This window comes from Juglans microcarpa x Juglans regia, chromosome 8D (assembly GCF_004785595.1).
Source record: "Juglans microcarpa x Juglans regia isolate MS1-56 chromosome 8D, Jm3101_v1.0, whole genome shotgun sequence".
Taxonomy (NCBI): Eukaryota; Viridiplantae; Streptophyta; class Magnoliopsida; order Fagales; family Juglandaceae; genus Juglans; species Juglans microcarpa x Juglans regia.
Window position 1 is genome coordinate 6,320,344 of NC_054608.1, and position 72,089 is coordinate 6,392,432.

A 72,089-nucleotide genomic window follows, 5' to 3' on the forward strand; every position below is an offset into this window, starting at 1 on the left:
CTCATTCCATTTTTACAACAAATCGATCTACAGTCTTTTCTTCTCTTTATTTTATATTATTTTTAATTTATTTTTAATTTTTGATTTTACAAATACCGTGAAGGAGATCATACTCATATATAGACTATCTTAATAAGAATAATTTTACTTTAGTTGGTAAAACCGTTTTCAAGTGTCTTTTTCTTGACCAGTTTTTTTAAGTAGTTCAAAGCTAATTTTAAAGCAACAAAAATCGTACATTTTTTTAATCCAACACAAATGTTTCTACACCAGCAGCACGGGGAGCATGCCCCCAACAAATAATAATAATAATATATATATATATATATATACACATATACATATACACATCTAGCTGCTTTGACTTTGTTGAAATCACTTAATTAGTCACAATCCGTATTGAGATGATCATTTACGATGAAAAATTTGTGCCACAATATCCGGATGAAAAAAATTCAAGCTGAAAGATCTTATATAGGGCTATCATTTGTTGAAATCAGCTTGATTTTGCCTATATGGTTCTTACCAAACATTGGCATGCGTACCAAGTTGCAACCCACCTTACAACTTGGGGAGAATATATATATATACCAGGCCAGAGCATAAGACGATTCGCTTTCATAATTTTCGCAGCATATAAAATAATAAATGTATTAAAAAAATCTTTATTTTTTAGCTATATAAGACAAAAATGCCAACCATATATATACATTACTGTTCCCATAGCACTATTTTCTCTCAGTTGATTTTTCTTCATATATTATATGTGCATTATACAAAAATCACATTATTTTTACAAGAAAATTCAATAAAGGTAGCCCGTGAGCTTGGATCTTCATTTCCATGTCCAGTTTGCATCCAACAATAGAAATCCAGCAGGGAAAGTTCGTGCCTACAGTAAGATCAGCACCCTAGACCATCCGGCAAAGAGCCGCCTGAGCCGGATATTTGCCCAAGTTGACAATCATTCCCCTTTGCGTTTTCACGCTGTGCTGTTGACATATGATCTCGTTCACGGGCATCTGGGGCTCAGACAAAATCCCACTTGAATATATAGTATTTTTTTTTGAATTCCATGTCGCATATTTTAATCTTGAACCGAATTCCATTGGAAATCTATTATTATAAAACCTTTAGCAATGATGAAGACCCATGCACAAGAGTCCAAAAGTCGTCATTTAATTCCTTCCACTAAAAATTTTTAAGGGTCATTTAGTTCTCCATTAATGTTGCCTCTTCGCCTATAAATACACGTAAAACAGGGAGTTCCCTCCAATACATGACTCGAGTCCTTTGAGCCGAAAAACAAGCAGGGAAAGCAACGACGACTACATTTCTGAAGCAGCAAATTAAACAATGAAACACCCTCATCGGGTCATCTTCTTTGCCCTCAATGCCACCTTCGTTTTGATTTTCCTCATCCTTGTTTCATGTTCCACAGATGTGGAGGGCTTTAGGCCTTTAATGTTTCATCCTCCTCCTGCTAGTACTTCAGTCAACACGTCGTTAATGGCAGAGGCATATTCCGGACCTAGTGAAAGAGGAGTCGGCCACAAATAAGCCGGTCGAGAAATAATTCCTTGGTGAAAATGAAATTGTCTGTTGTTGATGAGTTTCTGAACTTTTTTTTCATTTCCGTTATAAACCCTGATGCTTACTGTATTCTTTTTCCTTTCTCTTAATTTTCAACGTGTTTTTCTTTCTTTCTTTCTTTTTTTGCCCATGCATGTATATGTTGAAGAGGATATCCATATGAATATTGCAATATATAGATATTTATTTATTATTATTATTTTTTTTTTCCAAAAAAGCATTAACACTTACCAGATCCGAAACGTATTAGAAGCTCCTGGTTTGCTTCCCATTGCCGTAGACAGTCAATAACTCATTCCTTAATGCCTTTTCAATTAATGTATTAACATAAAGAATTTCCAGATATAAATTGTTAGCACTCTCTTAAACTCTTTTTACAAAGCTCTATTATTGATCGGAAGAGTTATCATGATTTTAAATAAAAGTACATACTAGGATGAAATAGTACACAGATAATTAAAGCGTGCAAGGGCCTATGCTACATAAATTAGTAAGAACAAAATGATCAATAATGCAACATATATCAGACAGAAGATCATCGTGATAAACGTCATTTGAAACATGTTTTTTTTTTCAATTTTCTTTTGGGCAAGTGAAAGAAAGGGCTACAGAAAACTAATATAACAAAGAAATCAGTGTCCATTTAAAGAGACAATCACCTCTTATTTTTAATATCATTCAAGTATTAATGGAAGGACTAAAATTCTATACGAGTTTAGTATCAAATCTGTTATAAGAAAATGGGTTCAACATAATCTAAAACTTATGCCCACGATCTAGATCTCACAAACCCAGATCTGGATATTATTAGAACACTCTGTGGTTATGGATATTTTCACTCTTCTCCCTTCTAGGTCTCACAAATCCATATCTAACCCATAAAAATACTACACAAAGATTACTCCATTCAAACATTCACATCAAAATAAACCCAAAACAACAGAGAGAACAAAAACTCAGTCGAAGAAATCAAGCCAAGACCAGAAAAAATAGTAGATCTAGTAAAATAACAGGATATAACAGACCCAAATAAATAAATAAAACCCCACGTTTAAAAACAAACCCAAAACAAACCCTAATCCTTTCCCACATGCTTACAGATCTAAAACACTATTATAAAAATAAAAAAATAAAAAAAAAAAAGAAGAAGAAGAAGAGAGATTTGGAAGTGTAAATACGAGCCTTCTGTTTGTCAAGAAGAACTAACACATAATCTAATTTGGTTTTTGTCAAGTAGAAGATGACGACCACGAGAAATAGATCTTCGATCGGCAGAGGAAGAGTGATAGGAAGTAGGGTTTCAGCACGAGAGAGAAGAAGACGACGGAGCCACGGCCCATAAGTGAGAAACTCGAAACGAAGAGAGAAGAGAAGAAGACGACGAAGCCATTGAGAAACAGAAACTCGAAGAGAAGAGAGAGAGAGAGAGAGAGAGGGGATGATGATGACCTAAGGCAAATTGAGAGAGAGAGAGAGAGAGAGAGAGTGCAAACAGAGCGAATAAATTAGAAATGGAATTATGGAATCATATAAATGCAGGTTTCGGATTGGAAATCCAGAACCCGCATCCGGACCATATAGGTCCGGGTTTTATAATCTGGATTTCGGCCCGGATTTGATTCAGGCTGGAACCAGAATCTGGGTATCAGGGTTCCGGACCGGGCCGGGAAAAAACACGGCCCGAATGAACAGTCTTAACTACCGATATGGAAAATGGCATGGAAGGTGCTACTTATCACGCCCCATACCCCATGTCGAACCATTTAACGTGAAATCCACAAAAATAAGAACTTTAATACAAAACAAAATCCTCCCAAATCAAATATCTTAAAAATTCTTCCAAGTAAATTAAGTTCCCATTTGGATTTGAAAAGTATTCCATCTCATTTCATCTTATTTCATCTCATCATTACAATTTTTTCAAATTTTCAAATAAAATATAAAAATAATTCAACTTTTTAAAATATTAATTCAACTTTTTTTTAAATCTCAAAATAATAATTTTATTCTTTTATCTTTCATCTAAAATCATCCCATTTCATATGTAAATCCAAACCGCCCTAAATTAAATGAACAGTTGCAAAATTTCTCTTAACTTAGAGAAGTCCACTTATGCCACGCGGTATTTATATCACATTTCTCTTATAATTATGTGGCGTGCCATGTATTACAAATATCGAAGTCATTTATAAAACAAATGTTGTATAAAAAGGTGAGTCTACCGCAGCAAACCTACATATAGTAGTGTTTACATGGCGTGGGAGAGAAAGGCTAGGATGCTCTGTTTCGGTGAGGGGAAAACAGGGGGTAGAATGGTGGTTACCATGGCTCTCAGATGGTGGCTAGGTGGCTATGCTGGTGTGACAGGGTCAACAGAAAGAGTGGAACTGGTCAGTTTATGAGGGTGTAGGGCTCTGGGTACATTGGGTCCTTGGTTGGACGTGGGGCTTTAATTTTGTGGTGCCGTGGAGAGCTCAGTTGTCTCACGGTGGCTCGTGGAAGTACTACGACGGTGTGGCTTTCGGTTTCTCGTGGTGTTGCGGTGCAGGGGCGACGTGAAGGGTTCATATTTATGGGACTTGCGGTTTGTGGAAGTGGAGGGTCGTGGCACGTTGGTTTGTGAAGGCTGGGGCTGCCATGACCCTTGGAAGGCTCAATTGGGGTATTGGCTGGCAGTTGTAAGACTAGGTTGAAGATGGTGGTTTTACCGTGTGATCTCTGTGCTTGGTAGGAGGGAAGTTGTGCATAAATGTGTAAACTTATGTATAATATATATATGCACTGTTTCCATAAACCCTACTGTGCACGACGATAAAGATGTACACAGGCTTGACCCGTGGGTTCTAGGGTTTTTTTTTTTTTGTATCTTGGGTCTTTATTTGGGCTCTAACAATTGAGTTGGCCCATTTAGATCCAACTAACTAAATTATGGATTTTGCATATATTTTTTGGGTTAAGTTACTTAACAATCCTAACTGGCCAATTTTAAAATGAGCTCAATTTGTCTAATACATATTTTTGGGCTTTTCTTAGGCCTAATAATTTTGGGGCCTATTCAAGATTATCTAATAAACTTTAATTGGACTTTTAAAAATATTGATCCATTAATAGCACCCCAAAATTATCTACTATATCTTAACGGGCTTTAAAATATGCTTTTGGGCTATGAGGCTAATTAAAATCTCTCACCAATCTCTAAGTTGTAAAGAATGATCATATCATATAAGACAACAAATCTCTCTTATTAATTATATGTGACACCTCCTACCTGGAGGGTCAAGAAGTTAGTTATTGACTCTTAAAATCACAACATATCATCCTTAGTGTTCTCTAAAGACAAGGAAAATTACTTTATAATAATTAAAACTCATTCATTTCAAATAAGACGTTCCTTCATAACTAATCTTCAAGTATAAACTTAATCAAGAAAAAAAGTTCCACAAATTCACAAATAATGCACTACTAACTCACAATACTTCTATATATATATAAAAGCATAATACTAACATAGAGAAGAATTAAATAACTTAATAATTAATTCAATGGTCCATTGTACCCTTTAACACTTATTCAAAACTGGTACCCCACTTTTGCACCTCAAGAACTTATTCCTCTACGCTCAACTAGTCCAACCCATGATTCCTAATCCTGATCTTCAATTGCCGTTTGCAGGGCCATGGGTAGCACATGTGAATTTACGAGTTGCCCGGCATAGAAGAAGCTCTCATCTTCTTCTTTTTGGTCAGCATCAAGATTAGTAGGATTCCGTCAGAGACGTCACTCGTTTGTAGATCTATAAGCCTTTCGGTTGGAAAATAGCCCTTTCTCTTCTCTGCATAGCCTTTCGGGAAAGTACTCCAAGAATGCTTCAGTTCTCGTGAAATCACTCGAAGAATCCTCCTCAAATCTATAAGTTTGAGAGCCCATTTTCCTTTTTTGTGTTTTCCTCTTTGTGAATTTCTTCTTTTTGTTCAAAATAGCAATATCGGGCAAAATAGGGAATTTGGTGCGCAATATCGGGCAAGACGGCTTGGACAAGTTCGTTGAACTCGACAGTGCCGTTGCTGTTGGCGTCCATGTTGGCTAGAAGGACATGGAGCTGGTCGCCGGAGGGCTTGAGGCTAAGTGGGCGGCTACTGGCTAGGGTTTGAGAATCATACTCTCGGACGGGTTGACACAAATTCGCAAACCCGTTATTTAGTCGGGTCGGAGACCCACTCAAGTAATACCCGATAAAAAGTCGGGTTGGTTCGGGTCAGCCTAATCGGGTCCATCAGTGCTCGAGCCACATGCACACCCCTAGGTGCATATATGCTGAACAATATCAGAGATAGAACAGAGGCCATTTTTATCTCCATGATTAGAATTGGTTAAAAAAGAATTTTTTCCACAGAATTTAGGCCTTTTGCCACCAAAATCATTTCCGAGAAAACGAAATTGTTGTAGTCCCTGTCGACCCAAACTTCATCTTCAAACCTCCCAGATTCCTTTAAAATTGTTTTTGAATAATTTTGATTATATTCGTCTTGTCCTCGACGGTTTTATAGGGTGCAGATCAGGTGCGGAGGCAATCATGGATAAGCATATAAAAGTTTTTTTCATCCGCCTATCCATTTCTGCCACTCTCATTAATCTCCGACAATTGACTTCTCACCTCTTGTCCGTGTTAAAAATTCCATCTTCATGCATGTCTTATAGTGTTAAGTATGTATTAGACTTAATGAACAGTGGTGCTATTTCTAGTCATAGGACGTATAAGCCTAATGTAGTTATTTTAGAAAAAAAATAAAATCTTAATGTTGATCATAAAGCAGTCCCAATAGTTTGTCTATCTTATTATCTATTATACATGACCAAAACTCATTTTTTCTATTTTATTTGATGATATTTACAATATGCCTTATATCAACTTTATATGTATTTTTTCTATATCACTTAAATAATTTTTTAATATTTTTTTTGTTCATTTCAAATATTCATTCTAACAACCAATAAATTTGCAATGTCTATATATCTTTTGATATTTGTAATATCTCCTTACATACAATATGAAATAATTCGGTCCACACACAAAATAACAACAATATGTAAGGCAAACATAAAATAAAATAAAATCAAAATATGAAAAATAAAATCATATTATTAATGCTCGAGTCTTCATTTTGTAATACCACCACTAGCTCGAGTCTTCAAATCCTCTATATTACTCTCTCTCTCTCTCTCTCTCTCTCTAGATTTATAATGTTGGTGGTGGCAGCGACTTCAAAACATTAACAGTTGGTCGCTTCATTCATGTACGTATTGGAGGGGATATTTGGATCCCCTAGCTGTCCAGGCCCAAGACTAAGAAGCATGCCCAAAGCTTTAGCCTGGGGTTAAAGGGGGCACGCTTGAAGAGCTCGTAATTGTGACTACGTGGCAGATAACTCCCAAAGAGTTGGAGATCTGACCCACGGTTGCACATGATCTTCCTAGGGAAGATAACACCTACAAAGCAAGAGATATCCCGCTCGGTTCACAAGGGATCATGAAGGCTATGCCATGTCCATGTCCCTCTATAAATAACCCATGAGAGGTAACAAACACTTTATCTTCATCTTTGCATACATTTATTCTCATATTGTTACTGACTTAAGCATCAAGAGCCTAAGGGCGACCAACACCTTCTCTTCATGGTTACAGGGCATCCGTACAGTTGGTGGTATGAAATACGTCATTTACAGTGGCACTGTCTGTTGGATCTTCTTATAAACGTTCAACGTGATTTTTACATGCCAGCAGTCATGCGATCCCACGTACACCGAGATCCAGAAACAAGCATGAAGGAAGTGGAAATGTGATTAACAAAAGCAGAAGAAAGGCTGAAATAAGTAATGGCAGTTGTTGAGCAACTGCAAAAGGAGAACGAGGAGTTTAAGCAGCAAAAGGATAATCCCCAGCCTAGAACAGGCAAGCCAAAGGAGATGCACACAGTGCGGAGGGGCTCAATTGCGAAGAGATGGAAAAGAAAAATATGCACGACGAGCTGTATAGTTTGGTGGACAAGTATAGGGAGATGTCGAAGAGGATGGGTGGTTCCTCTTCCATAGAGCAGTTCCTTACACGTATAGACCTTCCTTACAGCGAGGAGGTCACGGCGGTTCTACTACTGTCCAAATTCAAGGTACCCCAGATCGACCTATATGATGGATCCAAGGATCTTGTTGACTACCTTGGAAATTCTACAGCGCACATGACCCTCCACGGCTTCCCCGAGGAGGTGACTTGTTGTGCTTTCCCATTAACATTGAAAGGAATAGTATGAGGATGGTTCGGGACCCTGCGCCTTGGATCCATTGGCAGTTTTGAGAAGCTAGCAAAGTAGTTCCTCATATAGTTTATGGTAAGGAGAAGGCGCAGTAAGCCAGCCGCTTATCTGCTAACCATAAAACGGAAGGAGTGGGAGAACTTGAAAGCTTACCTGATGCACTTCAATAAAGAGAGGCTAACTACAGACGACCAAGATGAAAATATCACATTGGCCATCCTCTTGGGAGGAATCTGGCCCCGAAGCCCGTTCATGGCTGAACTGGCCAGACGAACTCCGTCTACCTTAAGGGAGCTCATGGACAGAGCATACGACTTTGTTAATGCGGAAGTCACACTACAGGCTCTCCTGGAGCCACGAAAGCAGGAAGTAAAGCTGAAAAATAGGAACCAGAACAATTCTAAAGACAAAGACAAATGAACAAACGGCCGAGGCCACCAAGATGATAAACGTGACCGTTACACCAATCATCAAGACCAAGGTGGCTGACTAATCCGTAACAACTATAATGTACAGGAGAACAATAGGGCAGCAAGGAAGGAAGGCACTCGCCAGGCAAAGGCTAGTGCCACTGCACGTATCACCAAAACTACTCTCACTGGACTGAAGATTGCATTACTCTGAAGAAGTGAGTCGAAGAGATGTTTGGGAGTGGGTAACTAGAAAGGATGTTGGCTGATTACATCAGGCCACAGAGGGAGGAGAATTGCTAGCGAGAGCATAGACGAAGCAGAAGCCTTAAAAGCTAGAAACAAGAAAGGCAAGGGGGAATAACTCTCCTTGGCCGAGGAGTGACTAGGAGCATGCCACGACATCTAGCAAAAAAGCCCACGCCAGGGAAAGGTATCACGAAGTATAAATGGCAGATAGGCCATGCAAATACCCCAGGACCAGGGCAACCCCGACAAGCTACGACCATCACCTTCTACACTCAAGCAGTTCTTAGGAGAAGTTGTTCAACCCATCGGCACCGTCACGCTTCCGGTTACGGCAGGCCAAGGCGCCCACACAGTCACCAGCATGATAGACTTCCTAGTGGTCAAGGCTCTATCATCCTACAAAGCCATATTGGGGCGTCCGACCTTCAATAACTTGAAGGCAGCAACCTCCACTTACTACCTTAAAATGAAGTTCCCAGCAGAAATGAGAGTTGGTGAAGTCCAAGGCGAGCATATATTTGGCCCGGGAGTGTTACGTCCAAAAGTTAAAGACGAGAGCACTGGCCATATATTCGGTGGATAACTCAAAGAAGCGCCTGCCACCACCACCACCAGTAGAAGAAGAACAAGACACGAAAGCCAGGGATGAAAGCAATCTACTCCAGGCTGAGGCCAATGAGCCCTTAAAGATAGTACAACTGCACCCAGAACACCCAACCTCTACCACAAGGGTAGAGGTCAGAAGACCCCATGTCCCCATCACCAAGTTAGCCACCAAAGGTCGAGTTACATACTTGCAGTGCATTCAACAGTTAGCCACCACAGGTCGACTTACACACTCACAGTGCAATCAAGGCGAGCTTGGAGGTCAGAAGACACCACAACCCCATCACCAAGTTAACCACTGAAGGTCGAGTTACATACTCGCGATGCATTCAATAGTTAGCCACCAAAGGTCGAGTTACACCCTTGCAGTGCAATCAAGGGGGTTTGGAGGTCAAAAGACCCCACGACCCCATTACTAAGTTAGCCACTAAAGGTCGAGTTACATACTCATGGTACACTCAACAGTTAGCCATCAAATGTCAAGTTACACACTCATGGTGCAATCAAGATAGGCGCAGAGATTAGAAGACCCCATGACCTCATCACCCAGTTAATCATCAAAGGTCAAGTTACATACTTGCGGTGCACTCAACAGTTAGCCACCAAAGTTCAAGTTACACACTCGTGATGCAATCAAGGTAGGCATGGAGGTCAAAAGACCCCACGACCCCATCACCAAATTAGCCTCCAAAGGTCGAGTTACATACTCGTGGGGCAATCAAGCCACCAAAGGTCAAGTTACATACACGCGGTGCACTCAACAGTTAGCCACCAAAGGTCAAGTTACATACTTGCGGTGCACTCCATAGTTAGCTACCAAAGGTCGAGTTGAACACTCGCAACATAATCAAGGCGGGCGTAGAGGTCAAAAGGCCCCATGACCAAATCACCAAGTTAGCATCCAAAGGTCGAGTTAAATACTCATGGTGCACTCAATAGTTAGCCACCAAAGATCACGTTACATACTTGCAATGCACTCAATAGTTAGCTACCAAAGATAGAGTTGCACACTCGCTGTGCAACCAAAAAGGGTGTGGAGGTCAAAATACCCCACGACCCTTTCAATAGTTAGCCACCAAAAGTTGAGTGACACACTCGCTGTGCAACCAACAAAGGTGTGGAAGTCAGAAGACCCCACGGCCTCCAAACAGGTACCCACCAAGCTCGAGTACAACTCGTGAGTCAAGCCCAAGGGTGTGGGAGTCAGAAAATCCCACAGCCATTTGTTGACCAACCCTCTCAACAGGTAGTCATCTATAATAAATGACTAAACAAACTAACTAAATTACCAAGAGGCAAAAGCAAAACCACATAGAGTAAGAAAGTAGTGTTATTTTTCAGAACCAACCCAAAAATTACATATAAAGAAAAAGGCCAATTCGAGGGCCACAAAAGAAAATAAGTTGTTCAAATATTATGCAAAGCCCAAAATAGGGGCCCAACATTAAACACAAAAAAAGAAAATTCACTCAGGCGGCAAGGACGTGGGAATGCTTCAGGCATTTCTTTACGACCCAAAGTGTCGACGAACCGACAAGACACCTCAACAGGCTTGAACTGCTTTAAGTCCAGCTTCAACCCAAAGGGTTAGCCATCAGGTGGGCCTACAATTAAGCATACCAGCCACGTAGCCATACCAAAAAGCACGATCTCAGATAGCCGGTGCGGTGGCCAGCTGAGGATGTAGACGAACCATCTCCCTATTGGCTAAAGCTAACTGTGCTCCGAACTCGCTAAATTACTGCTTCTGCTCTTTAGCAGTATCACTCATGTGGTGCAAACTCCGAGCTATGTTGTCTTGGGTAGTGTCAATATCCTCCCACACCTTTTTTATATTCAGTAAATTTGGACCGCAACCCCTTATAATCCCCTTTCAATACGGACAATTGGATGTTGAACTACCTACATTCCTCCATGCGTGACGCCTTCTCCTCTATCAGTTCAAGGGCAAGCCCCATATGCTTCTCCTCCAAAGCAACCAATGCTTGAGTAGACTCTTGGGAACATTGCTCAGTGTCCACCAGTGACTGCTTGGAGGCGGCCAGAGTCTCATTCAACCTTGACACTTGGGCCGAGTAGATACCCTTTCTGATTCAACCTGTTGTAATATGAAACTGTCACGCGCCTGGATGGATTGAGCTCGAAGCAGTTCACCGCGAAGCTTGCACACTTCATCCCGGAGGAACTCAAGATCAGCCTCCAAGTGGTGGATGTGCCCATCAACCAGGTCCAAGTAACATTCCAGGTCAGTCTTCTCATTCTTGAGTCTGGTCATCGCTTTCTTAGCGTAATATCCAAATTTTTGCCGCTCCTTAACCTCATACTCTACTTCGGCATGCTAGTCCACGATCCACGCCGCCAACTCATCAATACCCTACATAAGCAAATGATTAAGAAAGCGCCCTAACACAAAAGTAAGTATGCTAAGCAAAAGAGAAAAAAAAACACAGTACCAGAGAGAGCATGGCCCGTAAACGCTTTGGCATCCCCACGACTGACTCTGAGGGCAAAGGGGCACATTGGAGACCAACCTCCCTGACCCCACCTAGTCCTTCAACCATAACACCCTCCTCCAGCGTGGGAAGTACAAGGATAGTTGTGGGAACACTCAAATTCCCCAACCCAGTCATGGGCGCCCACGAGTATTCGTGCGCCCTCCTGAACCTTCAGCCTGCCTTCTAAGGTTGGTGCCACCCAAACTCTCATTACCCCCATCTCTGGCGTCTGCCCCGCCATGTTGTAAAGAAGGTCCCCCCCTCCCCCCACGCCCTCTAAGGGGGTGCGAAACTCCTCACAGCCTCTTTGGGTTTGTAGCTGTGGTCTCACACCCGAAAGTAGTTGTAGGAAGCAAATTTGACGTAGACCTTTGCTCCCTCAATCATCTTCAGTGTGGGTTTGGGAGCCAAGTAAAACAGCTTCAGGCACCCTAGCCTTTTCCAACCCCATGGAAAACACATTGTACATGTCTGCAGAAAGGTCGCTGCCACTAGGCGTGGAGTTCGGCGAGAAAAGAGATGGAAATTTGAAGGGCGGCGTATTCATAGTTTCAACAGTCTTAACGGGTAGCTCAAAATCAGAAGTCGTCGCCAAGTCCTCAAGGGCCTGGCCCATGAGCCTGGTAAGGTCAGCGAGACCTGGCGACAAAGGAAAAGAAACGTTTACCAGGGAGTTTCTGGATGTCTTCTTTCCAAGGGGAACTTCAAGAGCCTCCCTACGAATAGCAAGATTCAAATTGTGGTCCACACCTTGATTCGTCTCCACATATGCCCCCACAGCGGATCCAACACTTTTGCCCACCTCGATTTAGTCACGAAGGAGTTTAGGTGAAGAATCGCCAGTACCAAAAGCCTTTCCTTTCCCCCAGGGTTGGGGAGCGCGCCTTTTCACCGAGGGTCATAGGGGCAAAACGAGTTTGAGCTTGCGACCTCGGACATGGGCCCGGCTGGGGGTCACCAAGAACCTGTCAATATTGGCGGCGAAAAGCAAGTCCCCCGTCGCCAAACTAGTCTTGTCGTTTTCTTTCGCCCGATCGAGGAAGACGTCCACACGGGAACGCTCCCTGTCAGTCAAATCCAACAATATGCTCTTGTCATCGAGGACCCTCTCCCAGTTGGCACGGACTGGGTAATCCCGAATGTGCATCTTAACACGGGGGGTACTCCCAATTGGTATAGAAATAAAAAAGATTTTATTCTACCACTGTTTGGCATTGGAATAATGGGGCTCAAAGGCCGCCAAACATTGACACCTAACCAAAAAGTTGAAAATGTTACTTGCCAACGGCTTCACTGTGTAAAAAGAAAGGAACTCTTTCGCTGTGAAATTTGGGTAAGGGTTTCCCAGGGGCTCCAAGACCATGCGAAAAACCACGCAAGAACACATCAAAACACACCAAGCGTGCGAGTGAAGTTGGACGGGGGATAACTTCATGAAATCCAGGACGTCGCAAATGGGTCGAATGAAAGGAAGTCGCTGGGCATGTGTCAGGGCACACACCGTCAGGGTTACGTCGCCAGCGTACCCTTCTTTATCAACACATCCCGTGGGAGAAAGAGAAAGCTTCACGAAATCGAGGATACAATAGGTTTTCCTCAGCTTCACTAAATCTTTCTCAAAAAGAGTAGTGCACCAAGAAAATCCCTCAAAGTAGGTTGGGATTCGAGCGAGGAAGGACTCGAGAGGAGTGCTCTTCACCGAAGCTGGGCCAGAAGAATAGACAGGGGTACGGGAAGAACCACGACAGGCTAACAAAGAAAGATGGAGGGATCGAGTAGGAAACTGGCAAGGGAAATGCGCAGGAGAAAAAGGTCAATACGAAAGGAAGGGGAATACACCGGAAGGGAAAATAGTAGATGTGAAAGATAGGAAAATGCGAAAGAAAGAGGGGTATAGGCAAGAGGGAACAAATCGAGAGAGTCAAGAAGGGTAATCATGTGGGTTCTTGGAAATCCAAAAGGGTGACTACACCGACAGTTGCCATTCCTTTTGAAAATCATTTAATTAGTGGGAACGATTATTACTGATGTATGCCACGTCCCTCCAAAAAGGAAGGGCTACAAGCTCGACCACACCCATTATCATAGACCCCAGCCAGTTAAGGAAAGCATAGGCACACACCCCTGCACTAGCAGGGTAAGCAATGGTCATAAAGAGTTCAAAAGTTAAATTTCTCATGTGCAAGTACAAAGAAAATTATCGGGGTAACTGGAGGGGATATTTAGATCCCCCTAGCTGTCCAGGCCCATGATAAGAAGCAGGCCCAAAGCTTTAGCATGGGGTTAAAGGGGCCATGCCTAAAGAGCTCGTAATTGTGACTACGTGGCGGATAACTCCCAAAGAGTTGGAGACTTAACCCACTGTTGCACATGATTATCCTAGGAAAGATAACTCCTACAAAGCAGGAGATATCCCCCCAATTCACAAGGGATCATGAAGGATACATCATGTCTATGTCCCTCTATAATTAACTCATGAGAGGTAACAAACACTTCATCTTCATCTTTGCAAACATTTATTCTCATATTGTTACTGACTTAAACATCAGAGTTTACACAGGACGACCAACGTAGTCTCTTCCTATTACTGGGACGGTGGAGACCTTAAGCTCCTCCCTCTCCGACAACTTAATAGAGAGGGATTTTGAGGTTGAAACATTGGACCAAAAGGCCTGAACAGGAAACTCTTGGTTAGCTTCATCATCTTAGGGGCACTCCTAGGTCGGGCTGAAGATAAAAAAAGAAGCGCCGCTACCACTCCTTGATCAAAGAATAACGTTTCTCTAGAGTGACGAAGCATTTTTCTTGGGATCAAGCTTGGAAGCTACACATGCTTCTGTCAAGGCGAAGGACATGATAAACAGCCAAAAACTCGCGAGTTGTCAAATTACGAAACTCCTTCGAGTCGTCTCTAAGAAAAATTTAGAAGGCAATGCAGCTGGCTACCATCAAACGCTAGGCATTAGGGTTGAGTTGTAGGGCCCACCCCAAGAAATTTAGGATATCCCTTACTGGGTGGCAAAATGGCAGTCGCAGCCCGTTGTTGAACATCAGAAGGTAGTGGGTGACGCTCGTTGCTAGTTCGTCGGCATTCACTGCTGGAACACCAAGACCAGGAACCTCTAGGATAGTCTGTGGAGGAATGTAGAATGACCTTCGATAGATGCAAAGGTCATCTCTAGTCACAATGGACTGTCAACGTCACCCATTGAAGGAGTTGAGGTGAGCTTCAATGTCACCACGACTAGCCATGGCGAAAGTAGTGAGCAAAGTAGAGAGAGAAATAGAGTTTCGGAAGCGAAGAAGGAATGAGGTGGAAGAAAACCTGCAAAAAGAGAAACACATTTTCAATAGTAAAGAAAAGGACAAAGGAAGGGATGATGGGTTTAAATAGGGGGATGTGGTGATAGTTGGCATTTGGAGAATAGCAAAGGGACTACATCTCAGAATCCGAAGGGGCATGACAGTTCTGAGGAGGAAAACGGATCGACGCCAATTGGGCACATGGTTGACACAGCCCAATCCCAATCATTACGAGTGGGCAGAAAATCATTTGATGCAATAACCTCAATTAAAGAGGGTGGCGACGACCCTCCCCCTTTTTTTGCATAGGGGAAATGAGGCGTTGTGAGATTTTTCTGAACAGCTCTGCTACAAGTATGTTAGGAATTTGTGGGGTACTATGAGGGGAATTATCCCTAAGGCCGAGCCTCAAAGAAAGCCAGGGCCCGAGTTCAAGGGCAAGGACTGGGCTGGGCTGAGCCGGCCCAGGAGGCCCAAGAAAAGAACCAACCAGGTAGAGTTCACTGACAAGAGGGTAACACATACGACAGTCTGGCACCCTTACATGCCGACCGTCAGGGACATCCCTTGACCCTGAATCTCAGTGCCCAGACTGGTTAGAGAGGTAGCCATACCTTATCGATGCCACACCACATTTAATGCGTGCCGGGGCTCAACACACCACGACGTGCTTCCTAGGTATCAGAAGACAGCCGTAATCAGGTCTAACTGATTTGTGGCAAGACAATTAGACCTGCTGCAATCAGGTCTGTGAGGGAACCACGAGTGTTGCACACATGGCACTTGATGGATGGTGAGTAGCAGCGGCAATCCTTTGCCATGGCCGAGGCTTCACGAGTAGCAGAGAGAAAGAGATAGAGAGAGAGAGAGAAGTCACACGGATTGGTGCAAGTGGCGATAAATGAAAGCGGTGGCTAGTGCTTGATGGAGAAGGAAGGAGGGCTCATGGGTTACAGAAGGAAGGAGGAAGGAGAAGAAAAGAAAAAGAAAGAGAGAAGAGAATAGGGAGGGCATGCAGCTTTGGGGGAAAAAGAGAAAACCTAGGGTCTTCACCCTTCAAGTCCAAGAAGGCGAACTTTAGGTGAGAGGACTTGGCGCCCACACTAACCCACAAGCTGGGCTTGATTCCCCCTCTCTCTCATGCCTAGATTCGGCCCACAACACTCCAATTGAATAGATAATCCACAAACAAGAAACAAAGCCTTGGGCTAAAATTTTCTCTTAAAGAAAAAAAAGCCTACATACATACAATATATTTTGGGCTTCACATCATCTCCCCTTAAAAAGAAATTTCGCTCTCGAAATTGATAAGTTTAATCCATTTGATTACAAAACAATTAGAAGATACCACTTAAAATTTGCTTGGAACAAGATATATAGTGAAAAATACCCAAATAGATACAGGCAATTCTCTCTCATGTCCACTTCTCTCTCCCAACTGAAGTCCTGAGCCGCCGGATCTCCCCATGATAGCTTCACTAAAGGTATTGTCTTGTATCTCAATTTTTGCTCTTTCCAGTCCGAAACAGGCATTGATGGTTCCTCATATGTAAGGTTAGGCTGTAGGTGGATGCAATCAGGGGCGACCAGCCAAGGTTCCTGCTGTCCGAAACTCTTCTTCATAAATGATACATGAAACATGCCGTGCACCTCTCCAAAATAATCTGCTAATGCACTCCTGTAACCGACAGGTCCAACCTTCTCCATTATATGAAACGGTCCGACATATCTTGGGCTAAACTTTCCTTTCTTCCCAAACTGCTTGATGCCCTTCATGGGTGAGTCTTTGAGGTATACCTAGTCAACTTCTTCAAAAGACAGGACTTTTCTCCTCATATCTGCATAACTCTTTTGATGGCTCTAAGCCATTACCATCCAGTCCCGTATGACTCTGAACTGATCTTTCATCTCTTGAATTATTTTTGGCCCAATAAGCTTGTTCTCACCAACCTCTTCCCTGTATAACAGTTATCTACACTTCCACTCATATAGAGCCTAATAAGGTACCATTTGAAAGGAAGCTTCAAAATTATTGTTGTATGCCAACTCAATGAGCGGCAAGTGATTTTCCCAACTACCCTTGAATTCCAAAACACAAGCTCTCAGTATATCTTCAAGAGTCTGAATAGTGTGCTCTAATTGGCCATTTGACTCTGGGTGATAAGTGCGACTAAGCTTCAACTTAGTGCCCATTGCCACTTGTAAGTTGTTCCAAAAATGAGATGTGAACCTAGGGTCCCAGTCTGATACAACGGTCTTGGGTATCCCATGCAACCTGACTATCTTCTTTACATACAACCATGTCGACTTTCCCAAGGTGTTCGTATTCATGACTGGTAGAAAATGGGCACTTTTAGTCAAATAGTCGACGATCACCCAAATATAAGTCTTCCCACTGGGAGTTCTAGGCAAACTTACTGCATAATCCATAACAATATCATCCCATTTCCATTCTAAAATTGAGAGAGATTGAAGGTTACCGGTAGGTCTCTGATGTTCTTCTTGAACTTGCCAACAGGTGGCATGTCTCTCAACAAACATGGCTATGTCCTTTTCATCCCTTCCCACCAAAAATCTCCCTTTAGATTCCTGGTAAATCTTCGTTCTTTTAGGGTAAATTGAGTAAGGAGCCCTGTGTGCTTTTGTCAAAATCTTCTCCTTAATCTCTGAATTAGTATGAATCACCCTACGATTTTTGAACAACAAAGTCTCATCCTTACTCAAACTGAAAGTGTAGGTCCTTTTGACTTTCTGAACTTCCACTGGATATCCAGAAGTTTCGGGTCTCTCCTCTGAAGAGTCTTTAACTCTTCAAGGTCGACAACTTTGACTTCATGCAATGAGCGAAAGATCTCCTCTTGTTGCAAACTTTCCACTAAAAGTTTCCTTAGTCTGAAGAGAATGGAGTCTACTCTTGATGATTCAAGCACATCCATAAGGTGAGATTTCCGACTTTGCGTATCAGCAACCTGGTTTGCTTTTCCTGGATGGTAGTTAATCTTGCACAGATAGTGTAGCCAAAACTATAAAACAAAACCATTGCTGCAAGCTCCAAGTCATGAGTGAGATAGTTCTTTTCATGATCATTCAGTTGGCGGGACGCATAAGTCACAACTCACCCTTCTTGCATAAGTCACAGCTTGCGTGGCTCTAGAAGTGCCATGATAGGTGCTGAGGTCAACCTCTTCTTCAATACTTGGAAGCTTCTTTCCACTTATCAATTTAGACAAACTCAACATTCTTCTTGGTCAAAGCAGTGAGTGGTCCAGATAATCTAGAAAATTCCACAACAAATCTTCAATAGTAACCTGCAAGTTCCAAGAAGCTTCGGATCTCGTGCGCTAGAACTGCTTCAACCTTACTAGGATCTATAGCCACACTCTAATGAGAGATAACATGCCCAAGGAACTTGACTCATATAGCCAGAACTCGCATTTGCTGAGTTTTGCATATAACTGATGCTTATGCAACTTAACCAACACTAGACCAAATCCCAGGAATTTACAAGAATATCATCAATAAAGACTACCACAAAGGAATCCAGATAAGGCTGAAACACCCGATTTATCGTATCCATGGAAGTTGTAGGGGCATTAGCTAGTCCAAAAGGTATTGCTTTGAACTCATAATGCATGTACCTTGATCTGAAAGCAGTATTCGGTACATACTTGTTCCTTGTTCCTTATTCTTAGCTGGTAGTAACCCGATCTCAAGTCGATGTTTGAAAATGTAGTCTCACCATGAAGTTGATCAAATAAATCATCGATCTAGGACAATCGATATTTATTCTTTATGGTCACCTTGTTATGCTCCCGATAATCCATACACATTCTAAGGGTGCCATCCTTCTTCTTGACAAACAGCACGGGCGCTCCCCAAGGTAAGGAATTAGGCTAAATAAATGCTTTGTCTGCCAATTCTGGTAATTGATTCTTCAACTCCTTCAATTCAGCTGGTGCCATCCTATAGGGAGTCTTGTGCATCGGAGTCGCTCTAGGTTATAAGTCAATCGTGAACTCAACATCTTGAACGGCAGGCAACCCAGGATGGTCATCTTCAAAAACATCTGAAAACTCCTTAATGACTGGAATTCCCACTACTGACTTCCTCTCCACTAATTTAGACACCACTTGAACCAAATAAGTGTCTACCCCACTTGCCAAATCTTTCTTCGCCTAGATCGCAGATATAACCATGGGTCTCGACTTCAGCTTGCTACTCGCGAATTCCTTATTGTCCCATCTATGTAGATGAAAACTGACCACCCGACTCCGACAATTGATACTCATGAAATTTCGAAATTGCCAATCCATTTCCAGAATGATGTCAAACTCAAGCAATCTAAATACTATTAAATCTGCATTAAGTATCCTCTCTCCAAGTCTAAAGGACAACTTAGGCAACTTTCGAACACATTACCCTTCTCCATTTTGTATCGCTATGGCCATGGATTGTTGTAAAGTCTCCTTGATTAAGTTACACATTCGTGCAAAAGTAGCGGACACAAAGGATTGGGATGCTCCTGAATCAAACAATCTACAAGCATAAAATTTATACAAGCGAACTCTCCCTGATGATATCAAACACTTCCGATGTAATTCTAGAAATTAAACCACGTAAGCAACAACTCAAATAGATCGGGTCAAGTTCATACATGTGATGAGCCCCACATCCTGAGTCTCTGAGGCCTCATCATCATCCTCACTAGGTGTCAGAGTGTACACCCTTGCCTGCACTGTCTACCTCTGATTTGTCCTTCCTCTGGGCTGTCCTGGTTGATTTCCTTGAGTAACATTAGGGCATTCACAAGCATAGTGCTCAGCTTAACTGCTTTTCAAACATTGGGTCCCACCCTGACGACAGTCACCTTGATGGGATTGGATGCACCTTTCGCATACTGGGTCTCGGCCCCCTATGCGCACACCAACAGATGCCTGCAGCCTTGCCCCTATCCTTGACACAGATTTTTGAGGCCACCCTAAACTGCTTCCTTCTCCTGCAAAGCTCCACCTCTTTTGGCCCATCGGAGAGCCTACCACACCCCCAAACTCCCGCACAGCTATAGAGGTCAACTCAACTAATCTCTAATGATTCTGAATTCGCAGACAAGCGATTTGTCAACGAATCTGCTGACACAACCTCCTCAAAATGCTCGGTCTGCATCTCTTAGGTGGCAATGAGATGCGTCGTGAACCTACTGAGCTTAATGAATATCCGAGCATACTACTCCACCGTCATATCTCCTTGTACGAGGTTGTTGAACACCCATACCTTCTGATGCTTCACTATGTTAGGGAAAAAGAAATCATTAAATTCTTGTTTAAAGCGTTGCCAAGACACCACTATGAAAGATCCCAATTCCAACTCTAGGATCTCCGGCTTAGTCTCCCACTAGGATGCAGCTTCTCCTTGTAGCATGTAGCTTGCATAAAGCACCTTCTGGGATTTGGTGTGCCCGCATATCTCAAATGTCAGCTCCAACTTCAAATCCTTGATCTACCTCCCAACTTTGAGCGGGTCTTCCTCACTCGAAAATATAGAGGTCCCATGGGCCAAGAAAAGCTCATAGGAGCACCCTTCTACTCCTCCCAAGGTTGGGGGCTGAAAATTCGTTGGAGTAATTCCGTCATGCGATTTAACGCTCTAGCCATAATGCAATTCCCATTGCCGAGAGGTAGTTCATCCTTGAAAACTTGGCCAAATGGTTCGTCATGTGAAAACCTGGGTAACACCATTTTTGCCTACCAAAACGCAACCCATAATGCCGTTTCTTAACTCAAACAAAAAGAATTTTAAGAGATTAAAGCCTAAATTTCTGTTACTGCTCCTAGGTGACTTGTGGTTTTACCCAGAGCTGAACCGCTCTGATACTACCTGTGACGCCCTCAAGTCCCATGCAATATTAGGGTGATGGCCACTCGGGTCATACACACCATCTCCAACTGCAAGTGTGTGCGGACATGCAATATGTGTACAATTTATAAGTGCAACGGGAAAACATAATAAAGCAGTCTAAGACTAAGTACCAGAAAATTAAAATACAACCAAACATGAAGTCCTCCATAAAGTTATTACAGTCATCCAGCTGATAAAAAATAAGAATAGAAACAAAAGTCCATTAACTACAATAGAAATAAATCTGTCATGCCCAAACCCGTCCTCTGCATCACAATCTACGGTTTCGTTGGTAGAAATACTACAATGAGATCTAGCAATCTTAGCAAGTAAAACCACATATCAACAACCAAAAATTTCAAACATGGAAGCATACAAACAAACATGCGCAGTAGTCATGAGAGACTTTCCCAAAATATACTTTTAATCTTTGACACCAAAACCATAGCGTTGATGTCGTGTTTTGCTACCTAGGCAACTCTACGCTATTGGGCTCTGACCCCTGCTAAAATGAAGAATATGGGGCTCAAGGGTTGTTGTAGCTCCGATGCTTAAGTTAGTCTCGGTGTAGGAGATGAAGAGAGAAATAATCAATCAAGGAGAGTAAGAGTAGATGTGTTAAAAAGTATGAACCCCATCCCTGGAGTAGATGTGTTTAAGTGTGAACCCCTTCCCTGGCCGTGGGATAGGGTATTTATACATGGCTAGGTTGGCCCTCGTGGTGGGGGCAGTGGGAGAGTGTAAAATGACACGCAATCAGTTTTACATGCTCTCGAGTGACCAGAGGAGCTCCACCGAGATAATATTCCATCTCGGCTTGAGGTTGTGACACGCACGCACCCACACAAAATGATAGTGGTCTGTGCTCAATGCACTCGTGTCGAAGGCTGGCTGGTGACGAAGACGGTGTTGCAAGTCATGGGCCGTGGGAGGAGGATGGAAGAAGAAGAAGAAAAGAAAAAAGAAAGGAAAGAAAGAAGAGGAAGGGTGCGGCGCTGGGGAGAAAATGACAAGGGACTAGGGTCTTTTTAACCTTCATGCACAAATGACGTTGTTCCAGGGGAGGGAAAAATTCACTTTCCATGCCACTAAACGGAGTCTTTTTGGAGGAGGGGGCTCGGCTTCTAGCAAGCCCACAAGCTGGGCCCAATGTCTCCTCTCTTTCAGGCCTAAATTTGGCCCAAAGCACCCCTAACATGGAGTTTTTCTACAACAACCAATTGGGCTCAAACTTCCCTTAAAGAAGAGAATAGAAATAAAATGAAATAAAATAAAACTCGCAAATTTTGGGGTCTCACATTTTATCTATAAGAGGAATATAGCAAATTACAATTTATTGGATCCCTATTATTGAGAAGATATCATCCTGAAGGAAAATTAAAGAGTAATACAATATAATGTGCCAAGTGGACGCCATGGCAGCACTATCTGTAGATGCCAAAAGTTTTAAACCTGTGATTGATTCTGGAATTATGATGTTGGTCATGGCGGTGGTGGCGGCGGTGTTTGAACAACAGTAACAGTTGGTCGCTTTATTCCTGTATATTATGCATGGTAATGTACGTAATGAAGACAATGTGAATAGAAATTTACATAAAATGCTGATAATAAAACATGATGAGATTTTCAACATACATATATAATAGAGCCATATATGAATGAAAGAATAATATTCATTTAACAATGCTTTCGATTTCCCTGAAGAAGAAAGAAAAGACATCATGATTCAAGTTCATTGGAATAATATGAAAAGCGGCAAAGATTGGTAGAAGTGGAAATAAATTATTGTTATAAAATAGATATAGACACCACTATTTTCACAAATTTTTTACAAATCTATTTAATAAATATTAATTTATTTTAAATTCATTTGATTATAATGTATTTGAACTTAAAAAATATATATTTTACTAAGGACCTTGCAACATATTTGTATATCATGTATCATCTCATGCCTATCAGTAATTCGGTAAAAACAGTACCCACGTTCGTAGATCAAAAAAAGATATGGAAGGGGAGTACATGAGAAACTTGTTACAGAGGACAACATCCTAACAACAAGATCCAAATTAACCAATTCCGGGAATATCGACCACACCAATGGGCAATTAATCATATCTACTACTGTCTAAAGCTTGAATGCTGGAATTTAGTGTGTATGCAAAATTGCAAATGTACTAGAAATTTTTAACCAAGCATGAGCAGTTTTATTAGTTTTTAGGGCAATATTTAATTAGGTGGGTTTTTACAATGCCAAGCACCAGAATTAAACATGTCCAAGCACCAGAATTATAAACTCCTTATTTACAATTACGAGTGGTGCGGTGCTACAGTCACCGAAATGATGTTAGGCCACTTAATGGGATCAGGCTTGCATGCTGGAAGGTGGGACGTAGTGGAAGAGGTTATGGGCACGTGAAGAATGAGAGAGACGTTGGATGGACTGGGTCACATGCAATTTCAAGTTTACGTTACTTTTATTTCTGTTAGTAGTGTTCTGTTTTTACATATGGTGCATGTTCTGTTTTACGTGTGAGTTACAGCTTTCCTTTTAATTCGGATTTTTTGTAAATGGCTTTATTTAAGCAGCCAACCTTATCAATGAGAAGGCAAGAAGTCAATTATTATCAAAATCAAATATCGTGCAGTACTTTTTAACCGAAGAGAAATAATTTATCTTAACAATTTTATTGTCAAAACTGGGACCTACCAAATGAGTGTCTCGAAAATGTTCTGAATAGTATATTTTAACTTTTTTTTATTTCTTTTTTTCATGTATTTTTTATAAGTTTCGAGAGAAATGTTCAGCACGCATTTCCGGAATCCAAGCATTTCTCTTTACAATGTAATGCAAACTCATAATTAATACCAAGTCAGAGTGTTGCCAAAAAGCTGTTGCTTTTTTTTTTTTTTTTTATCATATCAAATAAAAGCATAAAAACACAAGAGAGATTGTGCATGGTACCTGGGTTAGGTTCCCAAGAACTGCCCTGATAGCCGAGGTAGCCGCAGGCATCGGCTTCGCTGCCGCCGTAGTAGATCCCGTGCTCTTCTTGCCCACATTTAACACAAATCCCAGTACTCTCAGTCGTATAATACAAAAAATAAATTATTTCAAAAATTGTTTGTAAAATGAGTTTTATGGAATTACGTAAAAGAAAATGTAAAATAGTAGTGGATACTGTTCATTCTTTAAATAATTTTTTATTACTTAAATTTCATTTACTCTGTCAGTTACTTTTACTTTTAAAATTCAATTTAAATTCTTTTTATTATTTATCATTTAAAACACTTCTATTTTATTTTTTAATAAAAAATATCTTTGAAATATTATTTATCCATTTTTTTCATATTTTGACTTAATTTTTATTTGACTTATATATTTTTATTTTGTGTATAGGACCGAAATTATATTATATTGTATATAATAATATATTGCAAATATAAAAAAATATATAGATATTACAAATTTATTGTAGAAAAGAAATGTTTAAGAAGATTAAAAAAATATTATTTCAATGATATGAAGAAAAAATCGATAAATTGATATATGATATATAGTACAAATTAATATGTAAAATAAAAAAAATAAGATTTAGTAATGTATTTTAAAAGATAAGATAAATGAATTGTTATGAATGCTCGATTGATATAAATTAAAAAATACAAACAAAAACAAGGAACATATTTTTATATCCATTTCCTACATTCCAGTAATTTCTCTCTAGAAATTGAATTTTTCGCTTTTTATACGTCTAATTGAGTTTCGGATTTTTGTTTCATTGCGCAAATGAACTAGAAAATCTTAATGAAATATGAGCAGTGTAGTTAATGTTTAGGGAAATCACGTTTGTTGTTTGTTTAATTTAAATAAAAAATTCTATACACAGTTATTTTTGTGAAATTAAATACTCTTCTTACGAGTCTTGACTCTTTTATACGGTGTCATTATTTAGGATGAAGAGCTAAATTTAATAATTTAAATTATATCTTAAAACTCATTCATGTATGAGACAAATTGTCACTTTATAAGGAGGCAGAATATTTTAATTAAATGACAAGCAATATAGTGTTATGATTTAAACTGATCAAAACCATACACTTATTTAAAAAGTTTAAGCGGATTGAAATAAATAAATTTAATTATTTCAATTATATCATAACAAAATCATAAGAAACTAATTAATTCTGCATTTAAAAATATTTAGTTTATAAAAATATTATTCAAGTTGACCAATAGTGCATCTATCATAAGAAGAATTCTATTCATATTCCCTATACTACACACCACGTATAATTATTTTATTTTTATTTTTATTTTTATTTTTTTCTTACCAAATATGTGGTATAAGAATGATAGACAAAAGATTTCATGTAGTTTATAAATAATAAAATAAAATAAATAAAAAATCAACTGTATTGTACGTGTGGTACGTATAAGAATAATGAGTAGAATGACTTATAAAAGAATATTCACCAAACAATAAATAGTGATGAAATAGTGTCATGTTAAAACCAAACACTAGAAAATGGTTTGTATTCTCAAATAATAATTTGTTGATAAAATTTTTCCATAAAACATTAGTCTTCCTAAAAATTTAGTTTATAAAAAGTTATTATATTTATAGAAGTATAAGTTAATGCATTAATAGTGTTTCTATCATAAAAAGTAACATTTAGTAAAATATTCTCAAGTCACAAAATTTGCTTTCTTATAACAAAATTTGTCGATCCGAAAACTTTTCTCCATAAAGAGCAATACTATACAACCGCCTCAGCTTCTACATACCACATTTTTCTAAATTTTTAAATTTTTTAATATTTTTTTAAAATTTTTTTTAAGCTTATATTTTTTAAACTGATTAGATTCTTCTATTCATTATTCATATATTAAATATTTGATAAAAGAAAAAAAATTAAAAAAAGTGTAGTGTGAAGGTTGTTTAGATTTTTTCTAGGATTAATAATTCTCAATCTGCATTAACCAGAATCCAATGACTACTTGTTATGGCCCATGGAAGCTCTGGCAGAGAAGGTGGCTTCCAGAGAGAGAAAAAGGGCATATGGGAAACTGAAGTAATTTTTCGAACAAGAGAGGAAGATTGAAGAACTAGGAACAACTCAAGCCTGCCCGTTTCATAGCTGCAGACTTGGTGGAAGACTGTAGGCAATGCACTGTTTTAATAAAGTTGAAGCGCACCGTTTGGAAGTGTTAGACCTCCACGTCGAGTTGCCTCTAGAGATGCCGCACATGCCCTAGTCATGGTGGGGACAAACACCTTGGCTAGCCCACAACCATGCCTTGGCTCGTGGGGTGACACGCACGGGGCGCCCAGCATGCATGCATGCCTTGGCCCGCGCGCTAGCACATACGGGGCGCCCAGCTTGCGGGCTAGCGAGATTAGTGAGGGCCTGCGCCGCGCGCATGGCACAGCCATGCGCCGCATGCCCATGCGCGCAGCAAGGCACGCAAGCGTGCGCCGCACGCTTATGCGCACAACTCTGGACCGTGCGCACATGAGCGCGACCATGCAGGCTGCAGCGCGCCACGCGCGCCTGGGAGTCATTGTGCGCAGACTCATGCGCTCCTTGATGGACGGCGTGGCCCTTGCGCACGCCCATGCGCGGCACGGCCAGTCCACCCAACGCGCGCGCGCGCACCTGCCCAGCCATGCCGCACTCCAACGAGGTTAGTGGCATGCCTCACGGCATGCCATCCAACGCACGGCACCAGCCCGTGCCTTGCAGAGCAGGCCTGTGGCATGCCCACCAGGCATGCCATCCAGCGCATGGCTCCAGCCCATGCCCTGCTGACTCAGGGCCTAGGCCACCAGCCTGGGTCATGCTGTGCACCACCTTGGCTCACCATCAGCAAGTCATGCCACACCACTTGACCATGGACCAGCCCAAAGACCACCATGCACCAACTTAGCCCATCATGGGCCATGCATGCCACGGCTAGCCTTGGTCCATGACCACTATCTTGTTATTTATTTTATTTAATTAATTTGATTTAATTATTTATTTTCAAGAGACCTATTGGGGGTTTCCAATTTGTATTACTTATAAGTAAGACATCTTTCATTTGCTCTAGAATCTTTTGGCAAAACTCCTAGAGGGAAGACTATTGTTTGAGAGATCACAAACCGGTGCCATTGCACTTGGGCTTTTTGTGTGAAATTCGTGAATCCCAAAGAGAGAATCACACTTTACAATTCTTTGAATAAGTGTGAGTCATTTATCTTGTTATTTGCAACTTGGTGCAATTCGTGAATCAAGTCTTGAATTATTATTGTTTATGTTTATGTTCATTCAAGTTCATAAGTATTTGCTTGTGTTCTTGAGTGTTCTTCATTTTGTTCTTGGTGTTCTTCATAAGTTGCTCTTCCAATCCATTCAATACCTCAAAGTCGACCAACACATTGTTAGTCAGCTTTCCATAAATTGTTTGCTTCATCTTTGTTGTGCTAGCCGAACCCTATTTCCATTTGAATTTGAATTCAAATTTCGGCAACCCTTGCCTAATTTGAATTGTCCTAGCCGAACACTTCTCTTGCCAAATTAAGGTTCCTATAATTTAGGAACCCTAATTGACCCAAACACTTCACTATACTCGGCCAATCCTTTCCAAATTGAATCCCTAGATTTTAGGAACAACTTCCTAAAATCTCTCCCTAGCCTTGTTCGGCCAATCCTAGTAGACCACATACTTTCCCATCTTCCACACACTAAACTTAAACCCTAGCCGTCCATCACACACCTCCCAAACCCTATACCCTATCTTCCAAGTGGCGCCAACCCTAGCCCACTCTAGTGCCGTGCGCCCATCTCCCATTGTACCTCATTCCATTCCTTGACCCTTATCACAACTCCATACACCCATCTTAGCCTAAACACCTAACCTCACCATACCCAAGTGGTCATCTTGACCACCATAGTTCGAGAACCAAGCAAGAGAGGAACAAGGATTCGGTCATCACAAGGCCACCATTGGCGTGGAGGACTTAGTGTTTAGGGATTTGACCGAGGTCCCTAACAGGAAGGCCCTCAACGAAGTGCACCGTTTCAAGCTGTGGACGCTGAATTAGTTTTGTCTATAGTAGTTTAATTTCTATGATGTTGAAGGCAACAGGTTTGAGAAAGGAGATTTTAGGCCGTATTAAAATATATGTAGGGGAGTTCCTAACATTAATCATCTGTTGTTTGCAGATAATATTGTTATATTTTCTAAGGCTAAGGTAGAGGAGAACATGAGGGTGCAGGTTGTGTTGGAAAATTATGAGAGAGTCTCGAGTCATAGAATAAATAAAGAGAAAACTGATATGATTTTTAGTAGTAATGTGGGTAGGGAAGCTAGGGAAGAGATTATGCAGTTGTGGGGAAATAGTGCGATCCAACAGTATGAGAAATATCTTAGGCTTCCTCCAGCATTGGTAGGTCAAAAGCAAGAGATTTCCACTCTATAAAGCTAAAGGTCTAGTAGAAGCTTCAACAATGGAAATAAAAACTGTTGTCTCAAGATGGTAAGGAGGTGTTATTAAAGGTTGTTGCACTCTCGATTCCAACTTATTCAATGAGTTGTTTTCTACTACCTACTGGTTTGTGTTCTGAGTTGGAAGGGTTAATGTCTAAGTTCTAGTGGGGCCAATAGGATGATAATAACATAATTCATTGGATCAGCTGGAGCAGAACGTGGGAGAGAAAATCTAGAGAGGGACTGGGATTAAAAGATCTGAGGACTTTTAACCTTGCTTTACTAGTTAAGTAAGGTTAGAGACTTTTACAGAATGATAGTTCATTGCTGCACAAGCTTTTCAAGGCAAGGTATTTCTCAAAAACAAATTTTTTAGAAGCTGGATTGGGTACTTGTCCTTCATACACATGGAGGGAAATTTGGGAAGCTAAGAAGGGGCTCAAACAGACCTTCTCATACTCCAACCAAATATAAGCTCTATCTCATATCCATGTGAATATACCCGGGTTGAAGTGTGTACCGTTGACCAACTAGAGAAAGGAGATATTGATTTGGTACCACAATACTAAACAAGCAACTGGAATTACATGCAACTCCTTGATTGATTCACCATTAAGAGCATTAACCCAGCAGCTATAATTGTTAAAAACTATAGATTTCTATATATGCATGTTACAACCTTTTTCACGATTCCCCCCATCCCCCACCCACAAACAACCTTGTCAAACCCCATCGTGTTGCAAGTCCATTTGCATGAGCCTTGCAACAGAAAACTAATCAGACAAGTCGATCTATAAGACTATAGGCACTTCAAGGGTAAAGATCCAAGTTGCAACCTCATCCCATTACCTAGCTCACACCACTATAGTCGAAAGCTCATATCACTACCTTGCGCGCATAGCCAGCCAAGACGACCTCAGAGCCCCCCTTGTGCACCCTAAAAGGGGTGTCAATACATGTCCAATCTATTGACCTTCACACTATTAATTGGATGACCTCATTGTGGATACGGGGGATAACCTCTCCTCTCCAAACACTTTGATATTAGGAGGGCTCATGTTTTTAAGACATAAATAATAGAAATTAAGTCTTTAGAACACCCAGATGATTTTGTGTGGATGAATGGTCTCTGTTAGGAATAAGGCCAGAAGATCAGGAAAAAAATGCCAACTCACCTTCAAGAGGCCTAAACGAAAAAAAAAAAAACAACCCCAAAGACGTGAAGATGACTAGAAAAGAAGACCAAGACACCACTTCATCATCATAAACTGATAGAGTTCTAGACAATTGCTAACTTGTTACAAACTTGAGTCTATGTAGATTTCAAATTCATGCTTTATAAATATGTACTTATAGTTGCATACATAATAATATAGGGAGAAGCATTTTAGTCAAAATTCTTATGTTTTTCGTTTATGGAATCACAAGCCAATTGATGAAAGTCACCATGGAAAATTTTTTCACTAGTTTCATCTACACTATATGTACCGCCCAACACCTTGCGATCCTGACCAGTCACCCTTACAAACCTCCACCACTTTAACACCACAAAACATAGCCATGATAATTATCTCATGTGGTGTGCACAAACTGCCTCCTATTTTAGAGGTCAACAAGTCTTTGGTTTTGTGGATGGAAGCCATCCAACTCCTCCCTATGAGCATGTCCTCTACCTATGCACTCCACGTTAGCTCCTCTCTGCTTTGTTTTCCTCTGCTAGTGAGATTGCACTTATCCAGGTTGTGCATTTAGAAACCTCCCATGAGGCCTGGATTGCCTCAGAGAAACATTATTCCTCTTCCTCTCGAGCCGGCCATCTGATGAATCTACAATTTCAGCTCTTCTATACCTTAGAGAAGGGCAACAGCTCCATTAGTGACTATTCTTAGAAAGTCAAAGTTCTTGCTAATACACTTGACGCCATTAGTCAGCCCCTTGACAATTACAAAATTGTCTCCTTCTTGGTTGGTGGTTTAGAGAATTCATATAATTCCCTGGTTAAGTTCGTTACCACCCTTGTTGATCATATGTCCTAATATGATTCATTTGGACATCTCCTTGCCCATGAGCTTCACCTTGAACAACACACCTCGGCCCTTAATATTTCTTTGTCCTCGCAAACATCGTTCTTTGTGGCTCTTCATCCTGGGCGTGTTCCTCTTAATCAGCTTGTCGTGGTGGTTCCTTTACCAAGTCCTTCACACGTGTTGGCTCAATGATTCGAGGCAAAGGACGCGGATACCAATCCAGTTCAACTGCCCACTCTCGGCTAACTTGTCGAGTCTGTGGTAAACTAGGCCACACTATTTTGGATTGCTGGCACCATTTTGATTAGAACTTTCAAGGCAAGGCACTAGTCACCCCTATGAATGCCATAATTACTACACTCAATAATCTAGAGAATCTCACTCTCTCAGTTGAAGAACACTCGCTTAGATCAAAATCTTATTAAAGACGGCACATATTTGCCCATCAAACTTGTTGGCTCTTGCACATTATCTACCTCACACACCACTTTTTGTTTCGCTACTTTATTACATATTCCTTCCATTCATAAAAATCACATTTTTGTTAGCCACAAGTGAACTGAGGCAAATGCGAGCATCAACTCTACCCCTTCTTCTCTCACATACCAACTCGTGTCCCTCTTCAATCTCTTCTCAATGCTCGTGGCCCTGTCGATATGTGGTATAACAGACTTGGCCACCCTTCTTCTTAATATTTTACTCATATTATTTCTAGGCTTTTCATACATTTTTCATGTAATAAGGATGAAGTTGGTTTGTGATTCCTACCAACGTGCCAAGAGTCATCAACTCCCCTTAGAGTTGTTCGAGTCCTTTTCTAGTTACCATCGCGAATTGATTTTTATAGATGTTCGAGTCCTACTCGTGGCTCACATGTTTGTTCCGTTAATGGAGATAAATATTACATTAATTTTATGGATTATTTTACTCAATTTACTTGGCTTTTCACTACAATGCACAAATAAGATGTTCTTATCATTTTTAAACACTTTCAACTATATGTTGAACATATTTCTGGCCATAAAATAAAGGCCATTCAATCCAATTGGGGTGGAGAATCTCAACATTCCATAAATACTTTACCTCTCTTGTGATTGTGCGTTGTGTATCATGTCCCCACACCCATCAACAAAATGGGTACGTCAAATGTAAACATCATCACCTAGTTGAGGCAGGTCTCTCTCTTATGGGTCATGCCTCAAATCCCCTTCATCATTGGGATAGGCCTTCCAAACAGCTAGGCTAGCTCCTCCTATCCTAGGCAACATCTCCCCCGATGAGAGTCTATTTAGGTAAGAAATCTTACTATATTTTTTTTTGGTGTAATTGGATATGATTTTTGGCCCTACTATCATCAATACAGTTCTCATAAAATGTCTTACTGGTCTTAAATAGTGTTTTCATTGGCTATAGCAGTTCCCACGAAGGTTATAGTGGTTATCATCCTCCATCTTGCAAGATCTACTTCTCCCATCATGTTGTAGTCAATGAATCCCAACCTCCTTTCTCTGTCAATTCGACTATGTTTCCTCATTCTTCAATGCTGGACACACCTATCTCTCTCCCATTAACTTTAGTCATTCCTTCGTCTACATCAATTTTGTTCCCTAGGCCTTCTCCCTCACTTCCATTTAATTCCAATCCTACCTCATGCCAACCTTCTTCCACATTTTCCCCACCTCTAGAGCCCACTAACTCGTCTCAACCTCGCCCTTGCTCACACCTTTCCTTGACTGCCTTAGAAGCTCCTCGACGGGTTCATCCCATGTGCACATGCTTGCAAGACAACATTAGCAAACCTAAATAATTCCATGATGGCACTATTAACTACTCAATCCCAAAAGACCCTACTAGCCCATTCTATAAAGGTGGTTTTTAAGAGCCAACTTGCTTTACTGATGCCTCCAAGTCTAAGCCCTAGCGGAAGGACATGAGCCAAGAATTTCATTCTTTTCGGAAGAATGGAACTTGGATTTTGGTTCCCCCCCAACTCCACTATCAACCTAATTGGATAAAAATGGGTTTTTAAACTCAAAGTCAAGTCTAGCAGTCTATTGATAGGCATAAAGCAAGCTTAGTAGCTAAGGGATTCAAGCAAAAGCATGACATTGACTATTAAGACACCTTTAGCCCAGTTATCAAGCTGACTACCATCTGAACTGTACTCTTTATTGCAATGACTCACTCCTGGACCATTATACAAATTGACATCCAAAATGCATTCTCACATATGTTTCTCCCTAATGATGTCTATATGGAGCAACCTTTAGAGTTGATTCATCCATAATTTCAAGATCATGTGTGCAAATTATACATTGGCATTTATGACCTCAAACGAGAGCATGATTTTGATGTCTCAACAATAAGTTACTTGAGTTGGACTTTATTGAATCAAAATCTGATACCTCCATATTTGTCTCTCATCGACATAATTTTACAATTATTTGTTTTTATTTATTGAATGTCATTATTTTCACAAGGAGTTCAACGGAAGCTATTCACTCTTTATTTCCTCATTAAGCTCAGATTTTGCAATCAAGGATATGGAGGATTTTTATTATGTTTTAGGCATTGAGGCTGCATCATACCTTAGATGCTCTTTTCTCCCTCTAAGGCATGCTCCAAGAAACCAACATGCTTCAAGACAAGCATGTTTCGTCTCCAATGTCCACCTCTCATCATCTTTCAATCCATGATAGCATTTCCTTTGAAGTCCCAACTATGAATAGAAGTGTAGTTGGGGCCATCCAATATCTCAAACTCGCGAGACCAGACAACTCCTTCTCCATTAACAAACTTGCTAATTTATGCACCAAGCCACAGTAGAAAACTAGGCAGCCGCCAAGATCATTCTTGAGTATCTCAAAGAATGTCTACATCATTTTTTTCATCTAGACCGAGGATAAACATTCTCTATTCATGTTTATAATGATGTTGATTGGGTAGGATGCGCCAAGGTGACCATCGGTCCACAAATGGATATAGCAAATTCCTTGGTTCATATTTGATTTCTCGGTATTCAAAGAAGCAAGCCACTATGCCAAGGCAAGCACATGAGATGAAACTTGGAGTGTCACACACTGCTCCACTAGTCCTCTAGTGCGACAATATAGGGGCAACTTGTTAAAGTGTGAATCTAATTTTTCATGCTTGAGCTAAACACATGAAAATTGATTCCACTTTGTCAGTTAGATGGTGGCCTGAAACTCTCTTGTTGTTCCCTTTATCTCCTCCAAAGATCAGATTGCATATGTTTTTATGAAACCCATAGTGGCACTCCTTGTGCATTCCGTGACAAGCTAAACGTCTACGATTGTCGTTATGCTTGTGGGATCGTGGAGAGGATAAGAATCAATGTTTTAAGTTTAAATTCTATTTCAGTCATCATTCCGTTTAAGTTCTAGAATAAAATATTTAAATAGAGGTGCATTCCATTGTACCGTTTGAGACTAGCTATATATATATATTTATATAAAAACTGATAATTAATAAAAGAAATACATTTATTTCTTTTATTAATTATCAGTTTATATATATGTGTGTGTAATGCTACAAACTACACTCTCATCTCACTTTGGTCTCGATCTATAAAATGTGGCACTTTTATTACTTTTAGATCATTTTCTTTTTTATTTTTTTATTTTAAAAAACCAAAGGTTAATGAACAATATTGTCTACAGATGTGGGATAAGGGTACTGTGGTATCATGTGGAATTCTCATACATATATATATATATATGTGTGTGTGTGTTTTTATTTTTGAAAAATCGATATGAATATGAAGTACAGAAGTTGGAGGACAGCAGCCTAACAACAAGACCCAAAATAAATAATTCCAGGAAAATCGACCACACCAATTGGAAATTAATCACATCTAGTGTCTAATCTTGAATGCGAATTTAACTAGGCACGAGCGGTTTTATTAGTTTTGAGGGAAATTAGTTTTTTTTTTTTTCACTATTGATAAATTAAATATGCCCACAGGTCTTGAACAGTACTACTAGATAATGTAATGCAAACTCATAATTATTATGAATGCTAAGTATTGCCAAAAAGCTGCTGCTATCTCATTTTTTTATTCATTGAAAAAAAGAATATTAAAATATGAGTATTGATACACATAATACATTTTTATAATACATTTCATAATAATGTTATAAGATAAAGATATTTTTATAAAATAATATTATTTTTATAAAATATTGTATAAAATTATTTCTCAATTAATACATTGTTATAAAATGTATTGTGTATAAATCAATTTTCTTAAAACATTAGAGAGAATGTGGAACCTTTTTGGCGTTTGCGGGCGAGGAAGAAGCAGAAACAGCAGCAGCTCCAGAAGCTGCTGCAGCAGCAGCTCCAACAGTCACCGCAATTGCTGCAGCAGTCATCGCAGCTGCTGCCACCGAATATACCTGTAATAGATCGGACAATAACAACAATAATAATATTAAGGAAAAGTGACAAAAATCCAAACAGAAACAAGGCACTCATTTTTATATTCATTTCCTATATTTCATGTTTCTCTAACCTGAAAATAAACGATAAAGAAGGAAAAGTTATAACCTTAATATTATATGAATAAATAATGTCATCAAGCCTGTTTTGATATAAAAACAATATCATTTTATCTTATATTTTCTCATTATTATAATTTTTTAAATTTCTACACATAATATAATAAACAATTCAACTTTTTCAAATATCAAAATAATAATATTCTAATAATATTTTATTCAATTTTTAATTTTTATCTAAAACTATCTCATCTTACTATCCTGGATTTGAGTTCTAACAAATTTTAAATTCTCATTACAAAAAAAAATGTTCATTTATTGTCATTTATTTTATGTTAAAATGATTATTTACAGTTAAAATAATTTTATTTTCATCAAAAATAATAATTTTCGTCGCAAATAACTTGTTATAAATGTTCATAATTCTTGTAGTAGATCTATAATTTCTCTCTCAATTGAATTTTCCTTTTTATATATAGGCGGTCTAATCGACTTCCGGATTTTTCTTTCATTGTGCAAATGGCTGGACAGGGAAACTTTAATGAAGTATGAGCAGTACTTTAATTAATTTTGAGGGCAAATTCGTTTGTTGATTGTTTGATTGATAAAATTAAATACTCTTCTAATTACGGGTACTCTTGACTGTTGACCACTACTATTAATTATAATGGAATGACAAACTACATCATTCTAAAAAACACAGTCATGAAACGTTCCATTAAAATGCACAAAGAACCATCTCATGACTTTAAGAGAAACCACATAAGTTAATTGCTTATGTATTTAACCATATTTAGTTCATAAAAAGTTTATTTAAGTTGACACATTAATAGTGCAATATCTATCAGATCAAGAAGGGAAATTTATGTATAATCAAAATTATGTGATCTTATGGTCTGAATGTAAATTAGCACCTTTGCGTTCAAGATCAGAGCTAGAACGTTTAGATTTCCATGGGCGATATGCTATCAGTTTACGCCAGAACGGTACCCTTTTGTTTTCCGTTTCAAGATGATCTGCCTCTTTCAACTCATCTCCTTTGGTGATATTGTAATTGTCGTCTCTTTGATCATGTCCAGTTGTTTCGTCATAATTGCTGATATAAGTATCATTTTGATCGGTCTGATCCTGATGCGAATCCTTGGAATCTGCAGACCCATTAATAACTGGTACTGTTCCTTTGCTCTTAAGATTCTCCTCATCTTCAAGATTAAACTCACCATCATTTTGAATGCCACGTTCTGTTTCTGTCATGGAATCACAAGAATCAACACATGCACATTTCAATCAAAATGATCCTAAAGAGAATACCTCCAAAACCATCCAGCAAATAAACATTTTCTCACATGCACATATATAGCGAAATGCTTTCTGCTAATTGTCTTCTTTCCTTTTCCTTTCTCCACCCTTCACAGAATTTTAAAATTTATATATCTAATCTTATGAGTCCTAATATATAGGAAAATTAAAGGTTTCAAGATAGCAATAAACAGAAAATATATATATATATATATATATTATATCAAGTTGTGTAGTGATTTTAGTCTTCCCTTACCTCCTCCTATAAAAGGATATGAGGTCGAGCCAGATACATCTGTAGTAGTTGTGGTGATGGTAGGGGCGTTGACTTGTTGGGAATGCCCAATTCGTCCCGAAGCTGATAACCTTGGATCTGCTGCCTCTGCTTCTGCATCTCTTTTCATTTTTTTTCGCTTGATCTATATTGCAAAAGCCTTGATCAGTTGTCTGTACCTTTAGGGATGGCTAATCCCTTCAATAAATTATACCCAGGTCTATGGTTTCCTTTCATCAGACGTTGACGGCAGAACATATGAGCCTGGACAGGTGGTTTGAATTTTTGTTTTTTTTTTTTTTTAATTTTTAAAATGCATGTGCAAGTGATTGGAATTGTCAAAAACCGCGTAAGGTGACTGACTACCTCAAAGGCGAACCCAAGTTGCATGAGATCGAAGTACCGGAGTGATCAACAGTTGTTGTCTGTGTCTGTCCAAGTATTATTTTGCTTAAAATTTCGCCAAAACTCTTTCGATCTTATACTCCATAGTACACCTCGAATTTTAATTTAAATTTGCTTAAAGAACTCTAAAATTTGGGACAAAATCCAAGCAAATGCTAGTGCACCTATTAGACGTTCGCAGAGTCTAGCATTCTTTTTGCATTTTCATTCTTAGAAATGCGATGCTTGCAGGGAATCTAGATGTTTTAGAAGGTGACTAAATCCATATTTGAAATAATTGGGTGTATAAAAATCTCGCTTTTTGTTTATAACTAGAAATTATTTTTTTTCTAAAAACTCTCAATATATTTTAATTTAACTATATATAAGATTTTTTTTAAAAAAATATTCTTCTGATTTTTTTTTTTCATTTTGAGACAAATATAACATAAAATTTCTTGATAAAATACAAGCATAAATGTCCATGCATTAAATAAAATGATGTCCAATAAAAAAACACAAACAAAGTTCATGAAAAAGACATCTGCTGGGCATAAATATCTAGCTAGAACTTGAATCACAACTGTTGGGCATAAATATATGTTGTAGGTGAGGAAAGGATGATCATGGACTACGAATGAGAAAAATGAATAGAGTAATGTTACATATAATCGTAGAATATTACACAAGTATCACGCAATCGCTTTAAAAATAGTGGAATTTATTAAATATAAAAAAATTAAATTTTTTTTTTCCATTTAAATTCTGTATTTACTAATTTTTTTAAAGAGATTGAGCGACACTTATATTTATCCACGACTACAAATATCATTTTTCAAATGAATACATGTAGTATACGAGAAAAGTGTAGCGGGTGGCCAATGGCATATGAATCACAAGGGATGCACGTAATATAAGACAACGGAAGAATAAAGCTAAATAAAATGCACTGTTAGGACCCTGCAGGAACAAAAGTCTTAAGCGGACCTTGGTACTCATTATAAACGAATCCAAACCAACGGAGTCTATCATCTAAGACCGGGATTCACGTTGATAAGTTAAATTTTAATGAGACACTCTCACAGAAAGGACATTATCAACTGCAGAATCATACTCTCCAAGAGTATCACACCATGTAAAGCACCTCAGTCCTTATAAATACAGTACCCTTATGTATGTATTGCATAAGTTTCCTCTGAGACGTGAAAGCTATTTGATCGATAATAGTAATTAAGATCATATATACAGATGGTGCTAGTGGACTGTCCAGTTTTTAACGCTAGGCATACCGCTAGTATAAATTTGTTATTCTTTTTTTATCATTTTCTTTAAATATTTTTTTTTAATAATACCATTAAGAAAAAAATTTTAAAAAATATACAACTTTATAAATAGCCATTTCCTCAATCATTTAGTAAAAAAATAAAAAAAAATTAAAATTAAAATACTCAAATAGTAAATTTGAACAATATTAATATTTAAGGGATTAAAGTAACATTTTCCTTAAATATATGTCTGAAAAGAAACTCATGCCCCATGGTAGGCTTTTCATAGGTATTGTGTTCACATTCATCCCAAGCTGTCGCTGTCTCAGGGTCCCATAAGCTTTCCCCACTCCCTTAAGAAAAAACACTATATAGACAGTAATATAAACTAGTCATTATTCTAAGAAATTTGTAAAACAAATTACTAAAATACTTTTCGTCCATAAAAGAGAGAAAACAAGAAGTAGATTTAAAAAAAAAAATATTATCTGTAATATTCCATATGATATGGATAAGAGTAGGTGGTCATGTATGAGATCCCACATTGCTTCAGAATGAGAAGTTCTTGCTCTTTATAAGGTTCCAATGAGGTTCTAATTATATCATTGACTAGTCCTTTTGGAGTATAGGTCATATGGTTTGAGCCTTCCATTGAGGCATTACAAATGGTATTAGAGTCTATCTCAACCAGAAATGTGAGACTTGAGCCATGCCACCTATAATGGATAGGCCTGACGAGGACGTTGAGAATTTAATGGGAGTAGATTGTGATACTTCATATGATATGGATAAGAGTAGGTGGTGTATGAGATCCCACATTACTTGGGAAGGAGAAGTTCTTGTTCTTTATAAAGTTCTAATGAGACTCTAATTATATCATTGACTAGTCATTTTAGAATATAGGTCATGTAGTTTGGGTCTTCTATTTAGACGTTACATTATCTCTACTCTGTTTCAACATGCATAAGAAGAATAATAGAAAGAGAAACATATATATATATATATGTTATTTTTTAATCTTCACCTAAAAAATATATGAAGTCTGGAGAAATGTTGAAAATTAAAAATAAAATGATATTGAAATACTACCGAATTAGTGGAAAGTCTTCTTCGATCCACCTAATACTTACGATGTTTTCTTCAACTCCTCCTTTCATGAATATTATTTTATGGAATAAAACTATTCTCTACTCATGTATTCTTTGAGTTTGGTAGAAACCTTAGATTAATATTGTTTGTATCGATTGGTCGACTGAAGGGTACTGGCTGTCTTTAATAAAATATTCTTATTTTACAATACATCTACATTTTGTTCAACATTGATGGATTAAGATTAAAAAATAATAATATCTTGTTAAAAAAATGTATAAAAGTCGTGAAATAATTATATATACTAGCAATATCATGACTAGATGATCAGGGATTCGTTTATTTCTAATCTCGGTGTCCCATGCATATATTATATATTTTTCGATGGAAATATGTATGCTTCACACTAGCACATGGATCGAACACGATAATAGAATTAGAGGAATCATCTAAGAAAGTGGCAGATTAGTTATAAGAGGAATCGCTCCGCACATTCAGATCTAATGTTTCACAGGGACCAGCTGGGATTAGGTCGCGACCGAGTTGAGTTGGGGTACTGGTGAATGCTGGTTGTGGTTCAATTATATTAAATTCAGATTCCAATTTGACTCGAAATCCGACTCAAATAAAATTATAAAAAAAAATACAAATTCACTTTTATTTCTTATAAAATAACAACTATATATAATGGACAAAAAGAAAAAAATAGATTTATTTATGCAGACACCAGTGTGCAAAAGTACAACAACTCTGATCAAGTAAAGACCTTAAATCTAAATGCATCAATAAATCTAAATAGTTGGGCCAGAATATATTTAAATTACATAAATACAAATTATCCATACGTCACTTATCTCAATCTGTAAGCAACAGAATATTATAATCATCTAGTATAGCGCCCTGTTCCTCGATAGAGAGCCTGGCGAGGATCCCTGGTGTCAAGGATGCCAGTCGGTTTGCAACATTCCAATATTTCTATCTAATCTAGGCGCATAATCATGGATTGAATATACAGTAAGTGATATAAGTTCAAAGGAGTAAGTAAATGTTTAATCAAAGACTAGTGATAGTTGTACCAGAGGTCTAAATCGATAAAAGGTTCATCCATTAATGAAAAAAATAATGCTATTTGAAGACCTTTACACTATGCACCATCCACATGGTATAATTTTATTTATAACAGTCAAATTTTAAAATTTATCTTTCAAATCAAATTATGTTACGTGAATAGTGCATGGTGTAAAGCACCAATTGTTCATTACTCTCATCCATGTACGATATATCGAACACAATTTGTCGTCTGACTAAATAATGCATTTTCATAAATACAATAACTAATAACGGAGACAGGCCTCCGTTTCTATCACTCGAGTGTGGTCAGCCGTTCCTCCTCAGGAATCTCGTCTTAGAATATGTCTACATCAAGGCCTTTGGTTTTGATAAACGTGACCATAGATAGTGCAAGGGAATTCCCCCCCCCCCCCCCCCCCCCCCCCCCCCCCCCCCCAAAAAAAAAAAGAAAAAACCCAACAGGCTGTGAATGAAAGCTAAGAGAATTAAGACCAAAGGCCCCAGCCCAGAACAAACAAAGTCTCCAACTTGACCTATGGGTAGGGTCCTCTGGACGCAACTTGTAGGAGGGAGGATGCTATAGGGGATTAGACTCATCGATCTGAAGGCCCCTCAAGAAATATCTAGCTCTCAAATGCCCATCCGTAAAGTAGGCGTAATGTGAGGGAAACCCTTGATCTTCTGACAGGAAAGACATCAACAGGCCACCAAGCATACTGTCTGGGAGAAGGAAATCGAAAAATCATGCCACATTAATGGTACCACTACCTGGACTACTTGCCATATTAATGACGTTGTCGTAGAGCCACACCACATTAAAGGATTCTGACACATGAAATAGTACAAAAGACTCGGACTCTTTAGGGGCAGACACGATCTGTGTCCCTAGTCTTATAGTATAAATAGTAGGTCCTTGGTACGAGAATACTCTCTCTGATCCTTAGAATCTCTCTCACTTATTTACAAATTTCTAAGAATACTTACTAACTTTGGTATCAGAGACTCAACGGCCCCAATATTGCCCTCTCCTAGTTGCGTTCTCTCTTATCTTTTGCAAGCCCATTTGGGAAGACCTAAGTTGTCAGAACCTATTCCAAAGAAGTGCGAAACACGACATTAACAGTGACACTGTCTATGGGATTTTTGTAAAACTAAATTTCTTTCTCATACCTGCAACAACCCTTTCCAAACAACTTAGGAGAGATGCGAGAGATGCCATAGAAACAATATTGAGAAACATGGAGGAATGGGTGACGAAGTTAACTGACGAGGCGCAAACACTTCGTAAGAAAAACAAGGAACTTAGAAAACTTCGGTAGGAGCTGGATGGCAGAGCAAAGTCCAACAATAGTGAGCATGAAAGGTCCTAAGACACGCAAGCTGGTCCTAATAGGGAGGAGGAGCAGAAGAATATGTAGGACAAGCTTTGTAATCTTAAGGAAAATATGACGAGATAGCAAGAAAGGTGGGTACATCGTCAATGGTGGACCAATTGCTCACAGTCACTAGTCTACCCTACATAGAGAAGGTGATGGTGATGCCCTTATCACCAAAGTTCAGGATTCCAGCTATGAAAATATATGACGGAGGAAATGACCCTCTTGAGCACCTAGAAATTTTCAGGGCTCACAAGACGCTACATGGCTTCTAGGCAAAGTAGCATGCAGAGCGTTTCAACTAACCCTAAAAGGTCCGACACGAGTATGGTTCAGATTTTTGGCACCTGGATTAGTGGATAATTTTGGCGAGCTAGCCAGATTATTTCTAATTCAGTTCATGTCGAGTCGAAGGAGGTAGCATCCGAAACCTTACAAGTGGAATCGTCTAAGAAAGTGGCATATTTCGTATAAGAGGAATTGTCCCACACATTCAGATCTAATGTTTCGCAAAGACCAGTTGAGATTAGGTCACGACCGAGTTGAGTTGGGGTACTAGTGAATTTTGGTTATGGTTCAATTATATTAAATTCAAATTCCAATTTGACTCGAAATCTGACTCAAATACAATTATAAAAAGATACAAAGCACTTTTTTTCTTACAAAATAAAACCTATATATAATTTATAAAAAGAATAAAATAGATTTTCTTATGCAGACACCAATGGACAAGGTAAAAATCTAATCAAGTAAAGGCCTTCATACAAACACAATTTACAAGTAAAGACCACCACCAATTCTGATTAGCTAAAATCTGTGAGGTAATACACCCTTCGTGCCATATGATAACAAATGTGTGCGCATGTGCAAAAAGATTTTGTGTAGTTAAAATTTGCAGTGGAAATTAAATGAGTCATTAAATCTAAATAGTTGGGCTAGAATATATTTAAATTGCATAACTACAAATTATCCATAAGTCACTTGTCTCAATCCATAAGCAACAGAATATTATAATCATCCAGTATGGCACCCCATTCCTCGATAAAGAGCCTGGCAAGGATTCGTGGTGTCAAGGATGCTAGCTGGTTTGCAACACTCCGATATTTCTATCTAATCTAGGGGCATAATCATGGATTGAATATACAGTAAGTGATATAAGTTCAAAAGAATAAGTAAATGTTTAATCAAATACTAGTGATAGTTGTACCAAAGGTCTAAATCGGTAAAAGGTTAATCCATTAATGAAAAAAGTAATGCTATTTGAAGACCTTTATACTATGCACCATCCACATGACATAATTTTATTTATAAGATTCAAATTTTAAAATTTATCTTTCAAATCAAATTTTGCTACGTGAATGGTGCATGGTATAAAGTACCGATTGTTCATTACTCTCATCCATGTACGATATATTGAACACAATTTGTCACCTGAGTAAATAATGCATTTTCATAAATACAATAACTAATAACGGAGACAGGCCTCTGTCTCTATCAATCAAGCATGGTCGGTCGTTTCTCCTCAGGAATCTCGTCTTAGAATATGTCAGCATCAAGGCCTTCGATTTTGATAAATACAACCATAGGTATGTTAAACATCTATGACAATACTATTAATAAGAAACAATGCAAATGAAGATGCATGTCCTATTTCATGTAAATGATATGTGAACACATATATTTATGCATGAAGAGGAAGCACTCTTTGAGAAAAAATACATGTATTCATAGTTGTGGCGAGGAACCACCCTCTAAAAGAAAATACAAGTATATAAGCATGGTGAGGAATTATCATCTAAAAAAATCTCAAGTATACGTAATTATCACCGAGGCAAGGAACCATCTTTTTATCAAAACACATAAAACTCATCATTTCATATCCTATAAATGTAGAGCAAGGAATCACTCAACCGTTTGACACGAGGAATTACAATACCTAGCCAACGTGCAACTTGATTCACTAGTCTCAAAACCATTCGAAAAGGGAAATCACTCAAGCTAGTCCACACTCTCAGCGATAATACACATGATCGAACCCTAGAATCACTATACCAGGTCAACTGACACAAAGACAACACCCATGATATGCCTAGAGAATCTCTCTACCTGTCTACCAAGTGAGGCCAATATGAAAACATTTTGCCTTAATCATCACGAGAGCTCTATGTACCTGTATGAAACTCATGACAAAGTGTTGTATGAACGACACTGGGAATCACTCTAAATGAACATAATAATCGAAACACGGTAAGATTCATGCACCCGAAAATCACAATCATCATCTCATAATGATAGTGTAAAGATAATTCATAAACATAATGAAGAAGATATATTATTTTTCATATAGAAAGGTGGGGAAAGTGTTTTAGAATATGCAAAGCCTGTCCTTACAACATGTACGCTTGAATAAGAGCTCTTTGATCTCAGCCACAATTTGTCCTCTACAGCTGAAGAATTGTAGAGACCAAGTGACTGATGGGACAAGACACTACGTTCTTACTGCTTGCCTTGATTCCAATATCACAATCCTTCCGGGTATCTTACATGGCACTAGACCATACCTCTGAGATCAGACAATATGGCCTGCAAGTATGTAATCTTTTTCCATAGGCTCAGTTCAGACGTGACATCTTAGGTGGAGTATGGGCCTTGCATATGACATTTGCTGCCTTTTGAACATCTTCACATTATTCCAGAGAGCCCTACATTGTTATTGGTCTTGTCCTTCGTTGCTCGCCCTTATACTATGAGTCGTCCTTTTCCAAAACTGTTAGCCTCTTCAGTTCTTCGTTCTTGCCTTGGTACGGTTAGCATAGTGCTTGTTAACCTAACATAGGGTGAAAAGTCATTTATCACTCAATGTTGAGATTTTCCAGCCAGTCCTTCTACATAGTGCTACTGCCACTGCCTGACCAATGCCTCTCATCTTCCATAGCACTTCGCTTACAGGAAGGGGTCTCTTCCCTTGCTTTGGCACGGTTCCCACATCCTCCCCTCCTTAACATAGAATTTCATCCTTGAAATTCAATGAAGACCATCCCTCAATATGACATTCCAAGGGATGTGTGTGAGGTGGGGCATTCTTTGGTGTTCTCTTTCGACACCAGTTAAGCTGACAACCCATTCCTCATCTTATCTCCTCTGTTGGCTACTCCTATTGCAACCGTTGGTACTTCTCTATCATGTCCTAGCTCATCCTCTAGACTTGGTGTCGTAGGACATTGGTAAATGCTCACTCTTGTCCTTTTCTTGTCCATCACATTCTTAGACCGTTCGTTTCTCCCCTTGTTGCATTGCAGCATGGTCCATCATTTATGAGATTAGGATCCTAGCCCTCTGATAATCCTCTTTGTCTCGATGTCTTTCCTCCTCGATCTATCGTTGTTCTTCCTTAAGTCTTGCTGCTTTACTTTTTCTTTCCAGTAAAAGCCAGATTACTTCCGACAGTACTACTGCTTTTCTTGTCGTCCTCTTCTTTCGAACCATGATGATAGGCTGCTTTACATTTTCTTTCTGATAAAAGCTAGATTACATCTGATAGTACTACTACTTTTTGTGTCATCCTCTTCTTTAGAACCATGATGATAGTCAAGAGTTCTAGATGTTATATCTAAAAAGGCAATCTGAAGGCTCATGTATAGATGTGCTACTACCATCAGTTTGACTAATCTACTCACTTAATGCACCCTAAGTCGGTTAGTTACTATAGCACAAATAAATAAAAAAACTACTCCAGCAAGACCTGCTCACTTTCCCATGTATATTCCTTTTTTCTGTGCTTCCCTATTGCACCTTCACCAAAGACCGTAGTCTTTGCTGCTTCCAGTATACAATTCATATGGGTCTTTCTTCATAGGTGAGGTTTGGTTGAAATCGAACCAGACCCCTTTGAAGAAACTTTTCCTCAATGAAGAAATGTAAAATACATTATGGACTCCTTTGTATTCATTAGAAGAATAAGCAAGTTTATCCCACACAACATAGGCACCAAATAATATACAGTAATTACTACCAAATTCTATGCGTTGAGTGAACCACAGTGTGGAAAAACATGTATTGTGATTAGAAAACTGTCGTGGTAAAATGGTTATGTATCTTACATGCTGAGCTCTAAAATAATTCCTTTTGGCTGTGAAAGTAGACGGTGGCTTCATCTAACTCTCAAAGTTGAAAACCACCTAGTCGAGCAAACTCTTAGTCTTCGATGGTAATATTTTAGCTTCATACTCCCCTAGTGTCTAGACATTGTCTCAACCTCTCCAACAATCTCCTAATTTCTCCTCTCATCACTATTTGGGTTTTCTATTCTCAGTTAAGAACCGCTCAATTGTTCGCCTTCCTTCGATGTCTAGTCATTGCCGCCAGGTGCTGCCACGCTCAACCTCACTAAATTGTTGATTAATTCCAATGCATAGGAAGGTAAATATCTCTCTCAAATCTCTGGCTATTGGTGATACTGTCTTCTCAAATCTTTGCCTATTTGTGTTTTGTATACACCCTATGGGCATGACAGTGTGTGAAATTCCAATCTTTTGATGTGCAGTGCGGAAAGTGTTGGGGATGTGATGTTAGAACAAGTGGAATGGGGTTAGTTGTGGTTATATAAGTATATTGTTTTTGGGAATATAAAACTTGATATATTCATGTGCATAGCTACTTGGCAGGGTGATGGTTTGTTAGAGGTGAAACTTGTGGTTTTTATGATGAGGTGAGTATCTTCTCCTATTTCATCACTTGTTTGTAGTGCTTATTAAATTCATTGGCGAATCGGTAGGTTAAAACCAATGATTCATTCTATATAGGGATACACTAGCATGCATGTAGCTGCATCACAAGGGTTCTAGCAAACAACCCACAAATTTCATAGAAGACAACCCACAAATTTCATAGAAGGCAACTGTCGAGTGAAAGTTTAGAGAATTGAAAACCACCAACCATTTGGAAAAATATACTTGGACAATAGTAAGTTATTGGCAAGGAAAACCTATCCATATTAGTAATTTCTGAAATATGATTTAGGTTATTTCCCTAGTTCACCATGTTTGAATATGGAAGTCATCATTTTCAAAAAAGATTGGTTATATATTATAAGGGTTTGTTCAAATATTAGATGGTGGGTTTTATATGGCTGATCATTGTGAACTTGTATGTGTTATGTGTTATATACATACTAGAGTGATGAATGGACTTCAAGTCTTGTTCAATGGCTCCTCAGCATATTTTATAAACCCATAGCAATGATCCCAACAAATCTGTGGGATGTTATAGTATTAAATTTTTTGGGGTCTTTACATGAGGATTTTATGATAAACTTGAGTAAGGTGTTTGAAATCACCATTTGGATTTGCAACAGATTTATAAAGCCATGTAATGTCTCAAAATCATTGGGTATTAGCGGGAATGATTGATTTGTTGTAGTGTCCTAGTACTATATAAAAGTTAATTATGGGCTAATATGCTTTGAATATTTTTTCCAGGTAGTTATCAGCCCTGATATGTGTGGATAAAGATGCTATGTGGTGAGTTATTGGGGAGATGAATCAGAGTTGTCTCAGCAATGAAATTCTTTTAAGCTATGTGTGTTTAGAGTAAAAAATATGTAGTTAGATGCAAATATATGTTTTGTACAACACAACATGCATGTAGGTTACCCTCCTGTACTTCCCACTTTGCAAACATTGATGTATTTCCATATCCTAGATTGACAAGGGACATATTGAAATGTTAAGACTTCTGTTATATAAATTTTGTTATATGGATCATGTGCATGTTTTTCCCAGTATTTTTGTGTGCATGTTTTTCCCCGTTTGTTGGACACATAAGAATGACCAAACAACAGAAAAAACTTCTACTTAATTATTTTCGACAATTATAGCAACATTCATGGCCAAAAAAATAATGTATTGTTGAGTTTTTTCGGCCCTTTGTACAAGAAATACAAGGATAATTGACAATTAATGATGTTAACAATTTGTGGGAAAAGTTCCAAAACATTAATATTTTCTATGAAACATGTTTTCGTGGGAAAAAATACTTTTCCCGACAAGATCATGTTTGTAGAAAATAGTTAATTAGCACTTATTGAAAAACTATGTCTTGTGGGTTGAGTTCATAGAAATGAATAATACTGGATGGTAGACTTTGTGGGAAAAAGTGCAACTCTCACCTTTATTGAGTCTGGTTGAGAAAGAAGTTATTCCCACCAAATATATCTGTCGGTAAGCTATAACCCACTGGCACTTGTCGTGACAATATGTACTATTTCTCCTTAATAACAACAAAATCATTGTCTATTTATGGCGAGATTAGAAGCCTTTGGCCGCCCTTTTTTCTACCGGATAAAGTAGAAATTTTCTAGGAGTTGGACTTTTGGTAGAGAGATATTTAATGTCGCAAGTTATTTTCCAAGAGCTCCCCACAATTAGAATTTGTGGGAAAAAGAGTTTTTTCCACAGAATTGAGGCATTTTGCCACCAAAATCCTTTGCAAGAAAAATTGGTATTTGTTGTAGTCACCCAAACTTCATCTTCAAACCTCCCAGATTCCTTTATAATTATTTTTGGATAATTTTGCTTATGATATGATCTTCTTGTCTACGGAGGGTTTTATAGGGTGTGGAGGGAAGTGGATCATAAGCATATAAAATTATTTTTCCGTGTGCCTATCCATTTCTGCCTCTCTCAATCACCGACAGTTGACTGCTCACCTCTTGTCCATGTTAAAAATTCCATCGTCATGCATGTCTTATAGTTTAAAGCATGTATTAGATTTAATGAACAGTGGTGCTAGTTCTAGTCATAGGGCATATAAGCCTAATGTAGTTATTTTAGAAAAAAAATAAATTTTTAATGTAGATCCTAAAGCAGTTCCAATATATATATAGTTTGTCTATCTTATTATCTATAATACATGACAAAACTCATTTTTTTTTACAATATGTCTTATATCAACTTTATATGTATTTTTTCAATATTATTTAAAATAATTTTTTAATATTTTTTATTCATTTCAAATATTCATTCTAACTATCAATAAATTTGCAATGTCCGCATATCTTTTTATATTTGTAATAACTCCTTTCATACAATATGAAATAATTCCGTCCACACACAAAATAACAATATGTAAGGCAAACATAAATTAAAATAAAATCAAAATATGAAAAATGAGATCATATTATTAATGCTCGAGTCTTCATATTGTAATACCATCACTAGCTCGATCGAGTCTTCAAATGCTCTGCATTACTCTCCCTCTCTAGATTTATAATGTTGGTGGCGGCGGCGGCGGCTTAGAAACAGTAACAATTGGTCGCTTTATTCCTATATGTATGACAATGTAATGAAGACAATGTGATCATAAATTGATATCAAATGCTGATAATAAAAGGTTTAACAATGCTTTTGATTTCCCGCGGGAAGAATGCCTTCGGAAGAATAAAGGTATTCCAATTCATGGGAATAATAGGAAAAGTGACAGAGATTGTTGAAGTAGCACTAAACTATGGTTATAAAAAATATATAGACACAACTATTTAACAAAATTTACATGATAACTGTTTAATAAAACATTAATTTATTTTAAATACATTTGATTATAATGTATGTGAACTAAAAAAAATATATAATTTTATTAAGGAGCGCCTTATGTAAACATTTAAAAAATAGTTGTATATGTATCATCTGTGAATAGTAATAAAATAGTTTATAAATAATAGTGAAATAGTAGCGAATAATTTATAAATAATAGTGAATTATTTATAAATAGAAGTAAAGTAGTCTAAGAACATCTTAAAATAGTTGTGTTCTCAAACAGGTCCTAATTCACTATACACTAATTTTATCATAAAAAACAGAAACACCACGAAAGAAAGCATATGGAAGGGGAGTAGATGAGAGGCTTGTTGGAGAGGACAGCAGCCTAACAACAAGATCCATAATGACCAATTCCAGGAATATGCGAATGCACTGAAAGTTTTAATGAAGCATGAGTAGTTCTATTAGTTGAGGAAAATTAGTTTTTTTTTTCTCGCTCGGTTGATAAATTAAACTTGCCCACAGGTCTTAAACGTTGTTAAGATATAAAATAAATAATAAAATATACGTTTTTCTATTAACTTAAGTATTTTGGATAAGTGACAATTTCACACCATACGTATCAGATCAGTAGAGATCTTAAGTTTGAATCCTGACTGATCTACACCCTACTCTCATTTAATTAAATATTCTACATGTTATGTCTAGCCATGCATAAAGAAGATTGTTAATATATAAAAATATATGTAAATTTTATCTGTTTCACAAACACTAATACTACTTAATCTTCATTCTTATTTTCACGTAGAGGAGATGCCGTTTAAACAAAATGAACTCAAGTACAAAAATTATAACGTCTTTAGTTACAATGTAATGCAAACTCATAATTAGTTTATATGAATGCATAGTATTTACCAAAAAACTGCTACTTCATTTTTTTTGTTAGTTGAAAGAAAATAGCAGTAAAACAGTGGTACTGAGAATGTGGTACCTGGGTTAGGTTCCCGCCGATAAATGCACTGCAACCGACTGATAAAACGAGACAGAGTACTCCTCCGCTTAGTACTGTTTCGGCCATACATTCTCTTGGAAATTTCTGCATCACACGTTATACATAATTTTTTATTTATTTTTATTCATTCATTCATTCTATATACCACACATTTAGTAAGCAATAATGAGTATAATTTTTCCTCTATCACCTCTTAAAAACTAGGTCCATGCTGAGCTCTTCTGTAATTAATAGATAGCAGCAACAACAACAATAATAAAGAAAGGTGGCAAAGATTGGTTTGAAGAGCCATTATCATTTGATATATATATATATATATATATATATATACCGCATTATAATAATTTGAAGAACCAGATTATTATTATTATTATTATTATTATTATTGGGTTCTCCAAGGATTTTGTAATTTCATATAATAAAATTTTATGTCTTAGATTCATATAAACTAAAAGACCAAAACAGAAGCAAGGAACTTATTTTTATATTCATTTCCTATATTTTATGTTTCTCTAACCAGAAAATAAATGATATAGAAGGAAAAATTATAACCTTAATATTATATGAATATAAATAATATCCCCTTTTAAGTCATGTATGCATTTATTGAGTTTTATGCCTCTGTCGATTTGAAAAAATAATACCTGGATTTGAGTTATAGCAAATTTTAATAATCATATTCTTATGCAAGTACAACTATTATAGTGTCATTATTTACAATGAAGAGGTAAATTTAATAATTTAAATTATATCTTAATAATCATCATCACGTGTGAGACAAATTATCACTTAATAATAATCATCATAATGTATTGGGCCATATTTAGTTTATAAAAAGTTTGCTTAAGGCGGTCGAGTGCATCTATCTTATGAAGTGACATTTATGTGTAAAATTATACTCACCAAAAAATAAAAAGTAATAAAATACTGTCATGTCAAAACCAAACACGATAAAGTCATTTGTTTTCTAGTACAATAATTCCCACTGAACCCAACATATTCCCACTGAACCCAACAGGATCAAATCAACCTCAGTGCTTTGTTTTCCTCTGTTAGTGAGACTGCACTTGTCCAGGTTGTCCATTTAGAAACCTCACACGAGGCCAGGACTGTCCCAGAGAAACAGTATTCCTCTGCCTGTCGAGCCGGCCGTCTAATGAATATACAGTTTCAGCTCTTTTATACCTTAGAGAAGGGCAACAACTCTATTAGTGACTATTCTTAGAAAGTCAAAGTTCTTGTTAATATGTTTGGCGCCATTAGTTAGCCCCTTCATTATTACAAAATCGTCTCCTACTTGCTTGGTGGTTGAGACTCTTCATATAATTCCCTAGTCAAGTTCGTTACCACCCTTGTTGATCCTATGTCCTAATATGATTCATTTCGACATCTCCTTGCCCATGAGCTTTACCTTGAACAATAGACCTCGGCTCTGGATGTTTCTTTGTCCTCGACAAACACCGTTCTTCGTGGCTCTTCTTCCTAGGGGCGATCCTCTCAATTAGCTTGTCGTGGTGGTTCCTTTACCAAGTCCTTCACACATGTTGGCTCAATGATTCGAGGTAAAGGACACACACGCCAATCCAGTTTGAATACCCACTCTTAGCTAACTTGTCGAGCCTTGGATTGCTAGCACCATTTTGATTAGAACTTTCAAGGCATGGCACTAGTCACCCCATGAATGCCATAATTACCACACCCACTAATCTAGAGAATCTCTCTCTTGGTTGAAGAATACAGTCACTCAGATCAAATTCGTATTAGAGACGACACATTGTTTGCCCATCAAACTTGTTGGCTCTTGCACATTACCTGCCTCACACACCACTTTTTGTTTAGCTACTTTATTGCATATTCCTTCCATTCATAAAAATCACCTCTTTGTTAGCCACGAGGAGGCTTCTGAACTAAAGCAAATGCGAGCATTGACTCTACCCCTTCTTCTCTCACATATCTACTCGTGTCCCTCTTCAATCTCTTCTCAGTGCTCGTGGCATCGTCGATATGTGGCATAACAGACTTGGCCACCCTTCTTCTCAATCTTTTACCCATATTATTTCTAGGCTTTCCTTACCTATTTCATGAAATAAGACTAAGTTGGTTTGTGATTCCTACCAATGTGCCAAGAGTCATCTACTCACTTTGGAATTGTTCGAGTCCTTGTCTAGTTACCATATTGAATTGATTTTTATAGATGTTTGGGGGCGCTCGCCTATTTAATTATTCCATTAATTGAAATAAATATTACATAAATTTTGTGGATGATTTTACTCAGTTTACTTGGCTTTTCCCTACTATGCACAAATAAGATGTTCTTATCATTTTTAAACACTTTCAACTATATGTTGAACGTATTTTTGGCTATAAAATAAAGGTCATTCAATCCAATTGTGGGGATGGGGGGGGGGGGGGGGGGGGGGGGGGGGGGGGGGGAATTTCAATCCTTCCATAAATACCTTGCCTCTCTTGTTATTGTGAGTCGTATATCTTGCCCCCACACCCATCAACAAAATGGGTTTGTCAAACGTAAACATCATCACCTAGTTAAGGCAATTCTCTCTCTTATGGCTCATGCCTCAAATCCCCATCATCATTGGGATAGTGCCTTCCAAACAACTTGTTTTCGCATTAACAGGCTACCTAGTCCAACTGTCCTAGGCAACATCTCCTCCGGTGAGAATATATTCAGTAGGAAACCTTTCTATATTTTTCTTGGTGTATTTGGATATGCTTTTTGGCCCTACTATTGTCAATACAATTCTCATACAATGTCTTACAGGTCTCAAATAGTGTTTTCATTGGCTATAGCACTTCCCACCAAGGTTATAGGTGCTATCATCCTTCACCTTGCAATATCTACATTACCCATCATGTTGTAGTCAAAGAATTCCAACCTCTTTTCTCTGTCAACTCAACTATGTTTCCTTCTTCTCCAGTGCTGGGCACACCTATCTTTCTCCCATTAAGTTACTTGAGTTACTTAAGTTACTTATTGACGTCTCAACAATATGTTACTTGAGTTTGACTTTATTAGATCAAAATCTGATACCTCCCTATCTGTCTCTCATCGACATAATTTACAATTATTTGTTCTTATATATGTGAAAGTCATTATTCTCATAGGGAATTCAATGGAAGCTATTAACTCTTTTATTTCCTCATTAAGCTCAGATTGTGCAATCAAGGATATGGGGATCTTTATTATCTTTTAGGCATTGAGGCCACATCATACCTTAGAGGCACTCTTCTCCCTCTAAGGCAGTATATTCTTAATCTACTCCAGAAAACCAACATACTTGAAGACTAGCCTGTTTCGTCTCTAATGTCCACCTCTCATCATCTTTTAGCCCATGATAGTCTGTCCTTCGAAGTCCTAACTATGAATAGATGTGTAGTCGGGGTCATCCAGTATCTCAATCTCACAAGACCAGACAACTTCTCCATTAACAAAACTTGCCAATTTATGCACCAACCCATAGTAGATAACTAGGTAGCCGTCAAGCACATTCTTGAGTATCTCAAAGAATGTCTACATCATTTTCTTCGTCTACACCGGGGATAGGCATTCTCTATTGATGTTTACAATGATGCCGATTGGGCAGGATGCCCAGACGACCTGGAAGGGATATTTAGGTCCCTTGGTTATAAGCCAATGACTAGAGGACAGGTTCAGCCTACGAGCCCAAAACTGGGGTATGCACTATCCAAGAGCCCATGTGACCCATGGGCCTAACCGTGTGATATGATAACACTAATAGATCAAGGTGGTTATCTCATCCACTTATAATGGGATAACTAGTGCCAATCTATGTCCTCAGCACTTTTATAAATAACACCTAAAGGTAATAGATAATGGACTTTTACTTATATACTCATATTAAATTGCACTTCTCTAACCTAGGCATCGGAGTTCCTCTTGGCACCCAGTGCCGCCCTCTCATCTATTGCAGGTTATCCGAACAGTTGGTGGTGTGAAACACGTAATCTACAGTGGCGCCGTCTGTGTATCTTTATAGACTTTAGCGTGATTTTCACATGCAACCTACTACGTAATCTCAGGCAACCCATGATCAAGAGATGAATGCGGCGGAGGTAGAAGCAAGGCTAGTAGAAGCCGATGAGAAGCTGAGAAAGGCTGTGACAGTAGTGGAGCGATTAAAGAAGGAGAATGAAGAGTTGAAGCAGCAGAACGCTGCCACACCATTTGTCCAGAATGGGCAAGTGGAAGGAGATGCACACAGTGCAAGAGGCATGAATAATGAAGAGCAAGAAAGGAAGAGGTTACATGACGAACTACGTAGCCTTGTTGACAAATATGAAGAGGTGACAAGAAGGATGGGAGGGTCCTCTTCTGTGGAACAGTTGCTTAACCTGACTGACCATCCCTACAGTGAGGAAGTAATGGAAGTACCCGTTGCACCCAAGTTTAAGATTCCTCAGATCAGCATGTATGACTGGTTGCGGGACCCAATAGATCACCTGGAGAACTTCAAAGTGCACATGACTCTCCATGGCTTTCCTAGAGAAATGGCTTGCCAAGCTTTCCCATTAACGTCAAAGGGAATAGCTCGAGGTTGGTTCGGGACTTTCGAGAAGTTAGCCTAGCAGTTTCTAATGTAGTTCATGGAGAGTAGGAGGCGCTGAAGGCCAACCGCCTATCTGCTTACCATCAAACAAAGAGAAGGAGAGAGCTTGAAAGCATATCTAGCCCACTTCAATAGGGAGAAGTTGACCACAGATGATCAAGATGAAAGATAACACTAGCCGCCCTTCTAAGGGGTATATGGCCTCGGAGCTTGTTCATGGATGAACTAGCCAGGAGAACCCCCTTCACCTTGAGGGAGTTCATGGATAGGGCAGATGACTTCGTTAACGCTGAGGACATGTTGCAGGCTCTTTTGGAACTCAAAAAACATGAAGCAAATTTGGAAACTAGGAAATCAACGGCGCCGAAGACAAAAAGACCGGGCAGGGTGATCAAGATGAGAGGCATGAAAGATACTCCAATCAACGAGAGTAGGGACAGTACCTCATCCACAATAATCTAAGTGTACAAGGAAAACGACCAGGCAGCGAGGAAGGAAGCACGCCCACAGGGAGAAGGCAGCGTTATTGCAAGTACCACCAGTCAGACACTCATTGGGCAAAAGATTGTGCAACATTGAAAAAGAGGGTTGCCAACATGGCAGGTAGTGGGGAGCTCGAATGAATTTTGGCCGAGTATCTCAAGCCTATGAAAGGAGAGGGTCATGAGTGTGAACCCAGATGAAGCAGAAGTCCCAAATGATAAAAAAAAAGGAGAGAGAACAGAGACACAACACCGCTTAGTAGGCACGTGATAGAGACCAAGCTCTTTTTGGAGAAATCTACATGATAGCAGGAGGGTTCGCCAGTGGGGGTGCAACAACGTCCAGTAGAAAGGCTCATGCTCACATAGCAAGGTATCACGGGGTGTATATGGTGGATAAGCCTCCCAAACACCCCAGACTAAATACCACCCCTACCATCTCGTTCGGAGATGAAGTCCGCCAAGGGGTTGTACCCCCACGATGACGCCTTGGTCGTCACCCTCTTGATAACCAACTGCACGACCAGGCAGGTCCTAGTTGACAGTGGGAGCTCGGCCGATATCTTATTCTGGGATGCTTTCATTAGAATGGGAATTAGCCTTGATAGGTTGTGCCTTTCGCCATCCCCCCTAAAGGGATTCTCAAGAGAAGCTGTCCAACCCATTGGTGTCATCGTGCTGCCTGTCACAGTTGGCCAAGGCATCCACATAGTTACTACAATGACGAATTTTCTGGTGGTCAAAGTTTCTTCGTCTTACAATGCCATAGTAGGTAAACCAACCCTGAACGACTTAAAGATAGTCACCTCTACCTACCACTAGAAGCTAAAATTCCCAAAGGAAAAAGGCGTCGGCGACGTTCATGGAGAACAAATCCTTGCACGGGAATGTTATGTTCAGGAGCTGAAGCTGGGGGCACCTAACATGTGTGTCGCAGACAGTCTGGACAAAAGGCTACCACCCCCGCCCTTGACAGAAGTCGGCCAGGACAAAGAATCGAAAGATGAGAACAACTTCATGTAAGTCGAAGCAAATTAACTGGTAGAAATAGTAACCTTACATCCGAAACATCCAAACACCACGAAAAGGGTCGGGACAAGGCTCCTGCCAAAACATAGAGAGTGTTGAAGCAGTTGTTGATCGAACACCGAGATGTGTTTGCCTAGAGCCACGAAGATATGTTAGGAATTGACAACATCGTCATAGAGCATAAGTTGTGCATCAACCAGGAGGCCAAAAAGGTACGCCAAAAGAAAAAGGTTGTACAGTATGGAAAAGTGCACGACCATAGCGGAGGAGGTAAACCATCTCTAGGCGGCAGGGTATATAAAGGAAACTTACTACCTAAAATGGATATCCAATGTAGTACTAGTTAAGAAAGCTAACAAGAAGTGGATAATGTATGTAGACGTCATTGACCTTAACAAAGCCTGCCACAAAGATAGTTTCCCATTGTCGAGAATCGATATCTTTGTAGATGCTATGGCAGGACACAAAGTTTTGAGCTTCATGGATGCGTATTCGGGGTACAATTAGATCTAGATGAATAAGGCGAATGAGGAGAAAACAACATTCATCACCGACAAAGGCCTTTATTGTTACCGACTAATGCCCTTTGGCTTGAAGAACGTTGGAGCGACCTATCAAAGGCTGGTCAATCAGATGTTCAAGCATCAAATTGGGAATACTATGGACATGTATGTCAACGACTTACTAGTGAAGAGCAAGGAACCTTTCCAGCACCTAGCAGACCTCAAAGAATCCTTCGTGGTGCTGCGCAAATACAAGATGAAGTTGAACCCGACTAAGTATGCCTTCAAGGTCAACTTGGGAAGGTTCTTAGGCTTTAATGTCTCGGAAAGAGGTATTGAGGCAAACACTAAAAATATTGACGTCATCTTAAATATGGCTCCACTAAAAAGTATTAATGACGCCCAACGACTTGCAGGTAGAGTAGCCGCCTTGAATAGATTTGTATCAAGGTCTACGGACAAGTGTCTTCCCTTCTTTAGGGTCTTGCGAAAAGCACACCCATGGAATGGGAAATGCGACAGAGCCTTGCAAGAGCTTAAGCAATATCTGGCCAACCTGCCTCTATTAAAATAGGTTAATCAAGGGGACATTTTATATGTGTACCTAGTGGTTTCCCCCACGCTGTCTCTGCGATCTTAATTAAAGAGGAAAAAGCAACATAGGCATCGGTATATTACACGAGTTGTGAGCTAAGAGGCGCTGAAATCAAGTACTCGCGGATGGAAATGTTGGCATTTGCACTTGTGACAGCCGCCAGAAGGTTATGACCATACTTTCAGGCCCACCAAATAAAAGTATTGATAGAGCACCCTCTCAGTAGAATACTACAGAAACCACCAGTGTCGAGTCCAAAAAATCGTGGTGCATTCAACGGGCGTGGAGGGCACAAGACCCCACGACTCCTACAACTAGCCACTAGTGTCGAGTCCAAAGTCTCGCAGTGCAACAAATAGGAGTGGAGGTCACAAGACTCCACGACCCCTACAGTTAGCCACCAGTGTCGAGGTGAAAGACTTGCGGTGCAACCAATGGGCATGGAGGTCACAAGACACCATTGCCCCTACAGTTAGCCACTAGTGTCGAGTCCAAAGACTCGTGGAGCAACCCATGGGCATGGAGGTCACAAGAACCCATGATGCCTATAGTTAGCCACCAGTGTTGAGTCTAAAGACTGGCGGTACAACCAATGGGCATGGAGGTCACAAGACCACATGACCCCTACAATTAGCCACCAACATCGAGTCCAAAAACTAGTGGTACAACTGCCAGGCGTGGAGGGCACAAGACCCCACAAGCCCTACAGTTAGCCATGAGTGTCGAGTCCAAAAACTAGCAATGCAACTAACGGGCATGAAGGGTACAAAACCCCATGACCCCTACAGTTAGCCACGCTGTCGAGTCCAAAGACTCATGGTGCAACCGATGGCGTGGAGGGTACAAGACCCCATGACCGCTACAGTTAGCAACCACTGTAGAGTCCAAAGACTCGCGGTGTAACCAATGTTCATAGAGGTCACAAGACCCCACGCCCCCTAACCTTTCGTAATTCCCCTTTGTCTCGGACAATGAAGGTCGAGCTACCTATGCTCCTTTACATATGACGTTTTCATCTCTAACAGCTCAAGGACGAGCTTTTTGCGCGCATCCTAGGAGGAAGATAATGCTTGGGAAGACTCTCGGGAACGCTGTTCAGCATTCACTTGCAACTTCTGAGAGGAGGCCAACACCTCACTCAGGCGGCATACTTGGGCTCTGGCAGATGCTCGTTTCGATTCCACCAACTGCAGAGCAAAACTTTCGCGAGCTTGGAGGGACTAGGTGCAAAGTAATTCACCACGTAGCTCACACGACTCGTCAGGTAGAGACTCGAGGTCGGCTTCTTAGGCATGAATGTGCCCATCAGCTTGTTCCAAATAGCACTCAACCTCAATCATCTTGGCCAAGAGCTGAATCATCTCCTTCTTGGCAAAGAACCCTTGAACTCGCCTCTCTTGCACCTCGTCTTCCAAGTGGGTGCGGTCACTCACAATTCAAGCTACCAAGTCGTCCACCCCCTACACAATACAAAGGTCAAATAAGATAGTCGTTACAAGCAAGAACAAACAACAATCAAGCAAGAAGATCGGGTACAAAGCAAGATGATACTGAGGATAAGAAATCCTTCAAGCATTAAGACATTTCCGCAACTGGCCCAAAGGGATGAGGGGGACACCTGGGTGCCACCTCGACGACCCCATTTGTTTTGGGCGCCACATGAGTTTCCCCTGAGAAGGAATGCACTAAAGGCACGAGAAGGGTGGCTGGAACTCCTGCCTTAAACATAAACGCATCTTGGCATTCACCTTGGTCCCTTTCCCTATGGTTGCCAGGGCTCCTGCCATCAACTCTATTTGGATCGACCCCATCTCTCTATTCTCTCCCCTCCTCCAAGGATGATCGAGGAGTCTCCATTACCGCCAAAAGAAGAGAGGGAAGGATCCCAAACATGCCCATAGAAAATGCATCTTAAGTGTCTGCAAAAATCTTGCCGACACTAGAAATCAAAGTCGGCGAGAGATGGAAAGGGATCTCGAAAGGGAGAGTATCCACTAAACCAAACTCCTTAGAGGGCAAGTCAAAGTCGAAGGTCATCCCTAGGTCAACAAGGGCTTGCCCCAAGAGCCCATTGAGGTCGTCAAGACCTGGTGATATTGGTCGTAACACCCTTACAGGAAAGGCTTCTGGTGCCTCACTCCCAATAGCAAAGTTAGAACCAAAAGCCATGGCCCCTTCTAATTCCACTTCCACCTCCACGATGAGCTCTGTAGTTTCACCCTCGCAGCCTTTATTACGACGAGTGTGTTTTTGAAAACGCTCAGCAAGTGGAGAAGCAAGCCTCTTTTAGAGGTGTCACAACCTTAAGTTTATGCCCCTTAATTTGGGCACGATTAGGCACCAAGAGGAACCTATCGATACTGGCGGCGGTGAGAAGTTGCTAGGCCCCATGCCACCATCATTTTCTTTAGCCCAGTTGAGGAATATATCGACGTGAGAGCATTCTTTATCAGTTAGCTCTAGCAAGAGGCTTTTGTCGTCAGGGACTTTGCCCCAGTTCGCACGAATGGAGAAATCTTGAATGTGTCTTTTGGAGGCGAAAAATTCCAACCTCCACCATAAAGGAAGAAAAATTTTCTTTGCCATTGTTTGGTATTAGAGTAGCGGGGTTCAAACACTGCCAAGTGTTATGAACGGACAAAAAAGCTACAAATGTTATCTACCAATCCGTTTATGAAATAAAAGGATAGGAATTCCTTGGCAGTCAAATCTGGGTACATCTCCCTTAAGCGCTGTAACGTCATGCCAAAGGCCACGCATGAGCACAGTAGAACATGCCACATGTGTGAATGAAGTTGAGCGGGAGCCAACCCTAGAAAGCCCAAGATGCCGCGAAATGGGTGAATGAAGGGAAATCGCAAGCCGTGCACTAAGGCACAAATCGAGAGGGCAACAGATCCCGCGTACCCTTCCTTATCGACGGATCCTCCCTCCAGAATGGAGAGCTCCACAGAATTTGGGATGCGATTGGTGGACCTCAACTTCGTTAGGTCCCACCCAGTAAGTGTGTATTGCTAAGTGAATCCTTCAAAGAATGGAGGGGCTCAGTCGTCGAAAGACTCTGTAGTGGCATGGGAGGAGGCCCCTCGCTGGAGTTAGGGTCGAAGGTTGGTTAGGGGTACGTGAGGAGCCGCGGTTAGCCATGAGAAAGGATGTGAGAAAAGAAAAAGAACAAATGCAGCACGAATGTGAGAGAGAATGTGAAAAAGCAAGAAGAGATGCAGCACGGATGGGAGAGAGAAGATGAATCAAGAAAATGAAAGAATGGAAGGGGTAATGATGAGGAGGTTCTTAGGAAGCCACACGGGGTGACAATGCTGACGGTTACCATTCTTTTGAATGAGAGAGAATAAAAGCGCGCGAACAGTTGCATGGGCAACATTTTTGGGATACGACAATAAGTTTGGACTCACACCTTAGTTAACATGGATCCTTAGCGGGGTAGAATGAAAGGACGTCTAAGTGGCCGCATACCTGCCCTAAGCCAGTGGGGTAAGGTGCCTTCACGCGAATTAAAAAGGTATAAAATAAATTAATTTCCTTTGTGCTAGCACATAGGAAATTAGCAGGGTAACTAGAATGGATATTTAGGTCCCTTGGTTATAAGCCCAAGACTTGAGGACAGGTTTAGCCTATGGGCCCAAGACTAGGGGACGCACTGTCCAAGAGCTTATGTAACCCACAGGCCTAACCGTGTGATATGATAATGCCAATACATCAGTGTGGTTATCTCGTCCACTTATTATGGGATAACTAGAGCCTATCTATGTACTTAACACCTCTATAAATAACACCGAAAGGTAACAAATAATGCACTTTTACTTATATACTCATATTGAGATTGCATTTCTCTAACTTAAGCATCGAAGTTCCTTTGGGCACCCAATGCCACCCTCTCATCTGTTGTAGGTTATTCAAGTAGTTGGTGGTGTGAAACATGTCATCTACACTACCATCAGTCCACAAGTGGATATAGAAAATTTCTTGGTTCATATTTGATTTCCTGGTGTTCAAAAAAGCAAGCAACTTTGTCAAGGTAAGCACAAGAGCAGAGTACAGAGCTTTAGTTCATGCCATTGACGAGCTCACATGGTTGCAACTCTTATTTGGTGAACTTAGAGTGTCACACACTGGTCCACCAATCCTCTGTTGCGACAATATAGAGGCAACTTGTTAAAGTGCGAATCTAGTTTTTCATGCTTGAACTAAACACATGGAAATTGATTTCCACTTTGTCAATGAGATGGTGGCCCGAAAATTTCTTATTTTTCCTTTTATCTCCTCCAAAGATTAGATTGCAGATGTTTTTATGAAACTTATAGTCGCACTCGTTGTGCATTCCGTGACAAGCTAAACGTCTATGATTGTTGTTATGCTTATGGGATCATGAAGAGGATAAGAATTAATGTTTTAAATTCCCTTTGGGTGATTATTCTGGTCAAGTACTAGAAGAAAATATTTCAATAGAGGTGCATTCTGATGTACCGTTTTGAGATTAGCTGTATATATATATATAAACTGATAATTAATAAAAGAAATAAATGTATAAGTAAGTGTGTATCATATATGTATTTGTGTGTTTGTGTGTGTATATGTGTGTGTGTTTGTAATGCTACAAATTACACTCTCATCTTACTTTCATCACACTATAAAATGTGGCACTTTTATCATTCTTAGATCATTTTTTTTTTACATTAAAAAATCAAAGGTTAATGAGCAATATTGTCTACTCATCATAGTCGCCAATAGATGTGGGATAGGGGGACTGTGGTATGTGGAATTCTCATAAATATATATATATATTTGTGTGGCGGGGGGGGGGGATTGGATATGGATGGTGAAGTACAGAAGATTGTGACAGAGCAACAGCCTAACAACAAGACCCAAAATAAACAATTCCAGGAAAATCGACCACAACAATTAGAAATGAATCAAATCTAGTGTCTAATCTTGAATGCAGGAATTTAACGAGGCATGAGCAGTTTTATTAGTTTTTAGGGAAATTAGTTTTTTTTCATTCTATTGATAAATTAAATATGCCCACAGGTGTTGAACGGTACTACTAGATAATGTAATGCAAACTCATAATTAGTATGAATGCTAAGTATTTCTCTCTCCCTCTCTCTTTCTCTTTGAAATTCCCAAACCGACATTTCCTACGTTTTCATTGGGCGGAGGGGGTTCGGAGCTTAGGCTCCAGCCACCTCCACCCCTAGCCAGCCCTAGAGGCTCTTCTATTTTTATGTTTTCCCATTTGTTTTTTTACCGTAGGTTTTTTCTTAGTTTCCCCTCCTTAGTGCTGATCCACGCCGATCTACTGCTTTCCGGCAACCTCCGACCAACATGCGACACTGGTTCAACCTCTCCAGTCGTCGATCTTCATGTTTGTGGAAGAAAAACACGGTTCTGCTCAGCCCGTCTCGTGCACGCGCGGCCCCTGCACATTGGCGACCACGCGTGGCCTCACCGGCATCAAATTCCTCAAATCCCTTAGATCTGCTTGTTCGTCCACCTCCTCAGGTGGCGCATGTCCTACACGCACCGCCACTGCCTGTGTTGATCCGACGCTGGCGACTCGGCTTAGATATTGGCTGCTATTCTATGTTACCACATTCCCTAACTAGGGATCTTGTACGAGGGATCGTAGACTTATCCAAAAATCGTCTCTAAGACAATATGTGACAGTGCATCCGCCACCTTTACTGCTTTCAACGGAGGTTCCACCGTCTCTGGCGGTGGTTCCATTGTTCGCATTTTTGCGAACATATTTCTGTCTTTTTATAAGACAGCGTCCTTTTATAGGATATGGGTAGGGATCAAGAAATTGGTCCCAAATAAACCCGTTTACCACTTTGCACTGTTTTTTATTACTTTTTGGGGCGATTGTTGGGAAACCCCACCCCCTTCTCATGTATTACTTTTTTAGTTTAATGAAATTAACTTGCTTAGGAAAAAAAAAAAGAAAAAGAAAGAATGCTGAGTATTGTCAAAAAGCTGCTACTTCATTTTTTTTACCATTGAAAAAAAGAGCATTAAAATATAAATGGTGCTACGTCCACCGCTCCCAACTCTTGCTGCAACTAATGCTAGGCGTAATTGATCTTTTTTACTATATGTACTTTTTAATATTTTTTTAAAAAGTAGAAAAATCACGTTATTATTAAAAATATTTTCTGAACTACTAAGTGAAAAGAAAAATAAAAAATTTCAGCAATAATGTCAAACAATAAGAACCAACGGTGAGACTATCATTTCTGTAAAACATTAATATTAGAGAGAATGTGGCACCTGGCTTAGCCTTGGCGCGGAAGAAGCAGCAGGAGTCACCGCAATTCATGCTGCCACCGAATATACCTGAAATAGATCGGATAATAACAATAATAATAATAATAATAATAATAATAATAATAAGAAGAAGAAGGAAAAGTGACAAAGATTGGATTGAACAACCATTATAATTTGATACCGCCTTAAATAATACAATTATTTAAATTTAAAGAATGAGATTATTATTATTATTATTATTTCTCCAACGATTTTGTTATTTCATATAATAAAAGATTTGAAATAATTTCTTTTTATATCTTAGATTTATATAAACTAAAAAACCAAAAAGAAACAAGGCACTTATTTTTATATTCATTTCCTATATTTCATGTTCCTCTAACCTGAAAATAAATGATAAAGAAGGCCCGGATAAGTTATAACCTTAATATTTTATGAATATAACTAATATCCTTAGGCATGTTTGGATTCAGAAACGGTTTCATCTCATTTCATATCATGATTACAACTTTTTCAAAATTTCACACAAAATATAATAAAAAATTCAACTTTTTCAAATCTCAAAACAATAATAATATTAAAAAATAATATTCTAACAATATTTTATAAACTTTTAACTTTCATCTAAAACCATCGCATCTCATCTCACTATCCAAAAGGGGCCTAAGTGTGATACTCCGTATTTATGTGTATTTTGACTAAGAAAATTATTGCATTTATTAAAATTATGAGCTTTCTTGTTTTAAATGTTAGATGATTTACGTTATATTATTTTAAGATTTTTAATTGTTAATTCAATGTGTTTTTCTTGTTATTAATTATTGTTCATTATTTAAATTTTTCTTTATTTTAAATTAATTTATTATTGGATTTAATTATTTTATTTTCATTTTATCATTACGTTTAAATTATTTTATTTAACTTACTGTTTTGAAATTATTTTCGTTGGATTATTTTTGTGACCCAAGACGTGAGGATTGAACCTCATTCTTTCCCTCACTCCTTTTCTTTTCCTCTTTTTCTTTTCTTCCTCTTTTCTTTTTCCTCCCATTTCTTTTCTCCTCTCTCTCTCTCTTTTCTCCTACGCGCGCAGCACCCCTCCCCTCTCTTCCCGTGCGTTTTTCTCCTCCACCTAGCCCGCCGCCATGACCGACACCGCCCCTCTCCTTCCCTTTCCCTCTGCCCGGTGACCTCACCCCTCCATTTCCAGTCTCTCCTGTGCCGCCTTATGTTCCCACGCACGGCTTGAAGCAGCAGCCTTCTCTTCGCTCCAGCGCCACCATCGCGCCACCTCCGGCCACCATTTCTTCACCACATCTTCCTTGACCTCCTAGCAACCTAAATCACCCATCCTTAGCTCCGATCCGTCACCGGTGAAGCTCCACCATCAACATTTCCGTTTTGGGCATTTAGCCTTCAGCCGCCCTCTACACCACCTCCCACGACCAACCACCACCACCATTGGCTTCACCAACATCCCTAAACCCTTCCCTATCAATCTCGGGTCTTGGATTGTCCCCGTTCAAAAGTGAGTTTCTGAGACCCATGGCCACAGTGCATTTTGCACTATTCTGTTGCTGTGTTGCCACTTCTTGCAGCTCCGTGATCCTTCAAAAATTATAATAAAGCACTACAAGTACTTTTCCAAAGAACTTTCATGATTTACATGTATTTTTGCACTAACTCATTTTACTGTGAAATGGTTGGTTATGCCAGACTGAGTCCGAGGAGTAGGGGGTCGGATGGATTAGAGAATTGAGTTGTTTGTATGATTGGATTGTGTTGACATTCATTGGTTGCTGGAAATTGGTGTCGTGTCTTGTTCATTGCATTTGCACGCATGTTCATGTTTGTATATGTAAACTGGGTTTTCGCATGATTGCATACATGTTCATGTGTTTATTTGAAAACTGAGTTTTCATGTGAGAAATGATTTTGAGAAAAGAGACTGTAGGAATGGTGGTAAGCAGGGATGGTGGTATAGTCCTGCCTGTGATTCCCGCCTACGGTGCACGGGATAGGGATGGTGGTAAAGTGCCGCCTGTGATTCCCACCTACAATACTCTGGTAAGTACCTCTTGTGTGAAAATGAACTGTAGGGAAGGTGGTAAGCAGGGATGGTGGTATAGTCCCGCCTGTGATTCCAGCCTACGGTCCACGCAGTATGGATGGTGGTGTAGTCCCGCCTGTGATCCCCGCCTACGGTGCATGCGGTAGGGATAGTAGTAAGTAGAGATGATGGAAGAGTCCTGCCTGCGATTCTCGCCTAGAGTGTCTGATAAATTATTTCAGTGTCGGTTCATGATTTGATGGTTACGAGCACATTTTCTGGAAAAATGATGAATATTATTCGTGGTGTGTTTATGGTCAAATGAAGTTTTTGGCGTGTGTTGGAAAATAATGATTTTTGGGAAAAAATGAGGTTTTGGGATTTGTTTGTTGGTTGCATTAATGCTTTTTTATCCTGAGGGATGTTTGGATTATACTTACCTGCAGTACCGTTTTATGGTAATGCAGATTTCGATACTGATGAAGTTGAGGGTGAGCTTGAGGATTCGGCTCCTACGGAGGAGTGATTTTGGATCACTTGTTTATGTATTTACCTTTTGTAATATATTTTGGGATAATTGTATAACTTTTTAAAGGTAATTTGTTTTGGATATTTGTATTTAAATTTTTTGTACTTAGTTGACTTATTTATATTAACTGCTGCGACTTTTATTATACATTTTTGCATGTTGCACACACTTGATCACTTATTGTTGGAATACGTGACCGTGTTGTCATCATCCCGACGTCACGATTCCCATTTTTCGATACGTGGGAGTCAGGGCATCACACTAAGAGTATGCATTTAAATGGGATTTATGTAGCTGTCGATTTAAAAAATACTTGGATTTGAGTTCTTCAGAGCATTCTCAATGGATTAGCTAAAGCTAAATGAAATTTTTGATGAATGTAAGAGAAATTTGACTTTTGGGTATTTCATTCACATAAATCTCCATATTGGAATACCTATTTTTTCATTATGTAACAATAAAATAATATAAGATGAATTTGGTTTTGGTTATTCACATCAAATCTCTACTTTTGATTATACATTTATTCATTATATACTAATGAGTAACTAATAATTTCAAAAATATTTAATTTTTTTGATTATTAATTTATTTTATTTTATCATATTTTGCTATTCTACCTATTATATATTAATTAATAATTATATTCTAATTAAATTAATATATCACTAACTCAAATTAATATATCAATTGTGATAAAATATGTGACAGAAAGAAAATGAGAGAGAAATAATTGATAAAATATGTATTTGATGTATGTACAATAACCTTCAAATTTGAAAAGACTTTTGAAAGTCACTGTAGCTAAATTCCAATAAGCTAATCTATTGTGAGCATATTTTGCTCTTTAAGCGCTAAATACTCAATAGATTTAGCTTTTAACTAATCCATCGAAGATTCTCAAATTTTAAATTCTCATTACAAAAAAATTGTTTATTTATTGTCATTTATTTTTTGTTAAAATAATTATTTAGAGTCAAAATAAATTTATTCTTATCAGAAATAATTATTTTCATCGTAAATAACTTGTTATAAATGTTCATGATTCTTAAGTTGATCTATAATTTCTCTCCGAAAATTGAATTTTCCTTTTTATATATACGTGGTCTAATCGTGTACTTTCGGATTTTTCTTTCATTGTGCAAATTAAGTTTGTGGTTTGTCTGATTGGTAAAATTAAATACTCTATCTTCTAATTACGGGTCTTGACTATTGACGACTACCATTTTATCCTCAACCTTATTCTTATGCAAATACAACAAATATTATAGTGTCATTATTTACAATATTGAAGAGATAAATTTAATAATTTAAATTATATCTTAATACTTTTTATCACGTATGAAAAAAATAATTCTTATTAATAATATTTTTAACACGTGTACTTTAATGAAGTTTTAAGTTTTCTTTTTATAATTTAAGATTTTTTAGTTCCATAACATGATATGGCATATCATTTGGCATGAAATGTTATGTCAACATAGTTAATAGCTTAACTTATAATGGAATGACAAACTACATCATTCTTAAAAAGACAGTGAAACGTTCCATTAAAATGCACAAAGAACCATATATCTGACTTTAAGGAATCCACATTTTATAAGTTAATTACTTATATATTTAACCATATTTAGTTCATAAAAAGTTTATTTAAGTTGAGACATTAATATCTATCAGATCCAGAAGTGACATTTATGTATAAAACAAATTATAAAAATTGTTAATTTCAAATTACGTACGATGAGATTAATGTGCTAATTCATGTCTTATGGTCTGAATGTAAATTAGTACCTTTGCGTTCAAGATCAGAGCTAGAACGTTTAGATTTCCAAGGGCGATATGCTATCAGTTTACGCCTGAACGGTACCCTTTTGCTTTCCGTTTCAACATGATCATCCTCGTTGAACTCATCTCCTTTGGTGAAGTAATTGTCGTCTCTTTGATCATGTCCAGTTGTTTCGTCATAATTGTAGATATAAGTATCATTTTGATCGGTCTGATCCTGATGCGAATCCTCGGAACCTGCAGACCAATTAATAACTGGTACTGTTCCCTTGCTCTTAAGATTCTCCTCATCTTCAAGATTAAACTCACCATCATTTTGAATGCCACGTTCTTTTTCTGTCATAGAATCACAAGAATCAACACATGCACATTTCAATCAAAATGATCCCAAATTGCGAAATGCTTTCAGCTAATTATCTTCTTTCCTTTTCCTTTCTTCACCCTTTACAGAATTTAAAATTTATATATCTAATCTTACGAGTCCTTATATATAGGAAATTGAAAGGTTTCAAGATAGCAATAAACAGAATATATATATATATATATATATATATTACCTATCAAGTTGTGTAGTGATTTTCTGGATGACATATATATAGATAAGTTCATTCCAATTAATGCTTTAACGGGATCTGAGGTCGAGCCACATACGTCTGTAGTAGTTGTGGTGATGGTAGGGCTGTTGACTTGTTGGGAATGCCCATTTCGTCCGGAAGCTGATAACCTTAGATCTGCTGCCTCTGCCTCTGCATCTCTTTTCATTTTTCTTCTCTTGATCTCTTGCAAAAGCTTTGATCAGTTGTCTGTTTTAGAGATAGCTAATCCCTTCAATAAATTATACCCAGCTCTATGGTTGCTTGGACAGGTGGTTAGAATTTTTTATTTTTAAAGAGCATGTGCAAGTGATTGGAATTTTCAGAAACCGCGTTAGGTGACTGAGTACCTCAAAGGCGAACCCAATTTAAAACAAATAGTTGCATGTGAGGTACCGGAGTGAACAGTTTGTCTGTGTCTGTCCAAGTATTATTACTTAAAATCTCGCCAAAGCTCGCTCGATCTTATACTCCACAGTACAGCTCGAATTTTAAATTAAGTTTGCTTAAAGAACTCTACAGTTAGATCAAAATCCAAGCAAATGCTAGGCATAAATATATGCAGTACGTTAGGAAAGGATGATGGACAACGAATGAGGAAAGTGAATATACTCAGTAGGCGAGAAAAGGGTAGTGGGCGGGCAATGGCATATGAATCACAAGGGATGTACGTAATATAAGGCGACGGAAGTATAAGGGGGGATTTTCCTCCTATTGGACCTTAAAACAAGCTCACGAGGGATCATTAGAGAAGTAAGTCAACGAGTTTGACCGAGCTCAATCAAGCCCAATGATCATCGCCTAAAATGAGTTAATGGGCCTTTGAGGAGTACTTGATCCACGAGCAAAACCCACCCATGAAGCAACCCACGTATAAGGAAAGTGGACGGTAGGGGTAGATGGTACTCGCCGCCCTCACACCACTCCAATGAAAAACTACCATCGGGAAATTACACAGGCAGGTGGGCGAGAAATATGGAGAACCCGTGATCTCCTGACAACAGGCATGGAGAGGCTTAACAGAAAACGCTTCTGAGTAAAGTGAGTCAGGGAGCCACACCGCATTAATGGCACCACTACTCAGACAATACGCGTCATTAATGACACCATCAAAAAGCTACGCCGTATTAAAGGATTCTGACTAAATAAACAGTGGAAAGGACACAAGCTCCTCAAAGTTAGGGACGAGCTATCGGCACAAAAAACTCTCTCTGATCCTTCTAAGCTTATGCACAAACTACTAAAGAGATATACTGATTTGGCATCGAAAACTCCCCGGCCACCACCAAGGCCCTTCATTCTCTGTGTTTGCTTAAGTGTGCAGGTCAAAGCATGAAGAGCCGAGTTGTTGGAATCCAATCCAAAGGCGGGCGAAACACGACGTTAACACTGGCGTTGTCGTGGTGATGGAACAACTTGTAGGAAAACTAACTACCGAGGTGGAAACCCCCAAAAGGAGAACAGACGCTCAGAGTAGCCACCAACGAATCAGGAAATGAAGCAGAACCAAGCAACATTGAGCACATGGGATCCAAAAACGCAGGAAGGGTTGGTGACACGGAGGAAGAAAGAAAAAACATGCAAGACGAGCTGCATAACCTCAAAGGGAAGTACGAAGAGATGGCAAAAAAGATGGGCATGTCGTCGTTGTTGAACCAATTGCTCAGCAACTTGGGCCTATCCTATAGCAAGGAGGTGATGGCTGCGCCCCTACCACCAAAGTTCCAAACCTCTCGGGGAGTGGGAGAAATCTACCTGGAGTAGGTCTTGGCATGAGAATGTTACGTGCAGGAATTGAAGCATAAGGTGCCAAGATACATGTGGTCCACACCTCAGTTGGTGAACAAGTTCTCCCATCACTGGCCGAACACACCCCGGTGGATGGGGAGATCCGAGACGAGCAGGAACTCTGGAAGGTGGACTTGATCCCCTTGAACCCGAGCCATCTGGAAGCCACCTCTAGGATTGGCAGTAGGATGACGCCTAAAATGAGAAGTACCATGCAATAGCTCCCCATGGAACCTGGAGTCACGAAGACATGCCAGGGATTGACCTAGAGATCATACAGCATCACCTGAGTGTGGACTCTAAAGCTAAGGGAGTAAGGTAGAAACGTCGGAACTTTAGTGCAGAAAAGAATGTCGCCTTTGCAATGGAAGTTGATAGGCTACCCACGGCGAGCTCCATTCGGGAGGCCCATTACCCAGACTGGATGTCCAACGTGGTGTTGGTGAAGAAGCAAAACGACAAGGGGAGAATGTGCATTGACTTCACCGACCTGAATAAGGCTTGCCCGGAAGACCTATTCTGGGTACAACCAGAGCCGCATGATCCTGGAGGATGAAGAGAAGACTTTGTTCATCATGTATTGGGGATTGCACTGCTACTCTACCAGCGGTTGGTAAATCGTATGTTCAAAAAACAAATCGTGACATACATGGAGGTCTACGTGGACGATTTGCTAGTCAAAAGCAAAACCCCCAAGCAACACCTGGATTACCTCCGCGAAGCCTTACGATATTAAGGTAATACCAGATGAAGTTGAACTCAGTAGAGTGTGCCTTCAGTGTAGGCTTTGGGAAATTCTTGAGATTCATGGTGTCTGAATGGGGATAGAAGCTAATCTGAAGAAAGTGGAAGCCATACTCGGCATGACCCCTCCTCAAAGCATAAACGAAGTGCAAAAATTAGCTAGATAGAGTAGTGGCCCTTAACAGATTTGTATCAAGGTCCATTGACAACTTTGATACCCCATATGATATGGATAAGAGTAGGTTGTGTATGGGATCCCACATTGTTTGGGAAGGAGAAGTTCTTGCTCTTTATAAAGTTCCAATGGAGCTCCAATTGTATCATTGACTAGTCCTTTTAAAGTATAGGCTATGTGGTTTGGGCCTTTCATTGGGGTGTTACAACAAGTGCCTACCATTTTTCAAGGTTTTGCGCAAGGCACTAACATAGGATGAACAGTGCGACCACGCATTCAAAGCTCTTAAAAAATACTTCACCAACTCTCTGCTCCTCAGCCAACCTAGATGTGGAGAGACTTTAGTCTTATACTTATTCATCTCCCCGCATGTAGCTTCCTCAGCCTTAGTATGAGATGAAGGTTGGGTCCAAATGCTCGTGTACTACACCAACCGAGCATGCTGAGGAGTGGAAGCCAGATATCCGCGCATAGAGCAGCTTGCCTGTGCTCTAGTGGAGACCACCCGAAGACTCCAGCTGTGATTCCAAGCCCATCCAGTAAGGGTCCTCACTGAGACTCCCCCTAAAAAAGATTCTACAAAGACCAGACGCCTCAGGCTGCCTTACGAACTGGGTCGTGGAGCTGAGCAAGTTCGACATCGAATACACACCATGAAATACTGTTAAGGGGCAAGTGCAGGCAGATTTTGTAGCAGAATTCAACGGCTTCCCGGAAGGGATTGAACATGCACCTCCAATGATTTGAAGAGGTCTTTGTCG

General features: G+C 39.2%; 1 protein-coding gene across 1 annotated transcript; it reads right to left on the minus strand.

Annotated features, from left to right (window-relative positions):
* Positions 1 to 18,961: 18,961 nt before the first annotated feature.
* LOC121242155 lies at positions 18,962 to 36,709 on the minus strand. Its single transcript, XM_041140056.1, has 6 exons — positions 36,435 to 36,709; positions 35,992 to 36,126; positions 35,794 to 35,952; positions 23,824 to 23,916; positions 19,862 to 19,995; positions 18,962 to 19,138 (listed from the first exon to the last, which is right to left on the minus strand). Exons 1-6 carry the CDS (start codon positions 36,580 to 36,582, stop codon positions 18,962 to 18,964), a joined length of 846 nt encoding a protein of 281 aa, XP_040995990.1. The 5' UTR covers positions 36,583 to 36,709.
* Positions 36,710 to 72,089: the final 35,380 nt, after the last annotated feature.

Bases quoted from the DNA above. Each gene is read 5' to 3' on its own strand.
- LOC121242155 (XM_041140056.1), bottom strand. From the start codon at position 36,582: ATGAAAAGAGATGCAGAAGCAGAGGCAGCAGATCCAAGGTTATCAGCT. The intron at 36,127-36,434 runs GTAAGGGAAGAC...ATTCCATGACAG, and splicing joins ATATCCTTTTATAGGAGGAG to AAACAGAACGTGGCATTCAA. The intron at 19,139-19,861 runs GTATGCGAAAGG...TCTGCGATCTAG, and splicing joins GCATAGGGGGCCGAGACCCA to GCGAAGAAAGATTTGGCAAG.